Raw genomic sequence first — 65,453 nt, forward strand, 5'->3', positions numbered from 1 at the left:
GCAGCCCTTCCCGGATCGACAGGTGGGGTGCAGCAGTGACCAGGACAGCTTGGAAGAGTGGGATAGTTGGCCAGATACAACTGGGGAGAAAAAAAAAAGGGGGGGGGGTTTAAAAAAAAACTCAAAGATATATGTGAAAAATCATTTAATGGAAGTCAAAATAACTTCATCTTGTGGTCATTATTAGAGAAGAATGATGTGTCGCATTTGCTTGTACTCTGTTTATCGGGTTGGCAGTTTTCCACGTTAATAAAATGGTTTACGAGCTAATGGCTATAAAAATGAATACAAGCAGCAGTGGCGCAGTAGTTAGCGTGGTCGCCTCATAGCAAGAAGGTCCTGATTTCGAGCCCCTTGGTAGCCCAACCTCAGGGGCCGTCCCGGGTCATCCTTTGCATGTTCTCCCCGTGTCTGCGTGGGTTTCCTCCGGGTGCTCCGGTTTCCTCCCACAGTCCAAAGACATGTGTGGGCTCTGTGTGATGGCCTGGCGGCCTGTCCAGGGTATCTCCCCGCCTGCCGCCCAATGACTGCTGGGATAGGCTCCAGCATCCCCACAACCCTGAGAGTAGGATAAGCGGTTCAGATAATGAATGGAATGGAAGGTGTATGCCAAAATCAACAGGGACAAAACAAAGAATTAAGCGCTCAAGTGCTTTGTTGCTAACTGAATAACAAAAATAATACACAGTACAACATAAAAAAAAAAATTTTTTTAAATCAACAACCATTTATCATCACTCAGATATTATTGGGCAGACAATATTACTAATTGAATATCGGGTGTAATTATGAGGAAACAAAATCATAAATGCTGCCGTTTGTCCAAGAAATATATCCCTCCACTGATTCTATAATAATCTAAAATGAACTGAAATACCTCTAGCTGCAAGTTTAATTCATCGACTTAAACCAATTTGTTTTTGGACAACGGGTCACTTTTCTTTTATGTTGGCCGAGATTTAAAAGTTATATCGAAACAAAAATAAAACAATAGCAAAAGTACATTTCAGCTACACAGACACCCCTGGTAATGGAGGAACGGTGTTTGGAAAGCGTTTAGAGTGAGCTGATGTTTGTGACTGGCTCACAGTACCTACTGGTGTGAATAAATAAACTGGACAACTTCCCACCTTACACCGCCCACCTACTGTCAATCACACACACACACACACACACACACACACACGCACACTATAATTTGCTTTTAGTGGTTGCTTAACCAGTAATATCACGGTAAAATACTCAGTAAGAGGTATAATTAAAGCTACCATCTAGGTCTAGGAGATTTACATGCAAAACAAACCTCCTTTTTGATACTTCCTATATTGCCAACTCCCCCCCCCCCTTTTTTTTTTTCCCAATTTTATCCAGCCTATTACCCCACTCTTCCGAGGCATCCCGGTGACTGCTCCACCCCCTCTCCTGATTCTGAGAGGGCTGCAGACTACCACATGTCTCCTCGGACACATGTGGAGTCACCAGCCGCTTCTTTTCACCTGACAGTGAGGAGTTTCGCCGGGGGGGGGGGTAGCACGTGGGAGGATTGCACTATTCCCCCCAGTCACCCCCCCTCCCCCACAGCAGGCACCCCGACCGACCAGAGGAGGCGCTAATGCAGCGACCAGGACACATACCCGCATCCAGCTTCCCACTCGCAGATACGGTCAATTGTGTCTGTACGGACGCCCAACCAAGCCGCAGGTAACACGGGGATTCGATGCTGCGTTCCCCGTGTCGGTAGGCAAAGGAACAGACTGCTACGCTACCCGGACGCCCATTGCCAGCATCTTTAAAATTATTACTAATCTATGACTACCCAAATGAAGCACTCTTTTGTTGTTGCTCATTTTAATAGTTGGCGTCTGGTAGGACTTTCCCAGGAAGATCGATGTGGCAAAAAGGCCTTTATATCCTCACCAGAGCGGCTAAATGCAAACGTATAGATACTGCCAAGTTTGAGAAAAAAACTTAAGCCATTGCAGCTCACACGCCGATATGGCAGACCAAGCTCACAGAAAACCTTTACAAACAGATACGACAACACCAGCGATTAAAACCTCACCATATTTTTTTTAATCAGAAGTGGGGAAGGCGCTGACACAATGACGCTGAGGACTCTGTTTAGTGGTGGAGAAAATGAATAAACAAATTGAACAAATCATTTTCATTTTTGCACCAAGTACCAAGTCTCAAATGCTACGCCTGACTGGTAGAATGAATTGATTAACTTCATTATACTTTTGCATACGGCAAACAAAGCTCGAAAGCTCAAGTGTAGGCTATCAGAAAACAGTAAAAATGTGAGGTGGGACATCAAGTTATTCCCATGCTGAGTAGATAAGTGAGCTCACATTGAAAAGGAAATCAAATCTGGATCTCTGGGATTTAGTGCAGTCAAACAACCCCGCAGCTCCCAGTAACACCATAGGTGTTGGTAAATAAAAAAAAATAAAAAAAGGTACAATCTTCAAGATTGTAACTTGAAATGTTAACTCTTTTGCACTGTACAGGAGTTAGTCAGTGACCTGCATATTTAATTTCAGTGATGTCCCTATGAGGAAGCGAAGAAAGACTTGACTCATGCACGCATAAAACTACTATAAGATGTTGACAGAGCGATGATGATCATATCATATTATTTAGAAAGTCTGAGCTTTTATGCTCTAAATGTGCCAGCACAAATGACACCCCCCCCTTTTCTCCCTAATTGTATATGGCCAATAACACAACTCTTCTGAGCCGCCCCGGTCGCTGCTCCACCCCCTCTGCCAAGCCGGGGAGAGCTGCAGACTACCACGTCTCCTCCAATACATGTGGACTCACCAGCTGCTTCTTCTCACCTGACAGTGAGGAGTTTCACCAGGGGGATGTAGCATGTGGGAGGATCCCACTATTCCCCCCCGTTCCTCCTCCTCCTGAACAGGCACCCCGACTGACCAGAGGAGGCGCTAGTGCGGCGACCAGTACACATAACCACATCTGGCTTCCCACCCGTAGACACGGCCAATTGTGTCTCTAGGGACACCCGACCAATCCGGAGGTAACACAGGGATTTGATCCGGCGATCCCCATGTTGGTAGGCAACGGAATAGATTGCCACGCTACCCGGACGCCCCAGAAATGATGTTTCTCATGAAAGCAAGTCAAACTTTAACCATTGAGTTTGTCGTTGTAATCCTGAGGAGTGTTGTTTTTAGATTATCGCTTAATTTACTGATACCTATGGTAGTGCTGGTATAGCTTTATTTATAATTCCAAACTAAATCCCAGAGGTCAATTCAAAATTAACAGTTGCCATGGCAACTGCAGCAGTGTTGTTGTTGCGTCAGCACCTTCCCCATCGTTGAATGATAAAATATAGTTGAACCCGAGTTTCAGCTATTGATTCGGCGTCTCTCACTATAATCTCGCATAGCCAGACCAGACCCTCTGTCCGTCTTGTCAAGCTGACAGAGGGTCTGGAGAAAATCTTGTCAAAATACAGGGATAACAAGACCAGCGAAAACCTGAGGCATGCATTTGAATGGCTGAGTTTGAAAACACCCACTTCTGGAAACAGCATCCCTAATTTTCCTGTTTGGGGAGAAACAAGTTTCCTTCTTTGTCTTAGATACACTCACAATAATAAGTGATGACTTTAGTCCAACCCTGTGGTCACACCGAGTCTGTTGACCGTGTAACATGACATGATATAGTTCTGTAAAATGTCGCACCCTCATACTCTTTTCTCAGTACGGGTCTCATGGCTGAACAGATAAAAGTAGGATAGCTACCCTTTATATAGCTTAACCTGTCACGCAGTTGGGAAGGAGGAAATGTAGAAAATGAAAGGCGAGTAAAATCAAAGAAAAAATTAATTTTATTATCATAAATTCAAATCTTTAATCAAGCTATTCATTACATCAGATTATAAAGTTCAGGTAGAATCAAAAACAATTTCTTGATCAAAAAATTTGTCGGTTTCATGAAATCTGGTTTAGCTGGCGTATGCATTTTCAATGCAAAAGTAGGGAAAATCCAACGCATGCAACATATGCAATTGCGAATCATCGCAAAGACGATGCAATGATGCAAGAGGTAACGCAATTCCTCATTGAAACTGAATGAAGTTCTGTCGCACTACACTTTTATGTTCCTCTGACTTCGATTCAGACTAGTGCAGAGAGCGAGGAGATGCAGCTGCATCCATCTGTGAAGGATTTTTGCCTCTTCGCTCCATACCATACTTAAAGCATGGTGAACTTTGACCATTAAATTTGTATGAAACAAGTTTGACCCATACAGGTGCTCAATATCACGGTGACCCTGATGCTGAAAATCCGACATGGTGGAATCCATCATTTCCCATGATCTTGCACCATCCTGTTTTTTGTCATTTTAATTTGCCAGATTACAAAATAAAGTCCTAAAGAGAGGCTGCTTAGTTAACTGCGTCACGGGAAACTGGAGCAGATAGTTTAGCCTATCATTACATTGTTATTTTGCCAATATTTTAGCATATAGCTAGCTGGTTAGCTTTTAGCCTCCTGCCCAGTATGATATCACATCCGACTACATCTCCTTTTTATTTTTTTTTAGATTTCCCCCCCTTTTTCTCCCAAACTGTACTTGGCCAATTACCCCACTCTTCTGAGCTGTCCTGATCGCTGTTCTACCACCTCTGCCAATCCGGGGAGGGCTGCAGACTACCACATGCCTCCTCCAATACATGTGGAGTCGCCAGCCGCTTCTTTTCACCGGACGTTGAGGAGTTTCACCAGGGGGACCAAGCGCATGGGAGGATCACGCTATTCCCCCCCAGTTCCTCCACCCCCCAACAGGCACCCTGACTGACCAGAGGAGAGGCTAGTGCAGCGACCAGGACACATACCCACATCCGGCTTCTCATCCGCAGACACGGCCAATTGCGTCTGTAGGGACGCCCGACCAAGCCAAAGGTAACACCGGGATTCGAACCGGCGATCCCCATGTTGGTAGGCAACGGAATACACCGCTACGCTACCTGGATGCCCCCATTTGAAGTATTTTCTAATAAAGCTTTGTGCCTAGATTTCTCCAAGCCTGAGTTTTACAGCACTGAGGTATAGCTATATGAGATTACTTTCTGGAAAATTCGTCTATGATCTTAGTATTCTATATCCGATTGTTATCTGCAACAACCTTGCTTTTTTTTCAGTTTCACCACTACTTTCCTTATCTTTCAGCATTTGACTTCAGTGGTGGAGACCAAGTATTGTGCTACCAGACAATTAACCACTAAAACGATCAACCACAAAACGTTCTTGATTTGGATATTCCTGGATTAGCCATTGTCAAGTCAAGTCAAGTCAATTTTATTTGTATAGCCCAATATCACAAATTACAAATTTTCCTCAAGGGGCTTTGTCTCAAATATGCCAGTAATGGAAAGGAGAAAAACTGACATTTATTTACATATCCATCTTCAGGACGGCAGCTTTAAGCAACAATGCATTTTCAGATGTTCACAACTGAAACAAAAGTAAGGTTTCATACGGGAAGCGTTCATACTGCTTCCATCCCATATTGGCATAGCAATAGAACAATTACATTTGATGGTTACAGTTGATTCTGAAATGTTTAGAAAATGATCTTTTAATTTAAATCCGTGAAAACTTGACATGGCTGGCTGCACAGGTACACTCGACTATGACTCACAGGTGAGTAAGGGGGCCAAAAGAGCTTTTTTTATTTTTAATAAGAAACGGATATTATGAAAGAGGTTCTGATTCCTGCCATTGTGTGTGAAGTGGCAATCCGATGTTAAATAACGTTTCATTTCTAGCATTGTTAATTATTGCCAACTCAATCATTTTTCAATAGACAGCTCGCTGACCCCAAGTCTATTGAGCTGCCACCAATCCTTCACACAAGGTTGATTCAAAATTCTGCATGTAACAGTGACTTTCAGTCCTTTGAAATGCTTTAGTTATTCAAATCTATTCATAGTATACAAGAATTACGCATTAAAAGCCTGACTCCCTTGTCAGACACAACTTTTGTACAAGCAGGAAGAAGCAAAGAATAGTCCTAATCAGTCTAAGTAACTGCGGGCATTCACGTTGTTATGACTTTAAAACATGTGAGAACAGCTGCAGATTTGCCTTTATTCCCACTTGACATTGGATACAGCCAGACAGTCTCTGCAATGGCCAAGTGCTACTAAAGCAAAATAGAACGAACTAACATAACAGGACTTGTCTTCTCTTCGCCACGGTCCGGCGAGAATGGTAAACTTTTAAGTGTATCAATCTGCTGTGAATTCTTTTTTTATTGAACTTAAAACTTTCTTTGAATACGTTATCAGTAAAGTGCAGATTTATTTTTTAAGAAATTCTTAATTAGAGAGTATGATATGAGACATTTCAGATATTACAGAAGGAAGGAAGAGTAAGTCATCCCTGTTGGCTGTCCTTGATGGTGTTTTAAGATGTTAGTCTGCATCACAATGGATTCTATGATTGTTGGGTTCCATCTTGAAGTTTTGAGGATTACATTGTATGTGTAGCGGTACACTCCGTCATTTCCATCTACCTCAGGCATGTATGTAAGTAACCTGCTAACATGTATTTCAGCATCTCTGATATATTCTCTGCACCATTGCACTTTATCGCCTCTGATTTCACCTGTATATAGTCAATCCTTGTGTATACATCTGAAGATTGTTGTGTTGTAGTGTTGTTATTCTATATGTATACTGAGAAAGACACGAAACCGGAGTCAAATTCCATGTAGGTGCAAACCTACATGGCCAATAAACATGATTCTGATTCTGTTGGAACCTGTACGTACGTATTCTACAGCTGACATCTGCAGTTTCAACCTATGAAGCCACGTCAATCAATTATTATTTGCTGCTCTTTCTTTTTCAGACAGCAGCTGACCAACCTTCCCTCTCCCAAATGGACAGATGATTTGGAGGCCCCTGTGGAGCCCAGTGACATTATGGTAATTGTCATTACCGGGGCTGGAGTGTGTGCGTGACTGACGCCATTAGAGAAAGTGCAATTACAGTAGGCTTCGGCGACCTTGCTGACTGGAGGAGGTCAGGGCTTCTCATTAGAGTGTGGTGGAAGGCAGCCCAGTGTCTCCACTGTGCCAATCAATAAGAGCGTAGCTAGGTCTGCGCTAATCACAGCTTTGACGCAGCCTCACGCCCTGCCACCCCCCATCACCCCACAGCCCCACACTGCATTCCCAGTACCCTTACTCTGTCCCACCTTATAGTTCCCTCATTACCACAGCACAAGCAACTCGTGCCTCTTCAATGGCGCACTGAACACATGCCAGTTCTTCAAAATAGTGCATACAAGGTGTTCATCCAAGTATGTACAATTATGGGTGATTATTGAGATGCTTGCAAAGGAAAATACCATGATGGTTGGAGCAGGGTATAATAAACCTATAGGCAGCAATGATGGCAAGTCAGACAAACACACAGGGTTTATTTGGAAATAATATTTACATGCATAAAATTATATTATTGCTGTAAAACCACAGATATATTCTATTTCATGCAGCTAAATTACATATGGGTTATGCTAGGTTGCACTGATCTGTGTGGAATAATGTCTTTAGTGGTTTATGAAATGTTAAAGACAGTACCTGCTAAATGTTGTAAAATTTCTTTTCACGTTTTTCCCTATGTCACTAGCATTGTTTAATACTACATTTACCAAGTTTGGAGCAATTTTATGCAATTCACAGCAGCCTATACATCAGATTACTTAGGTTTTCTTAAAAAAGAACTTTCTAAGTTATCTCTTTCTTCTCTCAAGCTCAACAAGCTGTTATCCGTAGGCATATTACTTTCATTCATTCATTCATCCATCCATCCATTCACTGCCCTCACTGAAAGCTGTGAGTGACAGGCGACTGCCCCAGCCAGTTTTGCCCCAAATCCAGAATTAAACTGTGCTTTATTTAAGAAGGCATTTGGGAAAGAAGAGAGCTAATCTGTGCTTGGTGTTTGTTATTAGTTAATTTAAACCACTTCCTCTGGCTGCCCTCATCCCTTGGAAGACCCCGTTAAGATTTGTTTACTGACTGACAACCAGAATAGCACATTTGAAATGGGCGCAGGTAAATTGTCACACTGAACTATGCTAACGATTCTGAAGAAAAATGCAACGTGAACGGCATTACCTGGCACTCAGGGGAAGTTGACCACGATTATATAATTCACTAAGACAAAAACGGTTGGTTGATTTCACAGGGGCGCGGGTGTGATGTAAAACCCCGGGTCAAATCAAACTGGCTTGTTTAGTCCGATACTGTTTTCCTGATACAAGTAAAATGGGAAGTAGCACTGACATTACTTTGCAGCACATAAATATCATTTCATACTGCTCAGTTGATGCAAACACGAGGCAAATCTCTTTTTCTGAAATATAGGACCATTTAAAATATACATACAGCACTCAAAAAGGCCCATGAATGTGATACTGCACATATAGTGTAAGTATTTCCGCAGACAGTAGCTAATAAATATACATTATTTAATGCATGAAAACCTTTACAGGTACTTGCCCCGGCTTGTATGCTGATTGGTTTATTAGCCACCTTAGCTCACAAGCTTTCTTGCTCCTCTTCCAACATATAGGATTTCAGCTATTGCTGTCTTGTTATCTCACGCAAAATGACACCTTGTGAGCTGACATGTAAGTCTCACAAGTTTCACCGGTTGTGACTCATTGAGGACTGTGCATCAACCGTCAAGCTGAGCCAGCTAACCTAAACTTGTTTTGGTGGGAAACCTGAGATAGGTGGTTACTGGTTGACAATACAAATAAAAATCAAGTGAGTTGTACCTAGTGAATGAACTGTAACTGTGGGCAATAGCAAAGAGAGGAGGAGAGCAGGGTAAAACAAAAGGGGATGGACATATAAGACACCATATACAAACAACTTACTAATAAATGTAATGTAATGAGAACGACAACTTCTCTATTTAACCGAATTTGACTGACAGAAAGACCGTCTTCAGTACCATGGGAGTAAATGAAACAAGAATTACTTTGGTTTTGATTTTTTTTTTCAGTTTCTCATGTAGGTCAGACCCAAAGTGATCACTTTTTATTTCAGCTTTAGATCTTCTGATATTCACAATAATAGCCGTTGTCACTCACACAGTGTCCACTATAACACTTAGTCTCACATCGAAACCAAGGTGTGATTTGTTTTATTGTTTTGTTTTGGGTTTTTTTTTTTGCAGTTAAAATGCAACTTGCCCGGAGTACTTTAATTTTTAAATGGTGCCACCTGTCAATACATGCCTAGACATTGGACACATCCCTAGAGCGTTGCCGTGTCCGGGGCAGTGTGAGGTATGCGGTGTGGCTTGGGGGCAGACACACAGACAAAGAGACAGACAGGCAGGCAGAGAGAGAGAGAGAGACAGACAGACAGACAGAGAAAGACAGACAAACAGAGATAGAGAGACAGGCAGACAGAGAGAGAGAGACAGACAGGCAGAGCGAGACAGATCGAGAGAGAGACAGACAGTGAGAGAGGCAGAGAGACAGGCTGCGAGCCGGCTGTCCACAGAGACGGAGGGGGGAGGGGGAGTGAGGGGGAGGCCGGAGGGCTCCAGGCTCCGCCGCGGCTCTTTCCGCACTGTTTGCACTCCAGTGGTTTAGTCACCAGCCGCGCCTATTAAATCAAGGGCCCCCTTCGACAAAGACCGCCAATTATGCCCAGATGAGATGCCATTCCAGCCCTCCTGCTTTTTTTCTACTCTGGTCTCCAACCCTGTTTTTCATCCCGCTCTCTTTTGTTTTATCTCCCTTTCAACGCTTTTCTCGCGCTCCGTCGGAGTTGTTTGTCCAGGATGTTGTCCGACGGGAAAGGCCGAAGCTCATCTCCTCGTCTCCCCTCTTCTAGTTTCCATGCAACTCACACTGCCCTGGTAAAGAACGAAGGACGAGCCTTTTTTTCTTTTTTCTTTTTTGTTTTTGGCCTTGGCAGCTGCAATTGCGGTTTCAGCCTAAAACTAGCATCCCATGGCTATTCTGGCTGCTGTCCTCCAGTTTCCTTCAACTCCTCTCTTTCTACAGGCCCATCTTCACCCATTTCTCCTCTTCCCCACTATTCTTGTTCAGAAGGACTTATTCCTGTCCCTTTGGACAAGCATGACATTAGAAAAACAGGGCAGCTATGATTTCTGGCAAAACCCATTTCCCAACACTCTGCCTTGCGACATATATACATATATATATATATATATATACATACATACATATATACGTATATATATATATATATATATATACACACACACACACACACATACACATCTACCTAACTAAGTGCTTTGTTTGATGGTGGTTAAAAATACCTGTGAAGATGGAGGAGGTCATTTTGAAAATGCTATTGTAATTTTGTGAGGAAATTATTAAAAATGAACATGATAAAAATTAATGTTTCTGTACATGAATTCAGGTATACTGCACCACTGAGAGATTTTTATTTTTTTTGCTGTGTGTGTGTGTGTGTGTGTGTGTGTGTGTGTGTGTGTGTTGGGGGGGCAACTGGGCAATGATGTCTTGTCAACCACATTTTTTTTTCTGCAGAAAGAAATCTCTTCTTGAGACTGCCTCAAGCTTCTCTCACCTATCTCTAACCCACACATACCACACAGAGACACCGTCTAAAATTTCTTGTCTCTTATTCTCACTGTATTGCACTTCATTTGCCTTTTGCACTGATATTTGGTTTCCCTTGTCAGTTGCATTTTTTTCTATATTTGACCTTAGGCTCTCGTAAGTTCTTCAAAGTAAGGAGGCATTGAAGTACAACATTAACACTCCAACCAGCCTCCTAATTAAACGTACAAACAGTGAGAAGTCAAATGGTTACAACACGCAGCATCAAAATAGTTCCAGACACGTCTCGCGTGGACCTACGAAACATGCGGCATCTTTCTGTTGTGTGTCAGACGGAGCAGCAGCTGACATGCTGAAATTACACAGAATGTGGAGATGGTGTGGGTGGTGTAAAGGTGGATGTGATGCACGAACAGAAATGCATGTTAAAGTAGACCCTTGGTTTTTCCTTGTAATTAGTTGTAGAGAATTTTATTCATGCATACCGTCTAAATATCAGAGACATTATTGTCTGGTAGTGCGTTGGCAGAAAAACAAAAGGTCTCAGTGATCATTTTGTCAGTATTTGTCATACTTATAATTGTTTTGAGGATGTGGAGAACTTCATCAGCTCAGGGCACATCAGCCAACGCTGTTGACAGTCCCTATTATACATTGAAAAGCCTGCAAAGAAACTTGAAACTCTGGGAAATGGCTTTTCCAATTAAGCTGAAAGTAGTTTCCGAGACCATAAAATTGTTGTAACCTGCCAATGTTTTGATTAGGTTGACTTTTTCAGGTCTGAGCCACTGTTCTACCATTTTTCTTGCAAAATAGCATAGAAAATTATGAAAATTTGAAAACCATGTGCAAGGCCGCTTTTGAAACTATTTACCAATCTATTTACGTGCAACTACACCACAGTAAGTGATAGTATGTTGTACTTTGTGAAGATAAAAAGAAGGAAAACATTTTTTTTGCCCCAACACAACACAACACAACACAACACAACACAACACGACACAACACAGCACAACAAGACACAGCACAACACAACATGGCACAACACAACACAGAACACAACACAGCACAGCACAACACAACACAACACAACACAACACAGCACAACACATCACACAGCACAGAACACAACACAACACAGCACGACACAGCACAACACAGCACAACATAACACAACACAGCACAGAACACAACACAACACAGCACGACACAAAACAACACAGCACATGACACAGCACTACATGACACAACACAGCACAGCACAATACAGCACAACACAACACAGCACAACAAGACACAGCACAACAAGACATAACACAGCACAACATGACACGACACGACATGACTCAACACAACACAACACAGCACAGCTACTTACACTGGTAATGAAGGAGCCATTCCACATTGCTTTTACCCCTTAATCATTGCTAAATTACACTGACTGGTAACGCACTAACAGCTACACTATCTCACTATGATGTAGAAACCTAAATCACCAAACTTTCAACTGGTAATTTTATTTGTTTTGTTTTGTGTTTTTTTTTTTTGTTTTTGGATGAAAACTAAGACACGGCTCTCTGTGTGATGTCTTGCTGCTTGATGCATTGTTTGCCCCCCCCCCCCCGGCTTGCTGTGGCAGCTTGTACTGACGCTGAGGTCCTGGTGCTGAAGTATACATAGCTGCTGAAGGAGCCACACGTCTAACACACCCAGGCAGTGATCCAGCCCCACACGCCAGGTCGTTCTGTGCTCTTCTTCTATTACCCGCTTGGCTCTCCCTCCCCCTGTGGCGACCTGGTCGTTGCGCCGTGCAGCCCTGACTCTTCTCACCTCCTGGCTCCGTAATGTCAGAACGACCTTCCCGCTCCAGACAGAAAAAAAAAGCACAGTCATCCCCTATCCTGAGTCCAAAGCTTAAAAACTCTTCAGGATAGAGTGCCATGTCTCATTTAAATTACCTTCCCTTTCACTGCAGTTTTTTCCCCCCATTTGATCAAATATCCATTTTACACCGAAATATAGCCAAGTGCGCATCCAAACCCAAGTAAGGTAGGCACTGGATAAAAGAAAGTATAGATGGTTAACAAGTTTTCCATCTATCCATTTTCCAAGCCACTTATCCCAATTGGGGTCACGGGATGCTGGAGCCTATGCCAGCAGTTATTGGGCAGCAGGCGGGGAGACACCCTGGACAGGCCGCCAGTCCATCACAGGGATGACACATTCATGCCTAGTGACAATTTAGTATGGCTGATTCACCTGACCTACATGTCTTTGGACTGCAGGAGGAAACCAGAGCACCCAGAGGAAACCCATGCAGACACAAGGAGAACATGCAAACGCCACACAGAGGATGACACCCAAGGTTGGACAACCCCAGGGTTCGAACCCACCTTTCTTGCTGTGAGGCGATCGCACTAACCACTGTGTCACTGTGCCAGCCAGAAAAAATTCTGCTCACTGGAAGCAATTTATATCTCTCTCTCATCATCAGCCGCTTCTCCGGGGTTAGGTCGTGGTGGCAGCAAGTTAAGTAGGGCACTCCAGACATCCCTCTCCCCAGCAACCGTCTCCAGCTCCTCGGGGGGAGGGGGGGGGACGTTCCAAGGCCAGAATGGACATGTAGTCCCTCCAGCGAGTTCTGGGTCTACCCCGGGGTCTCCTCCCAGTTGGTCCTTCTGCACCAGTCTGCGATGCCAGAAGTCAGCACGCCCTGGTCCCCTCCGCCTTTGCTTGTCGCCTGGCCTGTATTGCACCCTACCCCAATGCTCATCCCCGCAGGTGGCGGGTCCACGGGGCAGTGTTGTAGTCGAGTCACTAAACCTTGAGTCCGAGTCGAGTCTCGAGTCCAAGTTGAGTCAAGTCCCTATTACCTGAATCCGAGTCTGAGTCCGAGTCATCACTGGAGTCCATCTTGGAACTCGACTCAGAGTTCCAAGATGGACTCCAGTGCTCCACTCTGGAACTGTAAAAAAGTTGACATACAAATAAAATAGGTCTACATTAAACAAAAATGACACAGCTGTGACCATTTCAAAGGGAGTTTATTTACTTTGTGACACAATAGCCAAACAAATGCAGTCGCAAGCATGTGCACACACACCAGTGCTGTAGTCGAGTCACTAAACCTCGAGCCCGAGTTGAGTCTCGAGTCCCCAGTGTTCGAGTCCAAGTCCGAATCATTGGTGCTCAAGTCCATGCCGAGTCACGAGTCCTGACTCGGACTCGCGTGAGTCCTGACTCGGACTCGAGTGAGTCCTGGACTCGAGTACTACAACACTGCCATGGGGTATCTAATGTATCATATGTTATTGAATACTTTTTTGAGCTGTCTGCCATGTACTAAATCATTGTACACAGCATGTACGTTTCACTTTGGGTGTTACTTAGCCACAAATGTGCATGTTTGATACGCTTTGTGTTTGCCAGATGAAGACCATACTCGTCAAAACTTTCCTTAATAAAACAAGGGAGCCCTTTTTCCAGAGTGCCAATGGATTTCTCATCTGTTAATTTTCCTCTGAGTCAGAGAGCTCTTCCCCGGGGTAAAAAAAATATTTTTTCAGCTTCTGTCACTAGGAAGGATTATCATTACCATTCTGATTATTTTTGCCACATATTGTGATCACAGCTATTAATCACTATTTTTATTCCTGGTTTAAGGGAAAACATTTTTTATTGCATGTCTGCAACTTTTTTTCCGAAAACACATGCTGCTTGGCTTCTGTCTTTCCTTTCCACCTGTTACTGTCAAATTCTTTTATTTTTGTGAAGTGGTTGCACGTTGCACACGCACAGGCCGCAGTTGGTCGGGCATAATGAAGCGCTTCATTTGACACATGGGGACTCTGAGATGCATGGAAAATATCAACACATCACAGAAGATTTCACAGCCCACCCACGGTACAATGCGAGACGAGACTTGTACACTTCTCTAAAGTTATTTCTCAAGAGGAAAAACAAGCAGGATTTCTGCAGTAAGAACTCTTCCGCTGAACTGGAAATCGAATAACCCAACTAGACAATGTTCATCCTAAGCGTGCTTAACGATTATGATCCGAGGGATGAATAAATACAGACAGCTGGTCAACAGCTCAACATGTAAGCGGAAACACCAGGTTGCCTTTAGACCAATATTTAAGGTAACCCCGTGCTCTCCAGCCTGTCCCTTGCAGTTCTTCTTGCAGCAGTCCTGATGATCCTAACATGCAGGCAACCGTACAAATGCGACAAATTTACACAAAAACCTTCCAAAGACCATTTTAAGCTACAACAATAATAATCCGCACTTCACTAAAGAGGCCTTACCATTAAAGAGACATTATCATTCATGAGGGAACAGGCTCTCAGGAGGGGCAATAGAGAAGGATACCTCCCAGCCAAAAGCCAGTTCAACGAGGCCAAATCTCAGCATCGGACCAGACTGGAGGGTTGGTTAGCCAACAGTGAGTCATACCGCAGGAAAACACCCTCTGCACCACACCTCTCCCCCACAACGGCCAACAAGCTTAGCTCCATTTATTGTGCTTTTGAATGAAGACTTCACGCCTGCAGCGGCCAGCGTTCGACCTCATCCCACAGAGATGTTAATTTTGTCATCAGTTACGGTTTGATCATATGTTTGTGCAAATTGGACAATTTTGCAATGCTGTATCATCTTGCTAGGTCATTGCACGTATGAGTAGGGCTATGTCAGTACAGTAATTCCCAAGATTCACTGCTCCCTCCCATCCCCTGCTTCAGCATTGCTTTTGGCCACTGCAGGTGGGAGCAGGCAGGGATTCTGTAGGACAGAGGCACCGGTGTGCACGTTAACGGACCTTTGCAAAATAATAGAAAGTAGTCTTGTTGTGCCTGACGAGTTCACGCTATTACTATATTACTTGTGTCATGGACTGAATCTGCATACAGTATAGTTCAAAATGCCATACGTTTGACAGCTTTCAGTCTTTTATCAGTTGATCATACTTTGAGCTGTGTACCAGTTAACAAATGCTTCATCAAACGTGTGACATAGATAACAACTGTCGATGCGTTAAAGCAAGTTCAGATTAGAGACTTCCCAGGAGTAGAATATCGATCTAAAAAAAAAATCACGATGAAGATAAAATCACAATAATTAAATCAATCATTTTACCAACATCCTCTTGTGGATTTGTGTTGTGAGGTTGCCTGACTGAGCTTGTGTGTGTGTGTGTTTGTGCCTGTGAGACTGAGAAAGTGAAACTTTGAAGCACTGAGAGCTTAATTTTTTACATGATATTACGATTTCCTTTTTAAAATATCATGATTAATGTACATATTATTTTTCAACTTTTCTAGCTGAAATCAGTGATAGGATTCATAGTGTAACATTACACTTTACTCTTAGAAAATATGAGGATGGACCATCTTATCCATGTTTCTGATGTAAGGTGGCAATGTATTTCGATCTATGCAAGTTATGAGGAAATATTCAGTTATCAATTTCAGTCTATAATCATCTGCTTAAGCTAAACTTGATAATAAGAATATGTCATACAACTGTAGAGTTTGGGCCTTATTTGTCTGAATAGGTTCATTGTCTTATGGCTATTTATCTAAGAAACACATCTCTATGAAATACAGGGCTCTTGTGTGTACCCAAAGTTAAAAAGAAGTCAGCTGGTGGCAGGGCCTTTTCCTGTCAGGCCCCATTCTTGTGGAATAACCTGCCTACTGCCATCAGACAATCAGAGTCTGTTGAGTCCTTTAAATCCAAACTTAAAACTCATCTTTTTTGCCTTAGCTTACAATCAGTTGCCTTTGAGTGCTTCACAACCTGTACTGCATGGTGGGTCGGTTTCTGTCTCAATGAATTTACCAAGCACTGTTCTGCCGACGAGATTATAGCATATAGATTATGACTAATTGATGACTAATGACTATTGCAAACTTTTCTCTTTTCTCCTCTCATGTCTTTTCTCTCTCTCTGTATAATGTCTTCTCTTTTCTCTTTTTCTGAGTGTGAATGGTGTCATGTGAGTCTCCTTTGTGTACACGTGCAGTCGGTCCTCCTCCCAGGTCTCCGTGGTGATGGTGGTCACCACCTGGATGCTGCTTGGCATTCCCCTCATCACATTTTGCTTTTACATATCTTATAAATCCATATCATTTTTGTTATCCTGTTTTTGTTTTTGTTTTTTTTTTTTTACATGGTGATGCTGCTCGCGTGGCTCGAGTGGGTCCTGAGCTGTTCTGGTGGCGTCTGGACACTGCTTGGCCTCCTCCTCATCATATTCTTCATAAATTTTATAATTCCATTATAATTTCATTATCCTCTTTTAATGTTGTATTCTGTAAATTGTGTAAACACAACATCCATTGCACGTTGTCCATCTTGGGAGAGAGATCCCTCCTCTCTTGCTCTCCCTGAGGTTTCTTCCTATTTTTTCTCCCTGTTAAAAGTTTTTTTAGGGAGTTGTTCCTTATCGGATGCGAGGGTTTAAGGACAGGATGTTGTGTTGCTGTAAAACCCCTTGATGCAAATTAGTAATTTGTGGTATTGGGCTATACAAATAAAATTGACTTGACCTGCACTATATTTATGACTGAGGCAATATAAAGCTAGGCGTTTCAAACAGTGATTTTAAATTTGGAAAATCTATCACCTGGGCTGATGTAAAGCTTAACTGATGAAAACAAGACTTTTCTTCACTTTTCTATCTTACCAAGGGACAGGTTCAATGAAATGACTTGACAAATCGCCAGTCTCAAATTTAGTTCTAGTTGTATATATATACGTAGGAGTATACACTACCGTTCAAAAGTTTGGGATCACCCAAACAATTTTGTGTTTTCCATGAAAAGTCACACTTATTCACCACCATATGTTGTGAAATGAATAGAAAATAGAGTCAAGACATTGACAAGGTTAGAAATAATGATTTGTATTTGAAATAAGATTTTTTTTTACATCAAACTTTGCTTTCGTCAAAGAATCCTCCATTTGCAGCAATTACAGCATTGCAGACCTTTGGCATTCTAGCTGTTAATTTGTTGAGGTAATCTGGAGAAATTGCACCCCACGCTTCCAGAAGCAGCTCCCACAAGTTGGATTGGTTGGATGGGCACTTCTTTGAGCAGATTGAGTTTCTGGAGCATCACATTTGTGGGGTCAATTAAACGCTCAAAATGGCCAGAAAAAGAGAACTTTCATCTGAAACTCGACAGTCTATTCTTGTTCTTAGAAATGAAGGCTATTCCATGCGAGAAATTGCTAAGAAATTGAAGATTTCCTACACCGGTGTGTACTACTCCCTTCAGAGGACAGCACAAACAGGCTCTAACCAGAGTAGAAAAAGAAGTGGGAGGCCGCGTTGCACAACTGAGCAAGAAGATAAGTACATTAGAGTCTCTAGTTTGAGAAACAGACGCCTCACAGGTCCCCAACTGGCATCTTCATTAAATAGTACCTGTTAGAGCCTGTTTGTGCTGTCCTCTGAAGGGAGTAGTACACACCGGTGTAGGAAATCTTCAATTTCTTAGCAATTTCTCGCATGGAATAGCCTTCATTTCTAAGAACAAGAATAGACTGTCGAGTTTCAGATGAAAGTTCTCTTTTTCTGGCCATTTTGAGCGTTTAATTGACCCCACAAATGTGATGCTCCAGAAACTCAATCTGCTCAAAGAAGTGCCCATCCAACCAATCCAACTTGTGGGAGCTGCTTCTGGAAGCGTGGGGTGCAATTTCTCCAGATTACCTCAACAAATTAACAGCTAGAATGCCAAAGGTCTGCAATGCTGTAATTGCTGCAAATGGAGGATTCTTTGACGAAAGCAAAGTTTGATGTAAAAAAAATCTTATTTCAAATACAAATCATTATTTCTAACCTTGTCAATGTCTTGACTCTATTTTCTATTCATTTCACAACATATGGTGGTGAATAAGTGTGACTTTTCATGGAAAACACGAAATTGTTTGGGTGATCCCAAACTTTTGAACGGTAGTGTATATCACTATGGTTGTGTATTTCAGCATGTTATTTTTGCTAATATTACAATGTGGGGTACAAGAGAGAGCTGTTCAGGTAGTAGTAAGCAGTAAGTATAAAGTAGTAAGAAGTAAGTAGAAAGACGTAAGTAGAAAGAAGTAAGCAGAAAGTAGTAGGTCGAAAGTAGGAAGTAGTAAGAAGTAATTAGTAAGTAGAAAGTAGTAAGAAGTAGGAAGGTAGTAAGAATTAAGTAGAAAGTAATAAGAAAGTAGAAAGTAGTAAGAAAATAGCAAGTATAAAATAGTAAGTAGTAAGTAGAAAGTAGTAAGAGGTAAGTAGTAAGTAGAAAGAAGTAGAAAGTAGTAAGTAGAAGTAAAAAGTAGTAATAAGTAAGTAGTAGGAATAAAGTAGTAAGTAGTGACAATTAAGTAGTAACACGTACATAGAAAGTAGTAGGTAGAAGTAGTAATAAGTAATAAGTGGAAAGTAGTAAGTAGTCAGTAGAACGTAGTAGGTAGTAAGGAGTAAGAAGTGGTAAGAATTATGTAGTTAGTAGTAAGAAGTAAGTAATAAGTAGTAAGTAGTAAGAAGTAAGTAGTAGAAATTGGTAAGTAGTAGGTAGAAAGTAGTAACTAGTAATGAAAACCACTTTGTTCGACATTTTATTCTTACAACAAATTTGTTCTCTCCATTTAACCCATTCTATTGTATAGGAGCAGTGGGCAGCTGCAGCACCCGGGGACCAACTCCAGTTCTTTCCATTGCCTTGCTCAGGGGCACAGACAGGAGTATTATCCCTAACATGCATGTCTTTTTGATGGTGGGAGGAAACCGGAGCACCCGGAGGAAACCCACACAGACACAGGGAGAACATGCAAACTCCACACAGAAAGGACCTGGGATGGCCTGGGGTTCGAACCCAAGACCTTCTTACTGTGGGGCAACAGTGCTAACCACTGGGCCACCGTGCCGCCCTAGTTAGTAGTAAGTACTAAGTATGTAGAAAGTACTAAGTAGTAAATAAAAAGTAGTAAGTCGTAAATAGGTGGGATGACAGAAACTTGTTTACTGCCCTCATTGTGTCAGCAGCTATCCTCATATCCTATCAAAGGTCATGCTGTGGTCCTCAGTTCATCATCTGAGACAACAAGATCAGAATTTTGGCAAAGGACAAATTTTAAACAGGGGTAAATCTTGAAAGGCTGCTTCATTAACAGAACCTGCTGGACACTCTAGCCTGTATACAGTACTACAAACACAAGCTACAAACCTGAGGACTTGTTAAACATTTCAAATGTGTAACAGCTCCATCCATCCATCCATCCATAGCGAGTGCCCTAAAATTGCATGGTGAATTCAGATACAAAGATTCGTGACTATTGAAGAGTTGGATGTTTTTCAACACGCACTAACACAAATGCTGTTTGGACACCTGCAAACAGAATGAATTCAGACCCACTTTCTGCCCACTATGATGTGTTTACATGGAACCTTTCATTCCATTAACAGTCAAAATAGTAGGCCAATTAGACTTAACATGCCATGTGTAACTACCTCCAAACCCAATTAGCCCTACATTTCATTTGGTATGAAAAAGCTTTGATGATCTGTTCAATTAAAGAATACTATTAACTATGCAAGTGCTTATACTAAGCACTTTCACGGTGGACTACATAAAATTCTTCCATAGTGAATTTTTATTTTCATGGTGGAAGTGACTTCATCCAGTAAATGTAGTCTAGGGGAAATTTATGGGCATCCACACACACACAATACACAATCCCAATGCTTTCATCAAGTGTTCAAACCTGACATGAAGTTAACTCTCATATCTTGTACTTGAATTATCTATACAGATGTGCGGGCAGTGTTTTATCAGAGAATACATCATATGATGTAAACGTGAGGAATCAAAGGAATTTTCTTCCATGTGGCTATTTTTCCCCTCAAAATTCAATTGTGTTATTCACACGTTAGGGTTGCCAATAAAGCCATGTAGCCGTGGTCCATACAGTGTGGTCGAAAATACATTTTGGGTATTATTTTATAGAATTAGCTCATGACGATAATACATATGCATGTATGCATATCCGCGCTGTATATTCCTAAACATGTTTTTGGCCTGAACGAGTGTGTTTAACTACAGTATTTGCATGTGTTGTTTTCCTCTCTGCAGTCCTCACATCTATAATCCCTTTTATTGAAATCCGTGTCACCTGCCGTCTGCGCAGTCCAGCACCCTAAAGCATTAGACGGCTGGCATAGTGACGGGCACTGCAGTGAGGAGAGGGAGAGAGAGCGAGAGAGAGCAAGAGAGAGAGAGAGAGAGAGAGAGAGGGAGAGAGAAAGAGTTGAGAGGAGAGAACGAGACTACAGATTCATTGTCACTAATGCCCATCTCTTTCCATCTTAGTCGGTTATGTGCACGTTTGTCATATGCAAAAATAACTTGTACGTGTCACATGTGCAACGCCACGGATCATCTATGAGAACGATAACAAAAAAGTTCAACATCGCAGATGCTAAGACAGTAAAAACGTGATCACCCCACTTTGACGAATATTTGAAGTTTTATATATATATATATATATATATATATATATATATATATATATATATATATATATAAAACTTTGTTAGAAGAAACACTCAACAGTAGGGAAAGTGCTCAACAAATAAGGAGCAAAATAATCCAGTGAGTCAAGTATATTCTTTATGAGAAAGTACAAGCCTGTTTCATGCCATATACACTATATGGACAAAAGTATTGGGACACACCTCTTAATCATTGAATTCAGTTGTTTCATTCAGACCCATTGCCACAGGTGTATACAATCAAGCAGCTAGCCATGCTGTCTGCATTTACAAACATTTGTGAAAGAATGGGTCGTTCTGAAGAACTCAGTGAATTCAAGCACGGTGCTGTCATAGGATAACACCTTTGTAAGTGGTATTATTGAAAAGTGGAAGCGTTTAGGAACAACAGCAACTCAGCCACGAAGTGGCACACCACGTAAGGTCACACAGCGGGGTCAACGAGTGCTGAGGCGCATAGTGCGTAAAAGTCACCATCGTCTGTTGACTCAATAACTGCAGAGTTCCAAACTTCCTCTGGCATTAACATCAGCACAAAAACTGTGTGCCGGGAGCTTCATGGAATGGGTTTCCATGGCCGAGCAGCTGCATGCAAGCCTTACATCACCAAGCACAACACCAAGCATCGGATGGAGTGGTGTAAAGCACGCTGCCACTGCACTCTGGAGCAGTGGAAACGTGTTCTGTGGAGTGATAAATCACGTTTCTCCGTCTCGCAGTCTGACGGATGAGTCTGGGTTTGGCGGATGCCAGGAGAACATTACCTGCCTGACTGCATTGTGCTAACTGTAAAGTTTGGTGGAGGAGGGATAAGAGTATGGGGTTGTTTTTCAGGGGTTGGGCTAGGCCCCTTAGTTCCAGTGAAGGGAAATCTTAATGCTTCAGCATACCAAGACATTTTGAACAATCCTATTCTATACTTCCAAGACATTTTGAACAATTCATTCTATGCTTCCAACTTTGTGGGAACAGTTGGGAGAGGGCCCTTTTCTGTTCCAGCATAACTGTGCCCCAGTGCACAAAGCAAGGTCCATTAAGACATGGTTGGGTGAGTTTGGTGTGGAAGAACTTGACTGGACCGCACAGAGCCCTGACCTCAACCCCATCCAACACCTTTGGGATGAACTAGAACGGAGATTGCGAGCCAGGTCTTCTCGTCCAACATCAATGCCTGACCTCACAAATGCTCTTCTGAATGAATGGGCAAAAATTCCCACAGACACACTCCAAAATCTTGTAGAAAGCCTTCCCAGAAGAGTGGAAGCTGTTATAGCTTTAAAGGGGGGACCAACTCCATATTAATGCCTATGGATTTAGAATGGGATGTCATAAAAGCTCCTTTAGGTATAATAGCCAGGTGTCCCAATACTTTTGTGCATATAGTGTGTGTGTGTGTGGGGGGGTGGGTGCTGAAGCGTCATGTGATGTAGGCTGAAAGGTACAGCCTACCAATTCCTGCATGTGTGACAAACCCGGGATAGGCCCCTCCTCGCGGTATTGACCGGACTTCACTTGTGAAGTTGGCGTAACCTGGGCAGCACTCAGCTGGCTAAAGCCTAACCGGACCGCGGACTGGCGGTTATAAAAATCCCACACATCCCTGGCTCGTAAGTGCCTAACAAGTGGGCAATCCAGACTCCCAATCCGACCATCACTTGGGTGCAACCTGTGGTGGATCCCATCATCTTCACTCGTGTGTTGCCATGGAACTAGATCCTCCCAGGCCAAGCAGTGTGGACCAGTGTCACGACCTGATCACCACTTTAATCAAGGCTTTAGCGAATGGATCCAAGTTTTTAAGCACACATCTTAATCTCGTGGAATGGATCCTCGGACACGAGAGACGCCAACGACGACGACGTGTGTGTGTGTGTGTGTGTGTGTATATATATATATATATACACATATAGGATAATAGATGGAATGGATGTGTTTCTATATATATCCATCCATTATCCAAACCGCTTATCCTGCTGTCAGGGTCGCGGGGATGCTGGAGCCTATCCCAGCAATCATTGGGCGGCAGGCAGGGATACACCCTGGACAGGCCACCAAGCCATCACAGGGCAAAGCTTACAGCACCTGATATTCCCAAGCAGTCTCCCATCCAAGTACTAACCAGGCCCGACCGTGCTTAGCTTCCGATAATAGACGAGATCAGGCGTTATCAGGATGGTTTTGCCGTATATATATATCAACACGGATACAGGAAAAAAGAACAGTGCCCTGCTGCCCAATCGCCGGGGTGGCCCACACCATCCGTCAGGAAAACAGGGTGGTGGACATGTTGGTTGAACGCTTGCCGCATGTTATACCCAGAGTCTATCAAATTACAATATTTTCTTTTGTGTTTTAGTTGTTGTTTCCCTTAAAGGACACCGTGGCAGCATAGCAAGTGTTCAGTTTTAGGGGAAAGAGTGAGATGGAAATGGAGCGAAGTTAAGCAGACCATGAGGGAGATACTAGGAGAGCGACAGTGAACAGGGGAGAGGAAAGCCAGAGGGAGAGAGGAAGAAGGTAGGATCGAGCAGAGAGAGCACTAGGCAATTTTACAAACCCCGTGACACATTAATTATTAACAAACTTGGGCTAAATGCGTAAACTCCCCCCCCCACCCACCAGTCCACCTCTTCTCTCCCTCCTCTATGTGCATGCACACACACACACACAAGACATGTGCAGAAGCACATGCATACCACGGAGGGAGGGTGTATGATGCCAGTAACACGGAGGAGGAGCATGTCAAGGGGCTGGAGAAGGTGTCAAACATAAGGCCGGGGGAGACAAGGGGGGAAAAAGGGGGTGAGGGAGAAAATAGAGGCAGTGCAGGTTGAGCAAAATATATGGAGGGCAAAACGCAGAGGAAGAGAAGTAGTTAAGCAAAAGGGTGACAGTGAGAAGACAATAGGAGGTGGTGAGGGAGAGAGAACGTGAGGCTGGGCAGTGGAGAGTGCTGGCACATCTCAAAATTCAAGTTTCACATTTTAGGTGTGGATCTCTCTCTTAAGAGAACAAGCTCAGTTCATTAAACAGAACTCAGACCGTGCAAGCAAGCAAGCAACATTAGTTCTGGTTTTAAAATGGCCAAAACATGCACTGCAGTAATCATCCTATCACCACCTGCAGATACGGTACAATCAAATTTACAGCAGTGGAACTAAATTCCCCCTTCGTTTGGCGGCCCATCCCCCTTTTAGCTCAGCTTGTTGCTAATCATTAATCGGTGGCCAGTCAGTTTAACATTGACTGTCCTCAAATCAGTCACGTCGAGCCGGGTCAACTTTATAGTGCTTTACACACACTACATGACATATATCTGGATGCATGCTCAATAATCCAGGTAAGAAAATCAAAGAAGGTTGAATCAGTTCATCTGGATACAACGTTTATTAGACAGATACGTTTCATCATTCAAGTGATGGAACATTGTATCCAGATGAACAGATCCAACCTTCTTTGATACATTAAATATAATTTACATTACAGTGAAAAATATATATATAAAAAAGTAATATGTTTTAAGTTGTTCTTTTATATATACATAGAAGTAGATGACCTGATATTACAGGAAAGGCTTTGTGTCCTCTACTGAAAAGGGTCAGTTACACTTCAGCTTGTTCGCTTGAATGAGGAACAGACCAAAGCCGCTGGTTAGAGGACCTGAACGAACCGGCGGTAATGTACGAGGACAGGGGTTCAGAAATGCACCCAGGGGCCACGCCGTGCAAGGCCTTGTTGACAAACGGTAATATGTCGAAATCCACTCTGTAGCTGACGGAGGGCCAATGTAATGATGCAAGGATAGCACTGATATGATATCTGTTTTCAGCTCGGGATAAGAGCCTCGTTGCAGCATTGTGGACCAGCTGGAGATGTGAAAGAGAAGCCTGGGTATGACTCTAACATATAATGCAATAATAAAATACAATACAATGCAATAATCAAGACAGGACGATATGAGGGTATGAATAACTTTCTTCAGGTCTGAGGAGGACAGAATGGTCCTGATGCAAGAGATAATTCCAAGTTGATAGAAGCTAGAGTTCAGTAGATTTTTATCTTGTTTGTCGAATTTTAAGGTAGAGTCAAATAACACACCAAGATGTTAAAACCAAGATATGTATGCCTATGCACGTGTGTGTGTTTGTGTTTGTGCATCAATTTCCAGAATGTTGCAACAAAATTACTGTCTCTTGTGTGCAGTGGCTGTGTGTATGCCTGTGTGTGTGTGTTTGTGCGTCAATTTCCAGAATGTTGCAACAAAATGACAGTGTTTGTTTGTGTGTGTGTGTGTGTGTGTTGGTGTGTGTATGCATGTGTTTACGTGTGTGTGTGTGTTCATGTGTGTGTATGCCTCTGTGTATCTGTGTGTTTGTGTGTGTGTGTGTGTGCGTGCGTGCGTGCGTGCGCATGTTTGTGTGTCAATTTACAGAATGTTGCAACAGAAGGACCGAGTGTGTCTCTTTGGGTGCAGTGTATGCCTGTGTGTATGTGTGTGTGTGTGTGTGTGTGTGTGTTCATGTGTGTTCATGTGTGAATGTGTGTCGGGGTTGTTGCAGGCGCTGCCTGAGCGGTCACTCTGCCCCTCAGGCGGTAGTGTGCGTTTGGCAGAGAATGGATCCTCCCCCAGGAGTGTGGAGAGGAAGTGTATGTGTGTGTCCCTGCAACACTTATGCTGCAGTCTGTCCTCATCCACTCTCACAACAGGCGTGTTGTCGCTGTCACATATAGACCTATTCAGAAGCAGCAAGACTGTAATGCGGGAAATTGTCTGTGTTACAAGTACCATTCATAACTACCATATTGAGTACCATTTGTAAAAGGGGATTGTAATCCATCATCCAAAATTTGAAATAGAAAATTAAAATAAAAGCTATCATATTAAGGAATTGCTTGAAATCAAAATTCCGTGTAAAAATCACTCCAAAAATCAAAACCAACAAAAGGCACTATAAAACTTTAAGGTGTTTTCTTTGTCATTGAAACATGGGTGGACCATTCTGAAGTGGCGTCATCCCTCAAGTAGATGGGCCATGGTCAATGCTTCATGGCCACGCCGCCATAAAAATCCTACCAAAACCTAGATTACTAGAACCTAATCTAGTATCCCCCTTCAGATTACCCTTCAGATTATCTAGCACTAGGTTCAAATACTTGGGAATTAATATTACTAGCTAAATCCTCTCCCTACATGAGGAAAATCTCATAACTTTAACAACTAAAGAGAAAACTGATCTACAGAGATGGAACAGCTAACCCCTCTCTTTAGCAGGTAGAGTACAATCCATTAAAATGAATGTGCTCCCAGATAATTATACTTATTTCAATGTTTACCAATTTTTCTACCTAAACACTTTTTTCGTCAATTGGATTCAATATTTCAACTTGAATATGGGGGGGGGGGGTAAAACCCCAAAAATTTCTAAATCACTGCTCCAGAGGGGTACTGGAGGGCATGCTCCAATTATCGGGGCATCACACTGCTCATCCTCCCTGGGAAAGTCTACTCTTGAGTGCTGGAAAGGAGGCTCCAACCGATTGTCAAAACTCAGATCCAGGAGGAACAACGCGGATTCTGTCCTGGCTGTGGAACTATGGACCAACTCTTTACTATTGCGTAAGTGCTGGGGGAGGCATGGGAGTTTGACCAGCTAGTCTAAATGTGTTTTGTGGACTTGGAGAAGGCTTACGACCATGTACCCCGGGGCACTCTGTGGGGGGTACTGCGGGAGTATGGGGTACCAAGGCAGTTGCTACAAGCCATCCGGTCCTTGTATAACTAAAGTGAGAGCTGTGTTTGTATTCTCAGCACAAATCCAAACACGTTTTCTGTGGGTGTTAGACCAGCGTTTCTCAAACTTCTCCGGGCGGACCACTTGTCCTGCATGTTTTAGATCTCTCCCTGCTCCAACACAGCTGATTCAAATGATCAACTCGTTATGAGCTCCCGAAGCTGCCTAATAACAAACCTGATCATTTAAATCAGCTGTGTTGGAGCAGGGAGAGATCTAAAACATGCAGGACAAGTGGCCCGCCAGGAGAGGTTTGAGAAACGCTGTGTTAGACTCTGCCAAGATTGTCCCTCGTCTCCAATTCTGTTTGTGATATTCATGGACAGGATCTCAAGGTGCAGCCAAGATGAGGAGTGTGTCCATTTTGGGAACCTCAGAACTGCATCTCTGCTCATCGCAGATGATGTGGTTTTGTTGGCTTCATCAGAACGCAACCTCTAGCACGCACTGGGGCGGTTTGCAGCTGAGTGTGAAATGACCGCGATGAGAGTCAGCACCTCCAAGTCTGAGGCCATGGTTCTCTACCGGTAAATGGTGGATTGCTCCCTCCGGGTTGGGGATGAGTTTTTGCCTCAAGTAAAGGAGTTCAAGTATCTTGGGGTCTTGTTCATGAGTGAGGGTAGGATGGAATGGGAGATTGACAGGCAGATCAGTGCAGCATCAGCAGTAATGTGAATGTTGTACCAGACCATTGTGGTGAAGAGGGAGCTGAGCTGGAAGGCAAAGCTCTCAATTTACCAGTCAATCTTCGATCCAGCCCTCACCTATGGTCATGAGCTTTGGATACAAGCGGGTGGAATTAGTTTCCTCTGCAGGGTGTCTGGGCTCAGCCTTAGAAATAGGGTGAGGAGCTCGGACATCCGGAGGAAGCTCAGAGTAGAGCCGCTGCTCCTTCGTGTTGAAAGGAGCCAGTTGAGGTGGTTCGGGCATCTGATTAGGATGACTCCTGTGGGCCTTCCTTTGGAGGTTTTCCAGGTACATTCAACTGGGAGGAGACCCTGGGATAGGCCCAGAACTCACTTGAGGGACTACATGTCCAATCTGGCCTGGGAACACCTTGGGATCCCTGAAGAGGAGCTGGAGGGTGTTGCCGGGGAGAGGGTCATCTGCAGTGCCCTACTTAGCTTGCAGCCACTGTGACCCGACCCCAGAGAAGCAGCTGATGGTGAGATGAGATGAGATGCTCCAGATGGGGAGTCACAGGGGGGACTCGGTCTACCGAATTTTCAGTCATATTACTGGGCAGCTAAAATACATAAAATTGCGCCCTGGTTCTCGGATACAGATACTAAGTGGATCCAACTGGAAGTTAACTCTTGTCACTCCTTGCCCTTAAAAGCCCTGGCATGTAGCAGCCTTCCACTTAAACCTAGACAGCACCCCTCTAACCCCACAGTAATTTACCAGTGGCGGCTGGCCAGTACAGGGTGCTGGGGCATTGCCCCCTTCAAACATCAAGAGATGAAAATCTACTTAGACATGTTAAATATAATTTAGTTGTATAGTGCAAATTATGAAATAAGTGTTTTTCAGTCTGTGAGCACCTGTCAGCAGCCATTAAATATTGGTTCCAAATGGTATTTGGTTGATTTCTGTCTGAATACATATACTTCCTGGGTGAGGGGCGCTGGCCAAACCATACCTTATGTAAGTCCTCCAACTTTTGGCGAGCAGGTGACCAGAGGCTGCTGTCTAATTGGTTTCTTCAGATTTTCCATGGGGCGCACAGACACTCCCACTTTTATTCGCAGCAAATTTGTATTGTTTTAATGTTTTTTGATCTAACGTGATTGGACAATTTTTGTGGCTGTCAAGCATGTTCACACCCACCACGACGCCTTGTCTCCACTGTCAACCATCCACCGTCTACGAACTCTGATAAAAGCTATAGGCTACATTGTCCTTTGTAACAACTCTGTGACTGTGTGGACATTAAAGCAGCGTCAGGTGAGCTGCGCAAAGGTAAATTGTGCCCCCCCCCCAAAAAAAAAAAATTAGCACCAGCCACCACTGGTAATTACCACCTTGAAGCTCTGGCTATGAATTAGGCAAAAGTTCGGCTGGACTTCTCTGCCCCTAGCTACACCTATTTGTAACAACCAATTCCTTCTACCAGCCAAGACTGATTCAAGATTTGCCGCCTGGCATAGACAAGGCCTATCCTGCTTGGATGACCTTTATGTTGGTTGTATGTTTGCTAGCTTAGCACAGGTCATTCCACATTCAACCTTCAGCACACTGATTTGTTTAGGTATCTCCAAATTCATAACTGCTAAATCCAACACCTTAGCATTTCCGCAGGCTCCACTGGCCTTGGGCATTGACCATCTCCTTGCAGTGCCTGACTTGTCAAAAGGCCACATTTCTTTCATATAGGTTTTTTTTTTTATCAGCAGTGACGCCCCCCTGATCTGCATAAGATCAAGACAGATTGAGAGACTGAACTGGGTATCACTTTTTCAGATGAATGGTGGTGGTGGGACGTTGCATTTGATGCACTAAACTCATCCTCCTCCTGTGCAAGGTGTAGCCTCATCCAGTTCAAAGTATTTCATAGGATTCATCTTAGTAAAGCTGGATTATTGAAGATCTATCCAAACCTCTCTGATATTTGTGACAGATGTTCTCAGGTACCAGCAGACTTGACTCATATGTTCTGGTCATGCCCGAGCTTGGTGGAATATTGGAGGTCTTTTTTGACCTTATATCGGAGATATTGGAGCTGATTCTGGACTCATCACCTCAGATGCTATCTTTGGTGTCCCTGAGGAGGATGTTAGAATGACTGCAAAACAAACTAACGTAATCGCCTTTGCCTCTAATTGCCCATCGTCGAATTCTCGTCTTATGGAAGTATTGCTCACCCCACTAAAACATGTCCTGGTTGCGGGACTTAATGTCATTTCTGAAATTGGAAAAGATCAAATTTGTTGTCCGTGGCTCAGCTGAAAAATTTTAAACACTGGCAGCCTCTCATCTCTCACTTCGAAACGATACAAACACTTGACTAGAGTGTTGGAAGTAAGATTGGCTGTAGATAACTGGATTGTTCTGCGGGGGTATATGCATGCATATGCATATAGCTGTGTGTATGTAGCAGAGGAGGTTTCTATAAGACAACAGGTGAAGCAGTGCTTCGGCAAAAAAAAAAAAAACAACAACACACATATCACATATCACATATTTTCTTAGATGCAAACATTTCATTAGAATGTCTATTTCCTCTGTGAATCGAACAAAAAAGTGTCACTGTTAAAAAAAAATGCGTCGTGGGTATTGCACAACACAGTGTCCTCTTCAGGTGACACAGGGGAGTGTTCTGCCTCACTAACCCATCCATCCATCCATCCATCCATTAGCCGAACCGCTTATCTCGCTCTCAGGGTCGTGGGGATGTTGGGGGCCTATCCCAGTCGTCAATGGGCGGCAGGTGGGGAGACACCCTGGACAGGACACCAGGCCATCACACAGGGCCGACATACACACATACACACACACACACACACACACACACACACACACACACACACACACACACACACACACACACACACACACACACACATACACACATACACACACACACATTCATACCTAGGAGCAATTTAGCATGGCCGATTCACCTGACCTACATGTCTTTTGACTGTGGGAGGAAACCGGAGCACAAGGAGGGAACCCACGCAGACACGGGGAGAACATGCAAACTCCACACAGAGGACGACCTGGGACCACCCTCAAGGTTGGACTACCCCGGGGCTTGAACTCAGAACCTTCTTGCTGTGAGGCGACCGCGCTACCCACTGCGCCACCATGCTGCCCTGCTTGTGAAGCGACTGCGCTAACCACTGTGCAAATTTTCTTTTCTTCCCATTTTTTTCTCCCCAATTGTACATAGCCAATTGCCCCACTCTTATCCACATTCGGCTTCCCACATGCAGACACGGTGAATTGTGTCTATGGAGCAGTTGGATGCGCCTTCCCAAAAAGAAACTCTTACTGTGGTGCTAAACCCAAAAAACATATACTTCAAAAACCACATCCAAAGATGTAGGGTAGCCCTCACCAATTTGAAAAAGGACAGGGGCGGTGCCTCATTTTCACCAATTTATTGGTGAGTGCTACCCTACATCCTTAGATATATGTGGTTTTTGAAGGCCAATTGTGTCTGTAGGGACGCCCGACCAAGCCAGAGGTAACACGGGGATTCGAACCAGCTATTCCCATGTTGGTAGGCAATGAAATAGACCGCTACATTACCCAGACACCAAAACCACTGCGCTAACCCAATGTAAGTGAATTTAGTAAGTTGATGTACTTTACACGTTGTTGATTGGACAGTTATGGTTTACAACACGTTTTAATGCCCATCCAGCTTCACCTAGTCTTTCCTCCACCTGAAAATGATTGACACCTGTCTAACCAATCACAGAACACCAGTTCATCCTTTCTGTTCCTAGCTACCTTTTTCCTGACTTTGCGAGTTTACCAATGATTCATAGCAGAAGCCGGTTTTGCTCTTCCGGTTGAACACGTGTTTACATTTGCATAGCTACCAGGGACGCTGTAAACGCCGGGGTCTAGCCATGGATGAGGTACAAATAGACAAAAAAAAACGGAGGTGGATACACACTAAAGATGTTTTAAAAAGTCGTGAGGACACTACTGTAACAGTGCCTCATCCGTCACTTCTCATGGAGTGGGTCGATGACATGAGACAGTGGCCCAATGTGAGCTACATCGATATTGTTAATTACCTTGTGTTTTCTGAAGGTGTTGATGGCGAAGAATTACGCAATTACAAAAGCACGGAGGCATGTAAACCTGCACAGTAACAAAATAGGTAAAGTCCTGTTACAAAAACACAGCGACTTTGTATTTCTGAAAGCAGCAGTAGAGCCCAGCCAAAGCATCAATCAAGCTAAACATACAGCGTGGGTCATGCTGAAGGAAAGTGGAGTCATGGAGACAGTCGGCTGTTCGTGCATTGCCGGGTTAGGGAAGTCATGTAGCCATGCAGCAGCTATTCTGTGGAAGGTATTCACAAAACCAAATACCTCCTCTCTACTGTTGAATTCAAATCACTCTCATCATACTGTCCATTCTGTTACATATGTGTTATGATACTGTAAACCAGTGGTGGAAGAAGTATTCAGATCTTTCACTGCAGTAAAAGTACCAATACAGCAATGTAAAAATATTCCATTACAAGTAAAAGTCCTGCATGATAAATCTATTACAGTAAAAGTCCATAAGTATTGTGAGTTTGACGTAGTTAACATATTGCAGTAAAAGCAGTGGCTTGGTCCCTCTGACTCAAATGTAAGTATATGTGACATCATAAGAAAATAAAATTGTATTTAAATACAGTACTTGAGTAAATATACTTGGTTACTCTCCATCACTGACTGTATATATCTTAGCACATTCATACCTACTTCTACCGTTTATTCTAAAATATATCATACATACAGTATGTACATTACACAGCACTTTACTGCTTCTTTTGCACGTCTGGTTAGATGCTAAACTGCATTTCGTTGTCTCGGGAATTGATTATGTGCAATAACAATATAGTTGAATGTAATCTAATATACTTATGTTCATGCCTAATAGTACTTTCACTAGTATTTGGAGAAATTATGAAGACACTATTGATGCCATTATTTTAGGTGCAGAATGCAGTGGTCAGTGGAAAGACAGGACTTGCATGTACAGATGAACCGCGCGGGTGGAATGCAGGGACATCAAAGACCCTTGAGCCTAAACGTCAGAGCCAGATTAACTTCAGGCACCGCAAGGCAGAACAGCAATGCAACGGGAAATGTAAGGCTGTAGTGACTCAAGCACAACCAAATACCCCACATCATATGTCACACAAATACTTCAGAGACAGCGTGGACAAAGCCCCTATCCAACCACTTTTTTTTTATCCTGAAGAACACTTTTTTTGAAAAGCGTTATAATGCCTCCCCAAAACAGTGCAGCTGATAACGAGATTTTTCAGCCACACCAGACTCACAGTTATGATTTTAGCTATGGCTCGTGCAAGACACTCTACCAGGCATACGTTGAAGTTATTGTCTACTTTGCTGCATAAAACAGGGAATAACTGTAAAGTTTAACTTACGAGGTCCATCTTCAACGTCTTCATCAAAGTTAACACTGCTGCTGGAATTGAAGTTAGCCGTTTCAGTCAGTCTCACGGCCTAGCTTTCGCCACCTCTTCGGAGGAGGTCGGTGGTCGTCCAGATAGAGCTCCGGATCGGGGTGCAGCTCTGTGGGCTTTATATTGACGAAGTGGAAGGAGCACACATACTCTCTCTTCGGAGGATATGTCGGTCTCAAAGCCGCAAGCCACGCTACTTTGCGTTCCTCACTCCTTGGCATGAAGTGCAAGGCGCGGGACACGGACATTTTTGTCGAAAATGTTTATGAATTAAACAAGACGTTTCTTACAAAATCTTCAACTTCCTTGAATTGCTGTGGCAACCAACAACGGCACAAGTTAAACCCGTGCTCATTTTAAGGACAAGAACAAGAATTTATAAATTACCTAATTAATGTAACGTTGCCTTGGCGTAGCTCCTGTTACTGCTGTCATGGTGGCATGGCCGGCGGAGGCACTCAACCGGAAACAGAAAACTGGTAAGCGGAAGTAGTCATCTGTCATGTCAGGACCCATTGGCTTCTTAAGTTGTTCTCCAATCGTCATACTTTTTGGTATTCGAAGCGCTGTGAAAGATAAGAAAGATAAGAAAAAGAGATTAGCCTAAAATAAATAAGTGATTACTATAGTAGTTTTTGTTGTGTGTGTATATATAGTGTTTTTTATCGAAACCGTTGAGTGCTCGACTAATGAGGAGCGGATTTTATTTAAATATGAAATCTGTTAAGATCTTTATTTTTCAACTTTATTGTTCATCTTTATATTTGCATTTTTGATCTTGACCTCGTGTGGTAGCCCTGTACTGTAGGCTAACGTTAGTTGTTCTAACTAGCTTAGCTAGCTTAGCTCCTGTTCCGTCTTTCGCAATTTTTGCAGGATAATGGAATGGAAAAATTGAATTATGATGGATGCAAACATCGTGGACCGGATCCTACGGGAATCTTTTCACACTTTCTCCTATGTCCGATGAGGAAAAACCAGGAGTGAAGGCACAGGGGAGACGAAAGCTCCCCATCAAGCTGGTGCAGAGAGTGGGTGGGCTCACTAAGTCGGAGTTTTAAGTGTTCTAGACATGACAACGTGGAGTGTGCTAACAAACCGTTTGTACTGCTGGCCTTGCGTGATGTTTAAGTGTGCTGCTGCAGGAGATGGGTGTTCTTCAATGTTTGCAAGAGATGAAAATGGATTTGAGGATCTACGAAATTTTGACAGATCTGTTAAGCTTCATGGAAAATCAAAGGAGTACGTTGGGAAATGTGAGGATTGATACTCTGATTGATGAAGGCAAGCGTCTCCAGATGGCGAAGCATAACGACACGGTCCGGTAAACCCGCGACATAATGAAAAGGTTGATTGATTCGGTGTCATCACTGGGTCGTCAGGAGCAGGCATTTAGGGGGCATGATGAGAGTGAAAAGTCCGATAATAAAGGAAACTACAGAGAGACGGTAGAAGTGTTTTCCCCGCTATGATTATGTTCTGGCTGCTCATTTGAAAAGAGTGAGGGATGTTTTAAAAATATAATAGGGGGGGTTGGTTGGGTGGCTGTGTCACCAAGAATTTTGGTCAGCAGCCGCCACTGGTAGGTACATTAAGTGCATGTATAAGTGGGCAAATACGTATGCAGATGTAACAGTGTACGGGTATATACATCTTGGACTGTGACCTTGTAGGGTGCAGGCAGTGCTTAAGGTTAGGTTGACATGTTGCCCATTCCTCTTTTTTTAGTTGTACAATTGTTTTGTTATCTGTATTTATTTGATTTATACAATTACTATTATTGTTATTTAGCTGTTTTGTGTATCACTATCTTGAGGGGATTGCTGGGGGCTGGGGGGGGGATAATGAGGGATATTGTCTTAAAAGAAAATTTTGAATCTGTAATACTGTACCATCATACATATGTGTAGATTGTTGAATGAAATTTAGTTATAAAAAAACTTAGATTCAGTGAGCCATTTGGTTTCTTTTAGCGTGCCTGGAAGCCGATTTTTTTTTTTTTGGCCCAATCCAGGACGGCGATCGGTCATTTCAAGGCATTTTTGGTAGGATTTTGTGGGACAAAATTCCAGTAATTTGTAATTGCAGAAGTCATCAGTAATTTTCATTCCATGCAAATTTGCTGTTTGAAATTTGTCAAGTAAAAATTCCTTCACAAATTACCTACTATAAACTTGTGAAGAATGAAATATCCCTTGATAATGTTAAACCTGAGCGAACTGAGCTCTCGGTAACTTAGGCTATAATTTGGCTTCTACCGTGCCATTTATGTCTTCCAGTCTAAGATAAATGCACTGAGCTTGGTGAGATTGATACGGGAAGTTTTTGAATGTCTTTTCCGCACAAACTTCACTTCAAGCCAAGTATATAGCATTTTGTTTTTGTTTTTTTCAGAAACCGTCAATGGTGTTGATAAAAGTGCTCAACAAATGAGGGGCAGAATATCTCTCTCTCTCTCTCTCTCTCTCTCTCTCTCTCTCTCTCTCTCTCTCTCTCTCTCGTATATATATATATATATATATATATATATATATATATATATATATATATATATATATATATATATATATATATATATATATCGTCCATCCATTAGCCAAGCTGCTTATCCCTATCGGGGTCACGGGATGCTGGAACCTATCCCAGCAGTCATTGGGCGGTAGGCGGGGAGACACCCTGGACAGGCTGCCAGTTCATCACATTCTGACACATTCACACCTAGGGACAGTTTAGTATGCCCAAGTCACCTGACCTACATGTCTTTGGACTGTGGGAGGAAACCGGAGCACCTGGAGGAAACCCGCACAGACACGGGGAGAATATGTATGTATGTATGTATGTATGTATGTATGTATGTATGTATGTATGTATGTATGTATGTATGTATGTATGTATGTATGTATGTATGTATGTATGTATATATGGGGCAAGTTCAATTTGATGAACTGAGGAAAATCTTAATAAGATGGATTCGATGCATCCACATACCTATATGCCTACTTTTATATTTCTATCCATATACAGCAGATTTGATTGGCTAATAGCATCACGTGAGATGATAAACCAGTACCTTAAATGCTAGAATAGCTGAGCAGGTTAAAATAGTAAAGCTCTCGTTACAGTAGTAATTCTCGATAATTTCTCATTTTGGATTCGGTTCGGATTGGACAGCTTCTGGGTCCGGACCCGGACCACGGTCCGCCTTTTAGTGACCCCTAATATAGTCTTATCAATAACTATCAGGATTTAAACTCTGAAATCAGTCATCTCAGAGCTATGACCTTACTCCTAGCTTTTGTATGTATACTACTACTACTACAATTGCTGAACATTTTCCAGGCCATTAGGCTACATCGGCTTCTGCAGCTGCAGGATGGATCACTGAATGGGCAAAGTGGCAACTGACCCAGGGCCCCGGGCCTCCAGGGACGCAAGAGGCCATCTCTGTCTGACTTTTTCTTTTTATTCCTTGTTTGACAAATGTGCTTTTTTTCCACTCACTGGTTACCCACACCTCCTCAACAATTGAACTCACTAAAAAATAAGCAGCTGCATCGCAGCAGTCTGCCATGTTGTCAGAATGCTGGGAGGTGCATCCTTCCATAGAAATACGCACATGGAGTTAAAAACGTTTCTCACTAGCGAGGTCTTTGCAAACACTAGAAAAATAACAAGGCCAAAATGGGTGACAGCATATCAAACGAGTCACGCCTTAGGAGGGTTTACTATAATAAACAAGAATAATGTTTGTGCCTTTTTTCTTTCCATAGAGAATGTCTCCATCTTGCCTGAGAAGGTTGCCCATTCGTTACCTTAAGATTCTCCTGATCCACAATACAGAAATGGCTCTTGACGCATCAAAACCAAATGCATTAAATAAAAGCAACCTAAAAAAATTAGTCTATCATCAAAGTCCTTAGAGAAAACTGCACGACCTGCATTATTGCTAACATCTTAACATAAGTCACGCAAGTGATATTTTCTCATAAACCTGGGATAAAGTTGCCTCAGTTTCAAACCGGAGAGTTTTCTCTTGCTGGGTCCTGCCACTGATGGAGCTCGTCTATTCCCATAGAGAATAAGTGTCTGCAACCTGGGGTAGAGATCATAGCTTTTTGACTTTTCCACATGAGAAGATGTGTGACTTGGTTGCTAGCCAGCTGTTTAAACTCCTCACATCACCGCAACACTTCACCTTCATTCTCCAGGAATTAGCGAAACAGAGAGATCCAGTTATCCCGACTCGGGCTGGGATCCTTTGGAAAGTTGTCGGGTAAAACACATGCCATGTGTCAACCGGAGTTAATTTTGTGGATGGACAGAATGATAAAAAAAATAAAATTATCTTGTTCATGTCACGTATCAGGAAAGAACCCAAAAGCAGACGGGACAACCAGGTAAGGGAAGAATCAAGTCTTTATTGAAGTAGCCGATCTCAGGGGTAGAGCAGGAGTTGGCTCAGTGGCAGGTAGGCAGGCAGGCAGGCAGAAGTCCATGAAAGGCGACGTTCCAGCGAAGACTGGTCCATAGTGGAGGCCTTTTAAGGGTGAGGGCGATTGCCGGGGTGAAGGGGGGGTCAGCAGGTGTCAGCTGGCGTAGCAGGTGTCAGCTGGTGTAGCAGGTGTCAAGGGCGATCGCTTTGATGTCAGGGGCGAGAGGCTGTGACAGTATCCCCCCTCCGAGGGGCGCCACCGGGCGACCTACCAGGCCCGTCAGGGTACGTCCTATGGAAATCCCGGATGAGGTTCGCGTCCAGGACAAGGTGACGAGGAGCCCAACACCTCTCCTCCGGGCCATATCCCTCCCAGTTCACGAGATACTGCAGGCCGCGACCGCGGCGACGAGAGTCCAGGAGACGACGAACGGTGTAAGCCGGATGATCGTTGATCATACGAGGAGGTGGGGGTGGGGGGGCTGGAGGAACTAGAGGGCTGGTAGAGACAGGTTTGAGGCAGGACACATGGAAGGAAGGGTGAACCCGGAGAGTGCGGGGCAGCTTCAGACGGACCACAGAGGGGTTAATGACTTTGACAATGGGAAAGGGACCAATATACCTGGGGGACGGTTTTTTAGCGTCCGATCTCAAGGGTAGATCCTTGGTAGAGAGCCATACCTGGTCACCGGGGGAGTAGTCCGGAGCAGGGGTGCGATGATGATCCGCCAAGCGCTGGTAACGGCCGGAGGCCCTGAGCAGTGCAGCACGGGCTCGCCGCCAGGTCCGACGGCACCGACGGACATGGGCCTGGACAGACGGAACCGGAATGTCTACCTCTTGAGAAGGAAAAAGGGGGGGCTGATAGCCGTAAAGGCATTGAAAAGGGGACAACCCAGTAGCAGACGATGGCAAGGTGTTATGGGCATATTCTACCCAGGGAAGTTGTGAGGACCAAGAGGATGGGTTGGCAGACACCAGACAGCGGAGGACAGTCTCCAATGCCTGGTTGGCCCTCTCGGCCTGGCCGTTGGTCTGAGGATGGAACCCCGATGACAGGCTGACGGTGGCACCGATGGCAGAGCAGAAAGCCTTCCAGACAGCAGAAGTGAACTGGGGGCCACGGTCAGAAACTATATCACGGGGAAGACCGTGGACCCAGAAAACCTCCCTGACCAGCAGATCCGCAGTCTCTCGGGCCGAAGGCAGTTTAGACAAGGGCAAAAAGTGAGCAAATTTACTGAAGCGATCAACAACAGTCAGTACAATGGTGTTACCGTCGGAGACAGGCAGACCAGAGACGAAATCCAAGGACAGATGCGACCAGGGATGGTGTGGAACAGGCAGGGGGCGCAGCAGACCAGCACTGGCCCGAGTGGAGGGCTTATTCTGGACATAAACAGGACAGGCAGAAACAAAAGACCCAGTATCCTCCGTCATGGAAGGCCACCAGAACCGCCTGCGGAGGAAGGCTAGGGTACGGGTTACTCCAGGATGGCAGGTAAGTTTGGAAGAGTGAGCCCACTGCAACACGCTAGATCTAACAGCGTCTGGAACAAACAAGCGCCCGGGGGGACCGTTACCTGGGTCAGGCTGAGTCTGTTGTGCTGCCATGACCTCCCTTTCAATGTTCCAGGTGACAGCTGCAGCCGCAACCACACAGGTAGAGGGAACGATGGTGTCAGGTTGGAGCTTGGGCTCAGACTCCTCCCCATGCACACGAGACAGAGCATCGGGCTTGGCATTCCTGGAGCCAGGTCTGTACGTCAAAGAAAAATTAAAACAACCAAAAAAGAGCGCCCACCTGGCTTGGCGCGCGGTGAGTCGCTTTGCTGACTGGATGTATTCCAGGTTCCTATGGTCAGTCCACACTATAAAAGGAAGCTCAGACCCCTCCAGAAAATGTCGCCATTCCTCCAGTGCCAATTTCACCGCCAGGAGCTCACGATTCCCCACATCATAGTTCCTTTCAGCTGGGGAGAGACGGCGAGACAGGAAGGCACAGGGGTGTGTCTTGCCATCCTCACTGGAGCGCTGAGAAAGGACCGCCCCCACCCCAATCTCAGAGGCGTCCACTTCTACAATGAACTGCTTGGTTGGGTCTGGCTGGATGAGGATAGGAGCTGTGGTGAAGCGGTGCTTGAGGGCTTGGAAAGCTGCCTCTGCTACAGGGGTCCACAGGAACGGTCTGGAGGTGGAGGTAAGAGCGGTTAGTGGGGCCGCAACACAGCTGTAGTTGCGGATGAACCGTCTGTAGAAGTTGGCAAACCCGAGGAACCTCTGAAGCTGCTTACGGCTGGTCGGGCTTGGCCACTCAAGAACCACTCTGACCTTGGCGGGGTCCATTCTAACCTGCCCATCGGCCACGATGTAGCCCAGGAAGGTGACTGAAGGGGCATGGAATTCGCACTTCTCTGCTTTTACGAAAAGGCGGTTCTCCAGAAGCCGTTGAAGGACTTGGCGGACGTGCATGACATGCTCTGACAGGTCTCTGGAAAAAATCAGGATATCATCCAGGTAAACAAAAACGAAACGATCCAACATGTCACGTAGGACGTCATTGACCAGACTCTGGAAGACAGCTGGGGCATTAGTGAGACCAAACGGCATCACCAGATATTCAAAATGCTCCAGGGGGGTGTTGAAGGCAGTCTTCCATTCATCTCCGTCTCGAACCCGGACCAGGTGGTAAGCATTGTGGAGGTCTAGTTTAGTGAACACTGTGGCTCCCTGGAGAGAATCAAAAGCGGAAGTCATGAGGGGCAGAGGGTACTTATTCTTGACTGTGATGTTATTGAGGCCTCTATAGTCAATACACGGCCGGAGGGTCTTGTCCTTCTTGGCCACAAAAAAGAACCCCGCACCAAGGGGTGATGATGACGGGCGAATAAGACCAGCAGCCAAGGAGTCCTTGATGTACCTCTCCATGGACTCCCGCTCAGGCTTGGAGAGGCTATATAGACGACTGCTGGGGAGGGGAGCGCCTGGCAGCAGGTCAATAGCGCAATCATAGGGGCGATGAGGAGGCAGGGAGAGAGCTTGCTGCTTGTTGAACACGGCTTGGAGGTCATGGTACTCTGGAGGCACAAGTGACAGGTCAGAGGTCTCAGAGCTTGACACCTGACAGGGGACAGACTGAGGCAGAGCAGACTGGAGGCATATGGCATGACAGACGGGACTCCAACTTGAAATTCTGGCCGATGACCAATCAATATGGGGACTATGCTTAACCAGCCAGGGATGACCAAGTATAATGGGAACAAAGGGAGAATTGATAACGAAAAAACTTAACTCCTCTTGATGGTTTCCCGACAACAGGAGGCGCACAGGCTCGATCTTAGAGGTTATCTGGGCCAGGAGACGTCCATCCAGGGCATTAGCTTCAAGAGGCTGGTCCAGACTCACAGTGGCAAGACCTAGCTGCTTCACAACACTTGCATCCAAAAAGCTTTCATCAGCTCCAGAGTAAATTAAAGCCAAAAGTTTAGTGGACTGACCTTCAAAACTGATGGTAGCTTGCAACTGGGTACGTGGACGAGGAGACAGAGGGCAGACAGTTGGGCTCACGAGGATCCTCCCCCTCCCTCATGAGCCTGCTAGTTTGACGGAACGGTGAGGGCAGGAGGCGAGAAAGTGACCAGGCTGACCACAATACAAGCAGCTGTTCTCGGTGATGCGGCGTTGACGCTCCTCCGGGTTGAGCCGGAAGCGGCCGAGTTGCATCGGCTCTGAAGCTGGGGAAGAGTCATGCCTCGGGCTTTCTCGGAGGACGGCAACCTCAGTCGAGCGAGCTCAGCCCCCAGGGTTTGGAGGTGTGGCCCGTGGTGAGTTGTTGTGACCAGGAAAGTGGCGCGTCCTCTCTCGCCTCCGTTCCCGGAGACGGTTGTCCACACGAATGGCCAGGGTAACCAATTCCTCCAACCCTCCAGGCTCGGGGTAGGAAACCAATTCATCCTTTATGGATTCGCTCAGCCCGTTGGAAAAGCCGGCCTGGAGGGACTCGTTGTTCTATCCACTCTCCGCTGATAGCGTACGGAACTCAACTGAGTAGTCAGCGACGCTGCGGGAACCCTGGTGGAGAGAGATCAGTCTTTTTGACGCATCCTTTCCCCGCACGGGATGATCAAAAACCTGGCGAAAAGCAGTGGTGAACTCAGCGTAGGATGTGGAAGTTGAGGCCCGCATCTCCCACATCGCTGTAGCCCAATCCAGGGCACTTCCCCGGAGAAGACCCATGATGTAAGCAACTTTGGCTCCATCCGTGGAATATGACTGGGGCTGCTGGTTAAACACAATCTCACACTGCATCAAAAAAGGGCGACAAAGTCCAAAATCTCCATCATACTTATCGGGCGGGGCAACCCATGGTTCCTTAGCCGAAGTTGGTGGCGCTGGGGGTGGCGGAGCTGGAGGGGCGGATCCCGGGCTAGCGGAGGCACTAAGTTGGGTCTGGATTCCGGAGATCTTTGAGCTGAGCCCACGGAGGGCGTCAGCCATCCCCTGTAGCACCTGGATGTGCTGGCCGAGGACCGATTCCTGGTTGGCTACAGCCTGGCAGACCGTGGCCAGGTCTGTGGTGGAATAGTCTGCTGGGTCCATAGTGGCTGGAACGTACTGTCACGTATCAGGAAAGAACCCAAAAGCAGACGGGACAACCAGGTAAGGGAAGAATCAAGTCTTTATTGAAGTAGCCAATCTCAGGGGTAGAGCAGGAGTTGGCTCAGTGGCAGGTAGGCAGGCAGAAGTCCATGAAAGGTGACGTTCCAGCGAAGACTGGTCCATAGTGGAGGCCTTTTAAGGGTGAGGGCGATTGCCGGGGTGAAGGGGGGGTCAGCAGGTGTCAGCTGGTGTAGCAGGTGTCAGCTGGCATAGCAGGTGTCAGCTGGTGTAGCAGGTGTCAAGGGCGATTGCTTTGATGTCAAGGGCGAGAGGCTGTGACAGTTCATATGTTCATAATAAATCTAATGATGATAATGGAACTATGATTTCTCATAGGTTTTATTTAGACATTTTTTTACATGATGGCACGCTGTTAAAGCACAAACAGGGCTTTAAAGTGTATGTTGTTAAGTGCCAGGAGGATTGCTGTGACTTGTACATCGGGGAAACCAAATAGATGCTGGCCAAGAGGATGGCACAACACAGAAGAGCTAACACGTCAGGCCAGGACTCCATAGTCTACACCCATCTACAGGTCAGAAGCCGCTCTTTCAAGGATGAGGATGTGCACATCCTTGATAGGGAGGAACACTGGTTTGAACGGGGAGTCAAAGAGGCCATCTATGTGAAGAGGGAACGACCATCCCTGAACCGGGGGGGGGGGGGGGGGGACTAAGAGTACATCCATCGCCATTTTACATTCCCAAATCCTCTGTGAATAGAATAGTACAAATGGCCATTGTAACTAATTAATGGTCACGGCAATTTGCATATGAAACCAAGCATTGTTTTCGGTCGTTATGCCACTGTATTATTTATAAGGGTGGGGATACCTGCAGTCAGTTGAGACTGAACAGGTCAACTTAGATGAGTGATGAAACGTTTGTCTCAATAAACGTTGTGTCCAGATGAACTTATTCAACTTTCTGTGAAAGTTACCTATAATTTAATAATTTGATAATTAATAATTTAATAACGGATGCATACAGGCCACATTGCAAAGCAATTGGCTATTACTACAGTATGAAAATTGCTTAATGTGACTCATTATATACTTTCATATAGTTCAAGACTCCAGATTGCATTAAGATTTATAACTGCCACTACTACTGCTGTTACTACTACTTCTACTACTAGTTGCATTGGGTTGTGGTCTATTAATAGCAGTATCATTAGTGGAGGCAGTGGTCAAAGACAGTAAGGATGGTTCAGAGGTGGAACGACATGCAGCGTATACATGATGCTGGAGGGATACTCACCCATACATAGGCTTTTATTTTTCCTTGAGCCACGTTACACACTTCTATATGCATGTATATTCCTATTTAGACTTAGTATATTGAATATGTGTAATCAGACTTTTTTACATAACCTGCCTGTACCTTCATCCACTTTATTGACCAAGAACATGTACTTGTACATGAAATAGTAAGACAGTACATGGTTTTTACACTCATGATACAGGGACAAAAGAACCTCATACACTGTAAAAGGTGTCTCTGCTAGACATATGGTATCTAATGTACATTCTACATTTAGTCACAGTGGACGTGGAGCCATAGAGAGGGAAGCTGAGTGTCCAGTAGTGTGTTGCACCAGTGTACCATTTGGTATTTGTACTGGGTTGAAAAAATATGTATGTGCAATGTATACAGCAGTGTGAACATAGCACGCAAAAAGCGCTATATAAAATGCAACTTGATTGATTGATTGATTGATTGATTGATTGATTGATTGATTGATTGATTGATTGATTGATCAACAGCAAACATTCAAGTTCAAGTTCAAGTTTCACTTTATGGTCATATACACCTAAAAAGTACCATGTACCTTCCAATGCTATGAAATGCATATGCCCTGGCTCTCTCAGCCCTTAAACTATAGGAAATAATAAATAATAACAAAAACAATAAATAAGAATCAGAAATCCTACAAATAATAAATCACTGAAGTTATGTAAGGAGCATACTGTATTATTCTGACCGCCTGGGGGTAAAAAGTGTCTTTGAGGCAGTTGGTCTGAGCTCTGATGCTCTGTAAGTGTTGTCCTGAGGGAGGGATGGAGAACAGACCACGTGCTGGGTGATGGTGTCCTCCATTTACTTAGGACCTTCCTTTTGCAATGGGTGGTGTACATGTCCTGACACTGTGGTAGTACTGTTCCTCTGATTTTTGAAGCCGTTTTTACTATCCTTCTCAGTTGTTAGTGGTCCTGTTCAGTCAGGTTGCCAAACCACACCATTATGCTTCCAATAAGGATTCAGTACAACAATAAGATGAGATGTATTCCACCTCATTAGATGTAATCATGTGCATTGAACAGTCAGGAAATGTATGAAAAATGGAGCGGCTTCACATTACAATTTTTACTCTGATGCCATGTGTTTGGCACATACAGGAGGAACAGGGACAATTGCTTGAAGTGCTGCAACAAATTTACATCTGCTTCAAACTTTGGATTGGAGGAGTAAGATTAGAGGAGATAATGAGTACATTTGTAAAGTGCAATCTACCAACTGAAATGCAACATAGCCCTTTTGTTTGTTAACAAAAGCTGTTATTGAAACTTTCTGTCACTGGTATATTTAAAACAATAGCTAATCCACAAATATTCAGTTCATGAGCACTTTTGCAGTTGCTCGTTTTAATGGTTACTGTCTGGCAGGGGGAAAATGATACAGCATGTAGCATTTTACATCTTCATCATAGCAACCAAATGCAAAAGGCCAGGGCAGGTATGAGTTTGGAGAGGAAGCCAAATTATTGAGGCTAACAAGTAGATATACCCGATTAAAATAAAATAATTACTAACTGGCGCTGCAATATCAATGGCTAAAACTCCCTTCTAACCATGCTTTTTTTTTTTTTGGAGGTGGGGAGCTGTTGATACAACAACACTGCAAGGCACAACCAAAAGAAAAGATGAAACCGAGGTTTCCAGCGTCCTTGCGTTCTGTGGTTTATATACTTCACTTTACTATTGAACACAATACGTTCTAATTCGTTTCTCAATCGTTCTGCTCAACTCTGTTGACAGAAATAAACTCGCGTTTATTTCACCAGCAAGCAACACTCTGGTTCAACCAGCTCAAACCGGCTCATGCATGTTCAACTAGGAAAGTATTTCCTGCTTTCAAAATAAAAGTCCTTCATTATTTATGAAGGTAAAAACGTCTGAAATCAATAATTAGCTCAGCTATAATGCAACTGGCATAATATAAATTAAATCACTTCTCAAATCATATGAACATATTAACCATAATCTTTAGTTAATAATTTTATCTTGTTTAACCATTCATTCTGTAAACCCAAATACTTCACTGGGTTACACCCGCATGACTCCCATGACACCCAGCTGATCTTGTCCTTTCCTCCCTCTGACACACAAGTAGAGACACGCATTGCTGCATGCTTGACTGACATCTCGGAGTGGATGGCGACACACCCCCCGAAGCTCAATCTGGACAAGACAGAGCTGATGTTCCTCCCGAGGAAAGGTTGCCCACACCGAGACATGGCCATCACCATTGACAACACCGTGGTGACGCCAACTTGGACTGTGAGGAATCTGGGTGTGATCCTGGACGACCAACTGTTGTTTGCTGAAAACCTTGCATCGGTTGCTTGCTCCTGCAGATTTCTCCTCTATAACTTCAGGAGGATTCACCCATTCCTCACCAACGAGATGGCACAGGTGCTCGTTCAGACTCTGGTCATCTCCTGGCTGGACTATGGCAACTCCCTCCTTGCTGACGCCCAAGCGTCGGCCATCAGACCTCTGGAGCTTGTTCAGAAAGCTGCAGCTCATATGGTGTTCAACCGCCCTAAATTCTCCCACATAACCCCCCTTCTCATGTCCCTACACTGGCTCCCAGTAGCTGCTTGCATCCAGTTTAAGACTCTGGTGCTAGCCTACAGGGCAGTGAAAGGAACAGCTCCTTCCTATCTCCATGGTCAAGCCCTACACCCCCGCCTGACCACTTCGCTCTGCTGCCGCAGGACGCCTGGTTGCCCCGTCGCTCAGAGGCCCTTGCTGCCGATCGACCTGGTCACGGCTCTTTTCTGTCCTGGCCCCACAGTGGTGGAATGAACTCCCCACTGATGTCAGGACAGCGGAGTCGCTGCCCATCTTTTGGCGCAGGTTGAAAACTCACCTCTTCAAGAACTACTACCCTGTTACTTGTTCTTAGCACTTATTGTATTCACTCATTTAAAAAAAAATCTCTTTCTTGCACTTTTACTTTAGCACTGGTTTTGCTCTTAGATGTTTGTTTAGATGCACTTATGACCTCTGATGACTAGTAGTTCTCCTGATTTCCTACGTTAAATGCACTTATTGTAAGTCGCTTTGGATAAAAGCGTCGGCTAAATTACTGTAATGTAATGTAATGCTCAAGTTGGAAGTTTTGGAGACAAAGCAAGAGAGGCAAGATTGAGATGGCTTGGACATGTGTGGAGGAGAGATGCTGGGTAAATTGGGAGAAGGATGTTGAATATGGAGCTGCCAGGGAAGAGGAAAAGAGGAAGGCCAAAGAGGAGGTTTATGGATGTGGTGAGGGAGGACATGCAGGTGGCCAGTGTGACAGAGGAAGATGCAGAAGACAGGAAGAGATTGAAATGGCTGATCCACTGTGGCGACCCCTAAGGGGAGCAGCCAAAAGTAGTAGTCATAGTATATTGCACAGAACGTAGCTAATTATCTCCACCAGGTCGTAGCCTAGAGAAGACTATGTTTGGCCGTGGCATGTGTATGTGTGTGTCTGTCTGCGGCTAATCTCGTGTACTACTGGACGTATTAGCCTAAACTTTTATGTGCAGAGTTATGACTGTATGATGAAAAACCTCTTGTGGTTGCAGTGATTAAATACCTTCGAAAAACGTATGTTCTAACTATCGATGCTCTCCCTCACTCACTCTCCAGCTCTCTCGACCAACGTTGCTTTCCGTTGCTGTCCGCTCTGAGTCAACTGTGCGCAAGCGCTACTCACATCTACGATTGAGTCAGATCAGGCTGCGAAAGTGTCAAAACCTCTACTACTACTACTACTACTACTACTACTACTACTACTACTACTACTACTACTTTCGGCTGCTCCCGTTAGGGGTCGCCACAGCGGATCATCCGTTTCCATTTCTTTCTGTCTTCTGCATCTTCCTCTGTCACACCAGCCACCTGCATGTCTTCCCTCACCACATCCATAAACCTCCTCTTTGGCCTTCCTCTTTTCCTCTTCCCTGGCAGCTCCATATTCAGCATATGCGATAGTGTCAGAACCAAACTTTATTTATTCGGGTATGAGTCTTGAAAGTAAACGAGAAGTCTGTCATGTTTCGCAACCCAGCAAATACTGGTCTCAGCACAGGAGAACTGGAGGAGCACTGGATGAACCAAAAATAATTCGCCTTGTGCACACGACCGCCATTGGAAGTAGCATAGTCTCCAATGTTAAAACTCCACTGAAGATCACAGTCAAAGCTGGAAATTATCTCAGTAGTGACAAAAAAAACAATAAAACAATGGTAAGAAAACATTTCCCATGGCTGAGCTATGTTTTCTTACCATTGTTTTAGCAACCATTGACCTTGATTCATTTTATTTCTTGAAAACTGCGACGGTTAAATATATTTTATATCTTTTAATAAGCTCTGTCATTTCATGTCAGAGTCACTTTTGTGCACAGAATAAGATCTCTATTCTGTGCTTTCATGCGAGGATCCGCCTAGGTGGCTACACATCCACAGACTGACAGGCAAAACGTTTTTGTTAGGTAGATTTTTAGCTTGAGCTCTGCATATCAACAACTTTTAAAAAAAATATTTTCCATATTTCCCATTCAGTCGACTTGGGCGCAGTGCTAAAGTCTTACAATGGCAGGAAAAGCACTGATTTTTCTGTCCATGTGCGCGTGTATTTCCCTTCTCCCAATAGGCAGAAAACTGTGATGGTTTGTGGCCAAGTCCGAGCACCGGAGAAGGGGAGATACGTACGCCTGGCAGAGATCTGCACTCTTGAGTGCACTGCTCTAGTTGTAATTGTAAAACCCTCTTAGACTTAATTGTAATTTAAGGCTAGACAAATAGATTTGACTTGACTTTTATTTGCTACAGTCTTTATCAGTTCAATAATATTTGCACTAGCATGATAAGCATATTTGCTCCAGCATGATAAGCATTATGAAGTAAGTGCATAATTACATCTCCCTGTTTAGCTAACAGATTTGATACTGTGAGGAATGTAACAAATCAATGGCCTCTTTGAAATGAAGATACCTACATTGAGTTACACTGAATAAAAGGAATGCATGCTGCTAAATGTGATGCAGTCGTGAAATTATTACTGATACGACAATTCTGCCATTTGAATACAAAACGTTTCAATCTATTCGTACTACCACCCTGCCCTTCTTGAAATCCCTTTCGGGAGGGAGAAAAAAACCCCCAAAACAAAACAAGCATAGACCTCTAAAGATCTCCATCCCTTGGCCTGTCACACATGGTTGACCATAACAGACACATTGTGCTCGGGCTCGTCCATTGTTGCTCTCCATGGGCTCTGCCTCTGTGGTCCTACTCTCTGTGGACTTAGTCTCCGAGGACATCATGCTCTGCTCAGCCTCCGTGTCCGAGAAACAGGGGAGGATGAAGCTAGTGGAAATGTGCACACAGTTGGCACGATACCGCGATAGCCCTTATGCTGTTTGCTGAGGGTGTCGGGGACCTTTCCTGACAGACAAAGCGACGGACACCAACAGAGAGTGGTTGCAGGCATGTCACCTAAATTGGCAGTTGAGGTTTTGCAGGACTGTGGGATGTGCCCCTGGGGTCCCCTAAATTTATCACTGAGGTCGAAGCCAAGTTATCAACTGTGAAACATCAGATAGCTTGAAGAATATAACAGTTATGTGCATTGTTTTACAATTCTCCAATACAGTTTTTTTCCTATTTGGCAAAAAGTAACATCTAGATTTAAAGATTATGATATGCAGTAAAAATTGCGATTAGTACCCCTTTTTTTAAGTACTAAGAAAAAACATCATCTGCAATATTAGCAGCCTTAGAAATACTCTGTATTCTCTCTTTCACTATGGGAGAGCTGAAATGTAATAACAGTAACAAACATTTCCTTTATCTAGCAATGAAACTTCTTATATGGGTGGGCAAATAAATATATGTCATAGAAATGTATTAAGAAGACTGGCTTATAACTGTTGTGACTATTTTTTTGTGGAACACTTGCAACATGCAGTAAATATACACCAGGTTATTATGGAAAAACAGCATGTTTACACTGTGCAAGTAGCAAAAACACATCAATTTTCATTTCTTTAGTACTTTACAGTAGTTACTCTCATTTTGACAAGCAATCGTATTAGGTCACGCAGACACACGTGTAAAAAATGGTTGGGACACATATTACAAGGACAGAAGCAGTGACCATGCGAACTGTCAGGATGGTCTCTCCGGCCCCGACTGCCTACCTCACCATGGCAACACTTCCCACTGTGCTGGCCCCGCAGCTATACAGTGTTAGTCTCCTGCGCATTGCATGCAAACCAGGCCTGCAGCATCCATAACACATGCAAGTGCACACGCTCACTGAAGACTTACTAATATGTACACTCGCACAAATTCGTTTGTTTGCAAGCACATATGCATATAAACAAACACGCTCGAGCGGCTGTTTTTGAAATCAAATATAAGTTTGACCTCTCACACTGAAGAAAAAAACAACAACATGGTTACCACTACTCCCCGGTTATTGTTGTAGCGAGGATTTTTTTCACAGAGAAAATAACATTTAGACAAGGGTCCCTCGATCAAATGACAACAATTGTTGGATAAATAAGCCTTTAAAGAGTATTTGGATTCCCAACATTTCTCATATTAAAGATAGTTAATGTACCACATAAGAGGCTTGATGCGACGGTCTGTATTTTCATGAACTATCTCTTCAGTGTTTTCCATTGGTCAGATTGTGATAGTGCACCCAGCTGCCTACAAAGTGTTATACTCTGCTCACCTCAGCAACAGTCCAAGCTAGCCATTAGCTAGTCCAGACCACAGCACCGTGCTATGCATTGCTTCTAAGTGTATTGCTGCTGAATAGGGTCCAAGCTACATAAAATCTTTATTACAATGCAAGATAAGATAAGATAAGATAGTACTTTATTGATCCTGAGGGAAATTGATGTACAACATTTGCAAAATATTGTAGTATGAGGTACAGGGAAAAAAATATCAATATCAATATCAAACTAGATAGAGAACAAATAACTACAATATCTGTATCACAGAATTTCAAATCTGTGCAGTGATCACGTTCATAAATAAATAAATTGACTAAAACTAAAATATAAAACTATTAGAAAGTGCCATGGTGAAAGTAAAGTGTCCAATGACTAGTACCAGAATCCAAACGCTAAGGCTATCGCCACCTCAGAACCCAGGTCACTGCTGTCCATCTCCCAATGGGAGGTAGATGAGTTGAAAAGCTTGATGGCCACCGGAAGGAAAGATTTCCTGTGGTGCTTAGTGGTGCGCCAAGGTGGTATCAGTCTGTTGCTTAAGTTGCTCTTTGTATGACCAGTGCATGATGGAGTGGGTGAGAGTCATAGCCCAAAACCAGAATCAATCCCAGAAAGTTGAATCAGTTCATCTGGACATAACGTTTAGTAGGAGAAACATTTCATCACTCATCTAAGTGACCTCTTCAGTCTAAACTGACTGCAGGTATCCCCACCCCTTGTAAACAATACAGTGGCATAGCGACTGTTTCATATGAAACCAACGATCGGTTTCATATGAAAATTGCCGTGACCATTAATTAGAGTTACAATGGCCGTGTGTACTATTCACAGAGGATTACAGCATGGTAAAATGGTGACAGATAGACTCTTAGCCCCCCCCCCCGGTTAAGGGATGGTTGTTCCCTCTTCACATAGATGGCCTCTTTGACTCCCCGTTCAAACCAGCGTTCCTCCCTATCAAGGATGTGCACATCCTCATCCTTGAAAGAGTGGCCACTGGCCTGTAGATGGGTGTAGACTGTGGAGTCCTGGCCTGATGTGTTAGCTCTTCTGTGTTGTGCCATCCTCTTGGCCAGCGTCTGTTTGGTTGCCCCGATGTACAAGTCACGGCAATCCTCCTGGCACTTAACAGCATACACTATATTGCTCTGTTTGTGCCGGGGACCCAATCCTTGAGGTGGGTCAATTTCTGGTGCAGTATGTTTTGGGGTTTGAAAGCAACTGCGATGCGATGTCTGGGAAATACATGTCTAAACTCTTTCCAGCACTCCCGCCACATATCGAATCACCACTAGTTTACCCTTTAACAGCTGTTGTCCATCTTCTCTCTTCTCCTGACTGGTGCACTGTTTGGACGTCTTCCTGGCTTCAACAAATGCCCAATTAGGTTAACCACACTTAACCAGGGCCTGTTTAATGTGGGATTTCTCCCCTTCCCCGGCCGCTGTGTCGGTGGAGACATTGTCAGCTTGGTGGTACAGTGTCCTGGTGTCTCCTAGTTCGTGCTCCAGTGGATGATGAGAGTCAGACCTTCAGTACTGATCAGTATTTGTTGGTTTCTGGTAAGCATCAACAATCAAAGGTCCCCCAACAACAATTGCAGTTTTGGTCTAAGAGGGCTAACCTGTAATTTTTCACATCCTCCCTGGTGTTCTTGATGTTCAGTTAATGTGGTCGTGAAATCTGGCACGTCCTGAGATTTGAATTTGAACCCAGGTGTCATCCACAAATCTGAAATAATAGCTAGGTGGTGTCCCGGACATCAGAGCCCTCTTTTCCACTTCCTCCATATACAAGTTGGTCACGATAGATGAAACAGGGGAACCCATAGCACACCCATGCTTCTGCCTATAGTACTGCCCCCCTGTATGTGAAGTACATGGACTGACGACACAGCTTCAGGAGCAGACACACTTGGTCAGTGTTAAGGGTGGTAACATCACACAAGACCATTGTTTCCTCTGCCTCCTTAATGATGTCCCTCACCTTATCCACAAAATCCATAATATTCTGAATGTGATGTTTATTACTGCCTACCAGCGGGTTAACAATACGTACAAGAAACTTAGAGATGTTATCGGTCACTGAGTTAATCATACTATCAATAGGCTGCAGTGGCACATCCTGTGTATGTATCTTAGGTAAACCATACAGACTAGGTGTAGCTTCCCCCGGGTATAATCTGTGGTACAAATCCTGTCAATAGCGTTGTCCTGTTCTAACAGCTTCAGACAATTTATCAACTTTTTCTTGTAACCACTGCCTGGATCTCGTTTCAGGGGCTCATAAGTATTTATGTCGCTGAGTAACGTCATAACTTTCATGATAGTCTGTCTGGTTTAATAAAACAGTGCATCTGTCTTTGTCTGCCGGAAGGATGATGATGTTATTGTCCTTTCTGAGAGTCGTCACAGAATCAAGTTCTACCCGCAGGACAGAGCCAGCCTTCGTGATGAGCGTGTTGATTCTGTTGATGTCCACTGTTTTCACCCTGCTGCCCCAGCACACGGCAGCATAGAAAATTACACTGGACACCACAGATTGGTAGAACATCCTCAGCATAGTACTGCAGACACTGACTGACCGGAGCTCCCGCAGGAAGTAGAGATGGCTCTGGCCCTTCTTGTTCACAGCGTTGGTGTTCTCTGCCCGGTCCTGCTTGCTGTTCAGCTAAACTCCCAGGTACTTATAGTCCCGAACTGTCTCTACGCTCACCCCCCAGGATGGAACTAGGTGTAGGGGATGATTTCCACCTACTGAAGTCCAGCACCAGGTCATAATTTTAGTCATAAAATCAGGTTCAATCACGATGTGAGGAAAATCCATTTTTTTTGCATGTCTAGACATGTCATTAAATGTATCTTGGCATTATTGGATCATAAAGGTTGCAATAAAAAAAATTTAATGCAACTTTTAATTCTACCATGTGAGGTTTCAGTGGAACCAGGAAAAAAACAAAAAAACTCAGAAAGTAAAGATTTTGTGATCTTAGATAAAGCGAGGTAAGGATGCCAAACCTCTGCCCTGAAAGATTAGTAGAACGTGATAATTAACATAGTGGTGATCAGAATTTGTAATCACTGAAATTCATAGCAGCAAATGACAAATGTCTAAAATGCACAGTAAATTTAAAATGTAGTGTAAAATCATAAAAAGAGTCATGACTTTTGAAGAGTTGGATGCTTTTCAGTACTCTCCCCTGTTGAGTGCGATGAGAACAAATACAGACTTTTGTTTACCTCCTATGCAGTGTTTACATGGAACCTCCCATTTTATGAAATAGTAAGTAAAAACAGTATTTCTTTTTTTGTGTGTGTGGATCCCCCCCCCTTTTCTCCCCAATTGTACTTGGCCAATTACCCCACTCTTCTGAGCCGTCCTGGTCGCTGCTCCACCCCCTATGCCGATCCGGGGAGGGCTGCAGACTACCACATGTCTCCTCCGATACATGTGGAGTCCCCAACCGCTTCTTTTCACCTGACAGTGAGGAGTTTCACCAGGTGGACGTAGTGCGTGGGAGGATCACGCTATTCCCCCCAGTTCCCCCTCCCCCCCAAACAGGCGCCCCAACTGACCAGAGGAGGCGCTAGTGCAGCGACCAGGAAACACACCCACATCTGGCTTCCCACCTGCAAACATGGCCAATTGTGTTTGTAGGGATGCCCGACCAAGCTGGGGGTAACACCGGGATTCTAACTGGTGATTTCCATGTTGGTAGGCAACGGAATAGACCACCACGCCACCCGGACGCCCTAAAACAGTAATTGTTTGGCCCGTCTCTGCCTACTCAGGTTTTGAAAAAGGTGAAAAATAGATGCGGGACGGTGATGGGGGTCGAAGGCGGCAGTGTTATAGTACAACACCACATCCCAGCTTCTTCTTCTTTCTTCCAGAGAATCTAGTCGGCTAATACTAGCATGTTATGTGTTGTCGACATCTTGTGGGCCCGTGTCCTTGATGGCCCCGTATTAAGTAGGTAATTCTTTTTCTCCCCAATTGTATCCAGCCAATTACCCCACTCTTTCGAGCCATCACGGTCGCTGCTGCACCCCTTTTGCTGATCCGGGGAGGGCTGCAGACTAGCACATGCGTCCTCCGATACATGGAGTCGCCAGCCGCTTCTTTTCACCTGACAGTGAGAAGTTTTGCCAAGGGGACGTAGTCCATGGGAGGATCACGCTATTTCCCCCAGTTCCCCCTCCTCCCTGAACAGGCACCCCGACCGACCAGAGGAGGCGCTAGTGCAGTGACCAGGACACATACCCATGTCCGGCTTCCCACCCACAAATGTGGCCAATTGTGTCTGTAGGGACGCCTGACCAAGCCGGAGGCAACATGGGGATTCGAACCACCGACCCCCGTGTTGGTAGGCAACAGAATAGACCGCTACGCTACCCGGACACCCCCAGTAGGCAATTCTAAGGAGGTTGATACAGGAAAAAGCAAGGATTTCCTGTCTCTCAAAGTGGCCATGTGATGCGTTTTATCGTCAGAGCAATCAGTTCTTACCATCCTAGGTCCATACCAACATGGTGTCCGCGCAAAAAAATGTAGAAATGTAAAAAAACAAACAAACAAAAAAAAATTCATAATCACAATAATAGCCCAATTAGACTCAATATGCTGTCTTTAACCACCTTGAACCCGAGTTTAGCATGACCTAAATTACATTTCATTTTACATTAAACCAATGCAGTGTGTTCAATTAAATAATATTGCAATGCAGGCACTTAAATTAGATGTTTTGTTCTGATGACAGGCTTTGGTGAATATGAGCAAACACCCTGCCCCTGTGTTCAAGCAGTTAAGGTGGATTATTCACTCAGAATTAAAAGTGATCGACAGCATACTCCATGTGTACAGTAACCGTATCCGGCCTTTGCTCTTAACTGCGGTCTTAAAAGCTTATTTTTCAAGTGACATTTGCAGTGGTAGCCCTTTAATAGATTTCTCACCTCATTCTTTCGTTTTGAAGCGGCGCTTATCCTTATTTTGGGTTCTTGGGTTGTCCATTGAAGAGTGAAGAACATGTTGAATGTGCATTACGTTTTACTCAGACGACGGCTGTATTAAATGAAACGCAGATGTGTTGGGAGAAAGATACACCGATTTGCTTCATTTGCGGTACGTTGTGTCATTGGTGAATTCTCCAGCCAGATTGTAATAGTCCGTTCGGAACAATATTTTCCATTCACAGTCATTTAGTTATTTATTATTATTGTTTTTTTTTAGGGGGGGGGGTTTGTCCAAAAGTGACAGATCTGGTTCACAGACCTGTTTACTCTGGGATATCATCGGAGTCCAGTACTTGAGATTTCAGAGAAAATAGTCTTTTTTGTTAGTATGTGCGAAAATATATACATGCTATTATTTTGTTGTAAAGATCGGTAAAACAATTGTGTGGCAAAACAAACTGCATACAAGGTTAGGGGGTCTATACATTTCAGGTGTGGTTAATGTCCATATGACTTCAGATTTAGTCACTGACCGGTTGTTCTTCTGAAAACAAAAGCAGGATTATCAGTGGACTAATTCACAGTAGAAACAAAAGCACTGAGTTTGTTGTTGGTTGTACATTGCATCATCTGTATGTGTGTGTGTGTGTGTGTGTGTGTGTAATTCATGTGCATCTGCATATGTAGATGTATTTGGTAGCAAATGCAAACACACGCGAACAACTGCATAGGTCCTCTTCAGGCAAATCACTAACACACACGCACGCACACGTGCACGCACGCTCAGTGAGACCCTGGTTTGTCCCCCTGCCCACTTCCTTTGCAGCCCATGGTGTTTCCGTTGGGGTGAGAGAGTGCCAGCTCCCTCCCCCTGTTTCCCAGTGGGGTCCTGCCTCCCGGCATCTGTCAGGGCAGCTGTCTCTCCTCTCCGCTCTGCACTGCACCACACCGTGCCAGGCCTCCGCAAAAGACTGTGTGCAATACACACATTGCACCCATGCAGAGTTATACACGATATGGCCTGCCATTGAGTAAAGACATTTTATCTGGAGTCGTCATCGGGTTTTCTCATCGTGAACGGCTCATTCAGCAGGACTTATCCAGTGAAGCCAGACTCCCGGGTTGTTGGTTCTCTCCTGCTAATGACAGCCGTCATACGAAATAACCGCTTTGAGTGTTTACTGAATGTTATCCATGCAAGTTTTGGGAGGGTGTATCGGTGTTTTATTGTCAAAACGCAGCAGATGAAAAGAGTGATGAAAAGATCACTGTTACTGATGTCTTCCTTCTTCCGGTTCCTCATGACCAAGCGACTCAGAGCCCACTGAAACTGGTTGGACTGGTTGAAGGACAGAGTCGGTTTACCATGTGTAGTTGTTCACTGACAAAACTGTAAGTTTGAGAGAAAGTAGTCCCTCCGCTTGTAAGGCTATGCTCAGTTAAACCACACATTCGCCGCACTGCTCGGTGCACGAAGCAGCAAGAGGGATTCCTGTTGGTTGTCTTTCTGCAAGAGGACTTTCTGCAGCCAATCAGACCCAGTAGCTTTGACTGAAGGGACCACATACTGGAAGAAGCTGCTGTTTTGTTTTTTAGGGGTTTTTTTTTGCTGATGGTCTCCATTTCAGTGACCAAGAGCAGGGCAGTGGTACCCCCCCCCCCCCACACACACACACACAGATAGGCATCCACAGAATGGTCTCACGTGATTCCCTCTAAGTTGTTATTCATATGTGTGGACCAGCAGCCACTCAAGGGAGTGGGGGTGGGGGGGGGATGGAGAGCAGAGATCAAACAGGGAGGGACAGCACAGGTCCAGGTGTGCCAGAAGCTTCAGGAAGTAAACATACGGGCACTGAGCTACACAGGTGCTGAAAAATGATCCTCTTCTCTGAGAGGCCCAGGGAAGAGGAGGAGGGAGGCAGACCTGGGGAGGAACAGGGCGACTACTCAAAAACAAGGGGAGAGAGAGAGAGAGAGAGCGAGAGAGAGAGAGAACCTGCCTGTGACTGTAGTTTTGACCAGCATCAACAATTTACTCCTCTTCACTGATAAGCTCACAAATACACAAACGCCCCTTCCCTCGCACGACAGGCACTCAGAACATACACATAGTCGGGCGAGCAAATAAGCACAAGTACTTTTTTGCACACGTGCAGAAACAAGTGCCCATAGATGTACATGCGCACACACACACACATGCGTGTATACACACATACAAATGCAAGAGTCTGCCCCCCACCCCTGCCTCCTGGGGGTAGAGGTCTATCCAACACAGATGCAACCCTGATTAATTGGGCGCGACGCGGAGAAGTGGGTCTGGAAACTACCTGGCAATTTCCTGCAGCCGATACCCCCCCCCAACTCCAACACCCACCCACCCCACACACACATACACCTCCCACCTTTCCTTCCACCCCTGCCTCACATTTGGATCACGTAAGTCAGCAGGTGGGCTGCTGGGAGGAGTGGCTGTGGTTGCCGTGCGGTGTTGATATTCTGCCTGCGTCCAGCTTGCTGGGCGCCCTACATTGCAGGCACTCCCTCTGGCAATGCTTGCCTTGGCTTTGGGCTGAGCGCTGGAAACACTGAGGCTCTGACAGACTCCATGGGCACGCATACAGGTACACACACACACACACACACACACACACACACACACACACACACGCACACACACACAGAATGGACTACTACTCTCCATGAGGCTGAAGAAAGAGGGAGCAAGTGAGCAAGAGAGAGCGAGAGAGAGAGAAGGTTGTAGAGGCAGTAGTGAAGAGAAAAGAAAAGGGATGGGAAAATAGACATCGAGGAGGCAGAGAAATGGATAGACATATTTACCTCGTGCTCATTCAGTAAACCATGTGGATTACCCAGCGGGGCAGGAGGGAGGCTGTTTTAATGAAAGCACAGGAAGGGGGCAGCAGCTGGTGGCATGTGTTTGAGCCGGGAGGATAAGACCCTGGCAGTGGACTCGCCAGCTCCCTCCTTCCCCTGCTTTCCTCATCTCCTACCCCCCTCCCCCACTCCCAACCCCAGCCCCTCACCCCCCCAACGCACAGGCCCAGACCCCCCCCCCCCAACGTCACCCCCCATAGAGAATGAGCTCCTTTGTCCGTTCCACCACCGCCCGTCCTGGAGCTGGGCCTGGGCCTTGGGGGCCTGCCAGTGAGCCAGCACCAGAACCGGAGCAGAACCAAGTTCAGCCCCTCACAGCGTTGGCTGGAGCCTGCCTCCACGGACCAACAGAGCTCCCAACACAGCCTGTGTTGGGAATGGAAAAAGAAAAAAGACCAAAAAAAAAAAAAACGAGAGAGCGAGAGAGAGACATCAACAGAATTGTTGGACAATACGAATGAGGGAGAGATGAATAGAGAGAAAAACAGAGGGACGGGGCCCACATTATAGCAAAGAATATTTCACACTACAAGCCACACACTCCCACAATGTCTCATTTTGAATTGACGACTCTCTACCTATGTGTGCAAAGGGATGAATTGCGTGAATTAAGCCAAATTAACCGAGCGGTTAGATTGGATCATAACGCTCGAGCTGGTGCGTTAATTTAGCAAAGTTGTGCCGCGAATCAGATTCACCGTCTACTTGAGCTTGAGATACACTTACATGGAAGATCATTTGCTGGTTGTCTGTGCAGGATATGTACCGTACACACCACACTTGGGGAAAATGTCGGCCCCTGAAGCAAAAAAACAAAACCAAAAGAAAAAAAGTGGTCATCAAGCAATTATTACCCACAAGTGAACGGTAGCAAAAGTATGAATTAATTACAGATACGGCCGACGCTTTAATCTGTTAGCTGCGGCTGCAATGGAAGCGCACAAGTGGAGTATCGACTGCCATCTCTGTTACTCACCAAGTCCATTTACACGATAATTTTAGAGTCTGAGACGGCTAAGTGTGCCTAATAATACGAAAGTGGAATGGATTTTTCAGCATGAATTTTTAAAACGGTCCATTTGACTAATTCATAAGAAATATATGATTTAAAGCCTATAGGTTGCATGAAATAGTTAACAAATTGGCAAGTGCGTTTAAGCAACAGACTGGTGTGAAAAGTGCAGCTCGTCAATTTTTCCTCCCCCGTCGCCACTCGTTAGTGCTGCAGGTGAGTGTGGAAGGGGCCACGCAGCACATCGGAGGCTGAGACGTGATGAATGTGAGGGAGTCTATCGGGGTACTTGCTACCGGTAGCATCAACACCGCGGTATTCGAGGTTATACGAGGGGTTTCTGCTTATCAGAGGGGGCTGATGCACAAAAGGCCTTGTGTGTACTCCAGTAATTGGATCCGCGTCACCTTGGTGCCCCTCAGACCACAACCTGGCCCTTTACCGCCTCGTCTACTTTGCGCTCTTCTCCCCCCCCCTGCATAAAAGCGCCTTCATCCCGCCCCGCCACGTTAGACCCGAACCTTATAATCCAATCCTCGTTGGATCAGAAGCTCAAGTAGATGCTCTCTTAAGGGCATAATGGTGAGGTCAAATAGGACCCCACAAGTGTTCCAGTTTCCCCCCTAACAGTCGTTAGAAAGGCTTTCTGAAGCGCCGGTGTTTCCCAGTGCAGATACATAGAATAAATAAGATATCTGTTCTAGATATTGTCAATTATCTCAGTAAATCTGTGCAAAATAGGATGTCATACTCACTTTTATAAGATGGCCTACACTTTCCCATTATCACACCACTTTTATATTTGCTTTTTACTATTTTATGGCATTATTACTATTGCTCTGACTATTTTATGTAGTTTTATTTAATGTTATTGTCATTGCAAATTTTAATCGTGCTCATTTTAAATATCATTTCTATATTTTTGCATGCACTTCCATACATTCTGCACTTTTATTTGTTTTAAATTTGAGAGTTTGTTCTTTTTTGGCATTCTATCTGTTTTACATGAGACCATTATGTGAGATCATCTTTTATATTTGCATCTTGTTTGTTTATACTATGTTGGGATATTTCCTTTAGTTAAATTTCACCTGCTTTATGTGAGCTTATTTCTTTATCCGCATTTTAGTTAGTGAACTTTTTTTTTGCACTTGGACCACCATCTGTTTTGTATGGGTTGAGTGCTGCTTGATATATATAGTATATGCGCTCATGTTCTTACTTTTTGTACGTCATACAGGATGTGGCTTACATGAGGTTCTGATTTTTTTTTAAAATTTTTATTCTGTAATCCTTTAATCTGGAAAGCACTTTGCACCTAAGCTTGAAAAGTGCTATATAAATAAATTAATATTATTATATCGGTATTCATCTTTTAATGTCCTATTTTCTTTTTAGAATGTCACATACATCTCATTTGTATTGTCATCATCATCATCATCATCATCATCAGTCATTATCATTATGATTGCATGTATGGATGCCATACTTAATTGATCCCGGGCTCTCTTTTCTCTTGCCTCCCTCCACAGGAAGCACAGAACAGGGGTCAGATGCACAGCTGAAGCTGGTGGGGATTCTCGCCAACACAGAGGCTTGAACCCTTGGCTGCTGGACGGCATCCCATATTCACTACATCCTCCACCTGTATAATTATGACAATTTACAGTGTAATTCACTTACTGTGAGTAAACATAAGCGAGTATTGGTAGCTTTGGAACGGTGTGTGATCTGTATGTTGGCCAGACGGATTTAACGCATCAGCAATGCTACGGCGCAGCCCGTTTCATAGACTAGCATACTGCTTGACAAACATTCTCAGGCAAGGTCTCTTGTGCTGTCAAAACAAGGGCTGGACAGTTGAAACGGCCGGTTTGCCCCGAGGAAGTCTTACGGTGTCAGTTTACTGGGAACTCAACAGCAACACTTAGCACATGACATCAGTGGTAATGCATACAGGCTAAATGCTAACAGGGTAAAACGATGATTGCTTTCACGGCAATCCAGGGCGGATCGCTCACTTCATTAGATAAACGAAGTTATACTTAAGTAATCCTTTTATGATAACAGAAATCTGTCTTTTTGTGCTGCCTACACTGCCCGAAATGGGAGCAACACAGCACCAGCCAAAAAGCAGCACTTCATAGGGCAGCTGGGGTGAGGTGCCTTGCCCAAGGGTACAACGGCACACTGGTGGTATAGCAGGGTAAATTAGGCACTATCAGGATACCAGCCCTCTCTGGCTATCAACTCGGGCCCAGCCAGAATTATCCAGGAAGTCTGGAAATTTAATCAGGAGTACAATCAGCAGTTACTGGCACATTTCTTTAATCCGCTGGGTTATTTGCCGCCAACCGGAACTGGTTTTTAGGTTGCTTTTTTTTGAAAGAACAAACAAAACAAAAAGCATTTATTTGTTTTTCATGAGTGTGAGGTTACGAATTCTGTAGATAAAAGAAAACACAATTATGTGACTTCATCAAATTGCATCCACTGAGATGGCCGAACTGGTCAGTTTCTGTCAAGAGACTTAAGCCGGCTCATCCATAAAATGTAATTTGTATGTTTTGGGACCATGTTTTTCTTGAACCTAACGACTCGGAATTCAAAACTCGTTAAAAGTAGGCAAAACAGGGACGTCAAAAAACATGAAAGTACATTTTGGTGGCGTTCAGCTGACAAGTTATCGAAAACGTAACACCACAAGGAAGCGAAAGCGAAACGGACGGCGAATAAATAAGATGATAAGCAAACAGCAGGCAAATGTCAATGGAGACATTTTATATTTCCTCATCTTGCTCAGGCCTTTATCCTGAAAGTCCACAATTAGCTGATACATTTGTGGGCCTCCTGCTACCGTTGAGCGCTAACTAGTATTTATATCACAGTCGAGAGTGCATACCATGTTGTTTGCAAAGAGCAAGTGCACAATAGGTAGTCATCTGAAGCGGGCGGGAGATAGGACACAGGAGATAGGAGATCACAAAATGGCTGCACAATCAATGCCACAAGTCAGTACCGCAGACAAATCATAGCCGAGAGCACAGAACAGGTTAAGTGCAAAAAAAAGGAACAGGTTAGGGGAATTAGGGTTGGGTATCTTCGGAGTCCCTGCCCCAGCTGTGTACTATATGAGCATGCTCCCCGTCTCATGTTTCCCTGCATTTCCAACCGCATGACATCTGACCCAGGATGACTGATGAATGGCGCAGCGCAAACATGATGAATCTGAGTCGGCTGGCGTCTCTTATGTCATGCCCCACTCCCCGCTATTGCAGCCGAGTATAAAACGCATACACTTACGCTATCTCCCAGCAACTCAAACACCCTCCTCCTACAACCCCATCTATTCCAAATATTTTTGCCCCCTCCCCTCCCCTCCCTCCCTCCCTCCCCTTCTCTTCCCTTTGAGGCATGGCCAGCTCTAGGAAAGCCAAACTGACCACCTCGCTGGGCGCAACAATGATCATGTGTCTGTAACAGCTATTCCTGGCAGCCGCTGTTGTTGGAGTGGTCACAGCTACAAGAGGCCACACAGGCTTAGCGGGTCTTGTGACTCAGGTGCTGTGGGTGCCCCCTAGAGACGGGGGAAGTCATTACCACCCCATGAAGCTAAGCGAACACCCTTTTTCTTTTTTCTTTTTTCTGTGGTGCTTGTTTTCCTTTCACCCATGCTCCCAGAAAGAATATTGGATCCTTGTCCTGCTGCACATTAGGAACATGGCAGGCAACAACCTCCATTCACGACACCAGCCGACAGCCATCTCCTAGCAACGCTGACTGCGTCCTCCGCCCCAGGAGGAATCTGGAGGTTTCACTGCTACGCTTGCACGGTACATTTCCTGGACCGCAATCAACTCTTCCCATCCTCTCTCTCTCTCTCTCTCTCTCTCTCTCTCTCTCTCTCTCTCTCTCTCTCTCTCTCTCTCTCTCTCTCTCTCTCTCTCTCTCTCTCTCGCTCTCTCTCTCTCTCTCTCTCTCTCTCTCTCTCTCTCTCTCTCTCTCTCTCTCTCTCTCTCTCTCTCTTCTCTGACTGCCTCTCACAATGGGATTTGGAAAGGTTTCTGGTGCAGTTCTTGAGATGAAAATAACAGGCCACAAAAAAAAGTGGAAATTTCTAAAAAACAAAACAAAACACAAAAGTGGTTTTGAATGGCTCGGTACTATCAAGGGTTTCGAGATAGAAAGGGAGGGTGCGTATTGCCGACATCCTCATCCAGGACTCAAAAATACTGTCGTAATGTTTTTACTGTCTAATTTGATCTTTGGTCGTGATTCCTGCACTAATCATGGAGGATTTTCTTTCTTTCTTCCCTTTTTTTGGGTTATTCCTCCTTTAGCTACCTTTAACTTAAAATACCCACAAACATTAATTTGAAAGATAAGCAATTTTGTAACCAAAACTGCCATTTATTGCACCTCTGGTCAAAACACACAAAGTTCTCAATGACCTTGGATGACCTTCTGCCCAATTTTTTTGTTTTTGGGGGGGGGGTATGAATAAGAGATGTATAAAACCAAATGGACATGAATGAGTGAACTTGAAAGATGCTCAATGGAACAAAGCTAAACCAACCAAACCTGCGCCCACATGCTGCAAAAATGCCACGTGAAAGTGTGCATGATATCTAGCATAGAGCGCTACAGAGCGCTTTAGCATAGAGCGCTACATGCTAGTCATATCATTGCGGTATTTACTCACACTACCACTACTACTTACACATGTAACTTGGGTTTACACCCATGGTCCCATTTCTCTCCCAGCCCCAAACTACCATTCTAAGAGTATTCCCCTGACACTCTGTTGCCCCCCCCCCCCGCCTTGAAGGGCCCAGACTTTCCCAGTAGGCAGTGGGCTGCGTTGGCGAGCAGCGAGCAGTGAGCAGCTCTAGCCCACCTTCCTCACATCTGAGAACCTCTGTGAAATCCTAATCCCCAGAGCGGGGTGAAGCACAGGCCCAGCTTGCCTGACCTCTCCGGTTGCCATGGATACAGCGCACTATAAATAAAACAGAGGGGGCTTTTTTTCCTCGCAGTTTGGCAGGGCTGTGTGGCCTGCACACTGGTGGGGCTTATTTGCTCTCTCCCTCCCTCCCTCCCTCATTCTCTCTCTCCTCTCTCCCCCTTTCACTTCATTCTCTCAATCACCGAGTGTCCGTCCCATCTCCCCGTTCTCTTGCTTCCCTCTCTGTCTATCGCTCTCTCTCTCTGTCTCGATCACTCATTCATGGTTTTGCTATTCATCCCACCTGTATCATTGGCGTGACTGCCTTTGGAGATTTTTTTTTAATTTTTGCCGCTCCAACTCCAACAAGTCGCCTTGCAAAAGTGGAACGTGTGCAAAGTTACGAGTTATCATGTTTGTTTGTTGTTCAGTGGCCGTCGTGTTTCGGGCCGCCTTTTCAAACGCGTAAAGGGTATATACGGGTCGTCTTAACAAGAAGCGGGCAAGCTGGTGGAAAAAGCAAAACAAAAAAAAAAGCCCCGTTTTGTTGGGAGTGGTGGCAGAGAGGCGTTGAGAGACGAGGGAGGCTAGGCGTTTGTGCACTGAATCAGGACTGCGCTGCAGATTTTTGTCTGGCGAGGCAAATCTCGGGAGGCTAGAGAATAATTTGGTCATGGCTGTGGGAGGTTGTTGGGGTGGGAGGCATGCGGGGTGATGTGGAGGAGGCTGTTCGAGGGGGTGACTGGATAGTGGTGGTGGTGGTGGGGGGTATGGAAGGTTTTGACCGTCTCGCTGTGGTGAAAACATGCTTGACACTTCATTCCTTTCCAGTTAATGTGGAGCGGACTGCAGGATGTTAACCCTCTGCCTGCCTCTCGGTTGCTTGGTCCTTGGTGTTGTGTCGCGCTACTCCGGTCTGCCCAACTTTAAATTACTCTGCCGTCACATCAGTATAGTAGCTTGAGGCTAAAGACACCCCCAACACAGTAGCAGCGGGTCCCCATAGTTGGAGCACAATAAAGAAGTATGTGCATCGGTACTGACTTCATTAGGTGTGAGCACACATGCAGATGCGGGAAGGACTCTGGGACTGCAGCGACAGGCCCCGTTGTGCGATGCTAAGGGTCCTCTGAAGCAACGGTGAGTTCAAAGTGGAGCCATCACGCGTCTACTACCCCCATCACGCGTCTACTACCCCCTTGTCTTAGAGTATCTGAAGAGTAAGCAAGTCACATCTCCTGCACCATCTGTCTGATATGTGTATTACAAATGGGGGCAGGAGCAACATCAACAAACATCTACAGTGTTGCCTTGGAGACAGGGGTCTCATGCTGCTCACATGCTGCTCACATGGTGACCAGTGGTCACATGAGATGAGTCACACACGCCTGGCGGTAC

General features: G+C 44.6%; 1 long non-coding RNA gene and 1 pseudogene across 1 annotated transcript; both read right to left on the minus strand.

The window, feature by feature from the left end:
* Window positions 1-23,239: 23,239 nt before the first annotated feature.
* Window positions 23,240-23,358, minus strand: LOC130117394 (5S ribosomal RNA; annotated as a pseudogene).
* A 10,261-nt stretch (window positions 23,359-33,619) lies between these two features.
* On the minus strand, window positions 33,620-60,656 carry LOC130116542 (uncharacterized). The gene is made up of 3 exons (XR_008810584.1): window positions 60,600-60,656; window positions 58,825-58,897; window positions 33,620-33,693 (listed from the first exon to the last, which is right to left on the minus strand). It is a non-coding gene; the product is annotated as an uncharacterized LOC130116542 (long non-coding RNA).
* Window positions 60,657-65,453: the final 4,797 nt, after the last annotated feature.

The sequence above is a fragment of the Lampris incognitus genome, chromosome 8 (assembly GCF_029633865.1).
Source record: "Lampris incognitus isolate fLamInc1 chromosome 8, fLamInc1.hap2, whole genome shotgun sequence".
In the NCBI taxonomy this organism is placed as follows: Eukaryota; Metazoa; Chordata; class Actinopteri; order Lampriformes; family Lampridae; genus Lampris; species Lampris incognitus.